The 72,089-nt window shown below is 36.8% G+C and overlaps 1 protein-coding gene across 2 annotated transcripts; it reads left to right on the top strand.

Moving 5' to 3' along the window:
* The first annotated feature begins 21,653 nt into the window (after nucleotides 1-21,653).
* Nucleotides 21,654-38,339, top strand: GABRA6 (gamma-aminobutyric acid type A receptor subunit alpha6). Of its 2 annotated transcripts, none has more exons than XM_036424542.2 (9): nucleotides 21,654-22,019; nucleotides 22,222-22,340; nucleotides 22,885-22,952; nucleotides 25,967-26,157; nucleotides 26,243-26,325; nucleotides 26,629-26,772; nucleotides 27,176-27,328; nucleotides 28,568-28,827; nucleotides 37,617-38,339. In XM_036424542.2, exons 1-9 carry the CDS (start codon nucleotides 21,958-21,960, stop codon nucleotides 37,890-37,892), a joined length of 1,356 nt encoding a protein of 451 aa, XP_036280435.1. In that variant the 5' UTR covers nucleotides 21,654-21,957; the 3' UTR covers nucleotides 37,893-38,339. The 2 variants fall into 2 exon arrangements, with proteins under 2 accessions (XP_036280435.1, XP_036280434.1); XM_036424541.2 differs by having other exon boundaries at nucleotides 21,655-22,019; nucleotides 25,937-26,157.
* Nucleotides 38,340-72,089: the final 33,750 nt, after the last annotated feature.

The following is a 72,089-nucleotide window of genomic DNA, read 5'->3' as shown; positions in this document are numbered from 1 at the left end:
TAACCTATTTCTCTTTTGACTCACTCTATAGCTGGAAGAGACTTTAAACAGTCTGTCTGTTACAAACTTCTTTCTGAAAACAACATGGCAATTTCCCCAGATGATGGTGTTTCTGAGGCTATTTAAACTCAGTTAAAATTTCACATACAATAATGGATTCTATTAATCTTTTTAAAAGACAGTCACTTTAAATGACATGGAAGTGAAATAAGATTAAGAGTGATGGTACCCCATCAGGATACAGAGTTAAGTTAGAAGTCTTTAGAATATATCTCCATCCATTGAGGTCATTATCATTAAGATAAACTATCTTCTTTTCCCATAAGTTGGCCCTTGGTGATATTAGCTGAACATAATTTCATAATAGATAGACCTTAGGTATAAATCATTATGAGTGTACATACAATTTTAATGTCTATTCCTTCTTGCAATAAATTTTTATTAAGTGGCCACAATGCTCTGAAGATTGTGTGAGCTAATCCTCTAGACTAGAGAATTTTTCTAAATGTATTCTATCTGATATTGAATGTAATAAATAGCCTTTGAAAAAAATTTCAAAAAGAGATATTGGGTAATGTATGTGTATATCAACATATTATACCTTCAAATAAGTCAAACATTAAAGGAACATGCTTGACTTTGTTTACTCTAACTTCTCTCACTCTTTCCTTCTGGGAAAATTTTTACGTCTTCTCTTGTCCATTTTTACCAGATACCAATAGATAACCCTCTGGAAAATAAACCCCTCACACTTAGCAATGCCTCAGTGTAGCTTACAAAATCTTTGTGATACATGAAGGGAACTCAATCCAATATATCATATTTCCTACTTTCCCCAGTTGAAAAGGTGTCTTTTGAATGAGGGTATTTGAGAATACTAATTCATGAGTAAACTCAGTTAGTAGCCATTGTGAGTCAATATGCTTTGGAAAAATGCACAAATAAAATGGCTTCAAATATTTATTTGAGAGATAGCTACTGTCTGATAAGTCATTGGATATAAGTAAGTCATAAAAGAGATCATGGATCAAGTGTACAAAATTTAGTTGCATGATACTTTTTCAGAGTTAAAATAAATATATTATAGATAATCTTATTATAAAATTATGTTTAAACTATAAAAATAATAATATATCTCAATTTTTAATGATTTTCTGGTATTCAGATGAAGGGACTAGTTTAGAGATGCAATATATAATATTCATTAAAGTCAAAGCCAGATTGCCTAGTTTTAAATCTTAGTCTTGCCTCCTGGTAGTTATGAGCTTTGTGGAACTTACCATTATTCTCTATGCTACAGTTTTCTCATCTGAAAAATAGTAATTTACAATACTTTCTTGATAATACAATTTTAAAATTCATGCGAAACACAGTATTCTATTTTTATAACAGATGCTTAAATAATATCAGCTATATTTAAATTTAATATATTATTTCTTTTTGGAGTGTGGACATTTTAATGCTGTTAATTATTCCTATCCATAAACATGGTATATGCTTCCACTTATTTGTATGATCTCATAGAGTTTAATAAGGGATTTCTAGGATATCATCATATTTCTGGCTATTGCTCAGCAGTCATTTTCTTGTCTTTAATTTTTCATTAAAATAGCACATAAGCCTGAAATAAACTTTCTTCCCTTTCTAGTTATTAATTTCTCCATTTCTGAACTCTTTTCCTCAATGTTTCTTTCAGCATTGTATCACTACTGAGCAGTGCAAGGTCTGGCATATAGTAGATGATCAATAAAACTTAGCCAGTTAAATTGATGGCAGAATAAATTCAAACATCCATCTCTTATCTTGAAGTCTTTGCTACTAATTCAATATCACCCCCTCATCCTAATTACAATGGCAAAACTGTAGGTTTGGAGCAGTTGCTTTGTTCCAAGTATTTCACTGACACGTAATTTGTTCCTTAGCCAAACTTCATAGGGTCAAAATTTCTTTCATTATATGCATGACTCTTTTTCCTGTATTCCTGCCAAAAAACATACATTAGAAAATAATTTATTTTAAAATATCTTAAAATTGTGGATCACAGAAAAATGTATTACCTATAAATGACAATTTTGCACAGCCAGTTAAACAAAAGCACTACACAAATAGAAAATGCTATATTACTGCAGATGATATCCAAGATTCTGATGAACATTTCTGAGAAATGACAAATTTATTTTATTCTACTGCCAGTTATGATTTTTAGCACCATTAAATTTAAGTTATGAATATAATCATTGGGGGAAGAGGAACTAAAATAAGTTATTAACACAGATTTATATTATAATTTATTCCCAGGAGTATCACCCATAAGTTTGTGTCAACAGCATAATACTTTTAACATTTACTATATAAATTATTTTTCACATCTTTTCATAATGTAATTATATTTATTCACCTAAATGAATATAAAATACATTTCAAATAATTAGAGAAAATTGATTGTTTCATTTTAATATGTTCATAAATAAATTTGCTAAGTTGTTATGTGCTGCATACATTATCCCATAATAAAATAAGCTCCTGAAAATTAAAATTAATTTTTATTGGTATAATTTCCTGGGATAAAATTATTTAATAATAGAGCAATTATCACATTTTTTCAAGATTACTAGCAGGTCTAATTCATGACTTAAATTATTGTTTGTTTGCTCATTTAATTGGATCCCAGAGTGTCTTTTCTGTTAGAAGATATTGTTCTCTCCTCTAATAAGCTTTCTCTTCAATAGATAAATATTCCCCCAACAAGGTTTTAAGCAACTTTAATCCCATAAACAATAATTATTGTGCCAGTTATAAATAGGAAGCCATGAAATAATAGTATACAAGATCATCCCACTTCACACTGTAGTTCCTTAGACTAAAGATGTTTAATATGGGTTAATTTCTTATAATCAAGTCAGACCTTATGATCCTTGAAAGAACTATTAGTCACGTTTTACATAGTGATTGATCTTAGAAGGGAAGAAACTTGCACATAATATGCCATGGTGACTTCTCAAAAGTATTTATATATATATAAAAAAAAGTTTATACAAAATAGAAGATGCACCTGAGGCCCAGTCTAACTTATTCCCATGTTCAAAATGTAACCAGGAATATAGTCTGTATATCATAGGCACAGGATCCTTTTGTGTACATGTGGATATGCAAGATATGGACTGCAATAGTGGACATTTCTGTTTGGCTGTTGCTTTGAAAATAGATGTTGGTGGAATTAATCTCTGCATGCGTCTTTCTTCCTATTATTAGTACCATGATGCTCCACCCAGGAGATGTGTCCTTTTCTCTTCGTTCCTCTATGTTCATATGCAAATATGACAATCATTATTACAGCATAATGCTTTCTTTAACTTTATGGGCATTTGAGTTGTGTGCTAATAAAATGATTGGATATAGGAAGTTTCTGGTGGAGGTGACAGAAAAATAATAAATTAAAATTCTTTACAATAAGTATCAAATATTCAAATTTTTAAAAATCCTCTTATCATATAAGTAAAATGTTGAAACCAGATATTCTAAACCCAAAGGCTCTATGTTAGTCTCTTGCGGGTACATTTAAGAAATGCAGAAACAGCCTAGCCAGCATGGCTCAGTGGTTGAGCTTGACCTATGATCTAAGAGGTCATGGTTCGGTTTTTGGTCAGGGCACATGCCCTGTTGTAGGATCAATCCCCCGTGTGGGATGTGCAAGAGGCAGCTGATCAATGGTTAGTGATTCTCTCTCATCCCTCTCCCTTCTTCTCTGAAATCAATAAAAATATACTTTTTAAATAAAGCAATGCAGAAATAGATGGTTATAGAAGACTAAAACATAAACTTGGAGCATATCATATGGAAAAGCCGTGATACTAGTGTAATCAGGAAGTCTTAAAGTACCCCTCTTTCCCACTGAAATCCTCCTCCGCACATGCTAGTAGAAATAGAGGCAGACAGTATGTCAAAGGGAAAAGATCAACTATTCATATTTTGCTCCAGAGATATTGTTTAGCACTTTTCAATGCCATATTTCATGTGATAATCCATTGCCTTATTTTAATAAAGCTGATTAAATCCTTAATAGAAAATAAGAATTACAAATCATCAAGAGGAAAGATGGATTCTTATGTTGGTAATGAGAAAGCCACTTTAGAAAAATAATCATGCACCAATATAGAATTCAAATAACACAACAAATTATATGTAATAAATAGGACATGTAAAACATGCATCTGAATGGGAGAATCACCATAAAATAAATCAGAGGGTTTTTTTGTTTGTTTGTTTGTTTTTGTGCTATGCTTTCTGGTTAATACAAAAGTTATATGTACTTTTTATTTTTTCTAAAAATCATGGAGCTACTTTGAAACAACTGCTTCTCAAAGTGGTTTCACTAGAAAAAGTGAAGCTAGAGTGAATTCAACACTTCATGCATGCCACTGCAAAGTCCTTTGCTTTAACTTCTCACTCCAATACCGCTGCTGTGAGCAATTCAGAACAAGCTTCAATTGGTCCATTTCACACAGACAAAACCTCCCAACACTTCTTACTTGATGGCTTTTTATTAGGGACTCCAATAAGTGCAACCTGGAAATGAGCTTGAAAGCATGGCCTTGGGGGTCACTCCTGGCCAGTGAGGAACTGAAGTATATGGATAAATAATCCCCCTTTACCTCCAGTTGGACAGCTTGGAGGACATATTTTATAAGGATTCTTAGAATATAGCTCAGAATGGGGAATCAGAAGCAGGTCAGTGTGCAAACTGGACAACTATATGTTTGCATTGACATCCCCTTCTTACCTCCATCACTCCTCCTGTCCTGCAGTCTGACTCTCTGGGCTTGGGCTTGGGAATCAATCAGCAAGACTGGGGGTTAAGTCCAGATCCACTCATGGAACAGAGTGATCTCAGGGCAGCTAATTAATACATCGAGGTATCAGAATTTTTCTGCACAAAAAGCCATAACAGAATTTTTGTGAAATTAATGTGACAATGTTTGGTAAATAGTAGTTATAAAATAAACATTAATGATAATATGTTAATGAAGTATGCAGACAAGAATTACAAGGTAAGAGAAGCATTTTTATGACAGATATACTTATATATTTAGTAAAGTCTATTCACATCATACACAAAATGCTGTCATCAGGGCCTCACCAGAAAGAAGCTGTTAAAGACTGTCCATGTACATTATCATTTATGACTGTTGACTTTGTTTGCCATATGGATAAAATTGATCTGATGCAAATGCAGAAAAAATTACCATTGATTCATGTTTATTTCTTATCTACTATTACTGTAACATTTTATTAGATAGTAAAGTGAAATCAATGAACAGAAATGTCATTCCCCAACATTAGGGATTCTTTAGCAAATTCACTTTCTAAATTTTCTCACCTGCCAACCTTCCCAGTATACTCAAGGGCAAGTTCAATACTTGGAGCTGGAAATATGGAGAAATGTTGGCAGATGACAGACAAATAAATATGTAATACCCACTGAAATATTTGGTCTGTACTCTTTCAGTTTCATTTTTTCAGAAGAAGCAATAGCACAATACTTTTTTAAAGTGAATGTTCGGCTACTTGTTAAGGGACTTCTGTTTTTTAAAAATCAAAATTTCATTTGTCATGTAGCAAATAATTTCTAAGGATAGAATTGAAATGAAATAATGCTCCCAGCTCTTTGTGTTTTATATATCATTTAATTTTTTTATTTTTAAATTAAATTTATTGAGGTGACATTGGTTAATAAGATTGTATTGGTTTCAAGCATAAGTTTCTATAAGGTCTGTATATTGTATTGTATGTCCACCCCAGAGTAAAATCATCCTCTATCATCATATGTTTGACTCCTTTTTAATCTTTAATAACCTCCCACCTGCCTTTCCCTCTGGTAACCAGCATACTGTTGTCTGTGTCTGAGTTTCAGTTTTAAATACCACATATGAATGAAATCATATAATTATTAGATTTTTCTGACTGACTTTGCTTACACTTACATTCTCAATATCCATCCAGATTGTCCCAAATGGCAGTATTTCATCTTTTCTTATGGATGAGTATATTCCATTGTATATGTGTAATACATCTTCTTTATGCAATAATTTGCCAAAAGACACTTCGGTTGTTTTCATGTGTTGGCCACGTGAATAATGCTGTAATGAACATAGGGGCAAGTATATCTTTGCAAATATATGTTTCCAAAATTTTCTGGTAGATACCCAGAAGAGGCATTGCTGGGCCAGATGGTCACTTTATTCCTATTTTTTGAGAAAGCTCCATACTATTTCCCATAGTGGCTGTACCAGCTTACGTTCCCACCAGCAGTGAATGAGGATTCCTTTTTCTCCACAACCTCTCCAACACTTGTTGAGACTAAGTGCCATTATGTTCAAAGATGCAAAGTAAAAATATAGTCATTGACTGCTGAACATTTCAGCTCTTATCTTCAAAGGCACAAAAAGCACAAATAAAGTTAATATAAAGCAGTTATTTCAATGTGGTGCTCTACAAGAGACTATGTGGAAATTAATAATATGAACACTATATGTGTGGAACTAGGTGATAAAAGGTACATCTTAAGAAAATGCTTAGCTATAAACTCCTCTGTCTTGCCTTCCAAAGGATTTGTATAACAAAAATATTCTTTTGGGAATCTTAATTTACCATTTTGCTGTCAAACAAAAGTCACTGACAAACTAGAGTTGAGATCTGATGTGTGAAAATGCAATGACAGCTGTGAAGAAAGTACTTCTAAAAATGTATGAAGGTGTTAACTCAGTAGTGTTACCAGCCTCCATTTACACTTCGGTGATACATCCTTAGAGCATATGTCCAGCATCAAAGACTCTTCCCCGAAACATCCTTGGATCAACCTGAAGCTGGTGACACGTTTCAGGCTGCACAGATCTGTTAAGATGACATTTTCAGCAACAGGAAGAGCACTGAGATTTGAAGATCTGAGATGCAAAATCTCTGTTCTCATGCTCTCAGTACTTGAAAGGACACAGAAGGTGCTGAAATATCCCAAGTGTCATCATTTCCTGGTGAGACTGGCACATGTGAGTGATTTTAGACACTCTGCTAAAACACTTTGCTTGCTGGAATTTTGTTGGTATTAACCTAGTACATGCAGTCTTTCTCATGTAAAAATCCCATTTGTCTTCTTACATTCCATGTCTCTTCTGAAGTGCAAAAGAAGGAAGTTTTCTGGCCCAAACGTAGAGTGAGGATAAATCAAGGAAGAGATGGCAGAAATGTCTTCTTCCTGTCCTTTCACACAACTTTCCATCATTCATACAACTTTCCCTTTCTGGGGCTCACTTCTGTGGCAAGCAGCTTCCTGGAGATTTTGGCAGGAATCTCTCCCAAAGTAGTGTGAACTGAAAAGAAAAATGGGACTTGCGGATATTTCAAAAGTATCACTCACCTCTCTGCCAGATCAAAAGTGTCTCTTTTCTTCCAATTGGATTCCCATCCTAAGAGCATAAAGAATTGTCTGCCAGAGTGCCTCCAGTTGGCAGATCTGCGCTCCCTCCTGGTGACCAGTCCCTAAAAGCTCTTTCAATGTTACAGATACAACCTATTTACTGCTGCTACAAAGTAAGCATGTTGTACTTAGTGTCATGCTCAGTGAGGAGAATGCCGAATAACCCTGAGAAAACGTTCTAAGAATTTGAGAAGTAGATGTATTTGAATGCAATTTAAAGTACACGGGTACTAGTGAAGCTTATCACAAAACTTGGAGAGAACATCATATTACAATACATTTTGTAAATCAGAGACTGAGATATTATTCCATCTTTAGGAGAGGAATCGCTCAGCACTGAGTTCTCACAATGGAAGCACTGAATTCCTAAGGGAGTGCTTACTTCTAGATACCCAGAACAGGGGTTGCTGGGTCAGAAATAGAAGGTAATCTTCTCCCCTACTCTATTTTCTAGAACGTGTGGCCTGAAGGCAGGTAGAACTATCAATGGGCTATGTTTTCTACAAACCCTTATCTCCCATCCAAACATCAGTGATATGAGTGGAATTGAGTTCCAGAAAGTTTGAGACTCTGCTTTCAGAATTTGAAATCATCAACTTAAAATACCCTGATTTATTTTTCTTGTTAGCCTTTCGCCTGAGAATTCATTTATCATTATTTTATCAGAAAGAATTCTAATACTTGTTTACATTATGCTATATAATCTAATAGACCAAAATCCCATGATAATTATACTTAAGAAACCAATTTAGCTTGGTATAAGTGTAATAAAAAGTGGCTGCTATTTCTCCTCTGTTCCCCAAATCACTTTCTATTTCCCTTGAACAAGAACAATACTCTCACATTTTCTGGGAGGGAGGGAGGGGGAAAGCTATGAATACAATTTTTTTTTTAAATTGTTGGGGTCTAAATAAAGGTAGCAAAAGTGTCTATATTCAGTCATGCCTCATAAAGTTCCTTTCACACAACTGAATTGTTACGTATGTTTTTGTTCTTTGTAAACAGGATGAAAATGGAATAATGGTTCAATGAGGAGAGAGAGAGGTTCAATGGTTCAAATTGGTGCAGGTCATATTATATAGAAATAAACTGCTTGTCACTGGCTTTCATGAGAGAGAGAGAGAGAGAGAAAGAGAGAGAGAGAGAGAGAGAGAGAGAGAGAGAGACAGATTATGATTTATATTAGTCATTTGAATTTGTTGACTGCAAGCAACATAGAATGATTTAGACAAAGCAAAACAAAATTATACATTTATTAGAAAGTCACAAATAAGCCATAAAATAAAAAATATTACTTATTATGGGCTAAAATAAACATGGAAAAAGTCTATTGTATTTCTATGAACTAGCAATAAAAATGAACCATATATAATTGTAGTTAAAAAGACAATTTCATTTACGGTAGCATCAAAATAATAAAATAAATTTAATAAAAGAGTGAAAGACTTGATACTAAAAATTACAAAATGCTGTTTTAAGGAAGGAAATAAAACTTAAGTAAATGAAAAGATATTTGATGTTTCTGGCTATGAAAAACACTTGGAAACATTTATTCATTTGTAAAGATATCTGTATCCCCATGTTGAGCTCAGCAGCATTCATGTTGATGAAGACATGAAAACATATCCTCAGGTGAGGATTAACAGTAAAAGAAAAGTAGATTTAAACAAAGTATACCAAAGCACAAAAGCAAGCTAAGTGCCTTTTAGAAGTTGTTTCCTAGTTTTGTGTACCAAAAATAGAAATAAAACTGAAATGACAAAACTTATTTGAATATATATTTTACATTTACTAGTACAACATACTCAGAATGTGTTTATGGAATTTTTGATCCAAGTCATATTATATAGCAATAAACTGCCTGTCACTGGCTTTTACCTCTAGAATACAGGAATACCTCATTTAATTGTGCTTTACTTTATTGTGCTTTACAGATAATGTATTATTGTTGTTTTTTTGGTGTGTGTGTGTGTGTGTGTGTGTGTGTGTGTGTGGTTTGTTTTTCTTTTCTTTTTTTTTTCCACAAATTGAAGGTTAATGGCAACTCTCAGTGGAGCAAGTTTGTTGGCGCCACCTTCCTCCCTTCCTCCCTTCCTTACTTCCTTCCTTGTTAATTGTCACCTGAGGATATATTTCCATTGTTTTTTAGGGAGAGTGGAAGAGCGAGGGAAAGACAGAGAGAACCATCTATATGAGAGAAATATATAGATTGGTTGCCTCCCGCATGGATTCTAACCAGGACCTGGGCCAGGTAGGAGCCTGCAACCAAGGTAAGTGCCCTTGACTGTAATCAAACCCAGGACTCTTTGGTACTCAGGCCCACACTCTATCCACTGAGCTAAACTGGATATGGCTGCTTTCTTAAGATGAATGCATTCCTGGTGAAGATTCTGTGAAGCTTGTTGAATTGACAGCAGAGTTTTTAGAATATTACAAAACTTAGTTAATAAAGCAGTTAGGATTGAGAGGACTGATCCTAATTTTGAAAAAAAAGTTCTACTGTGGTTAAATGCCAACAAACAGCCTCACATGCTACAGAGGAATTGTTGGTGAAAGGAAGAATTGATTGTTACTGTATTTTAAAATATGACCACAATCAACCCAACCTTCAGCAAACACCATCTTGATCAGTCTGCAGCTATCAACACTGAGTCAAGACTCTCCACCAGCAAAAAAGATTATGACTTGCTGAATACTCAGATGATTATTAGTATTTTTTAGCAATAAAGAATCTTTTAATCAAGGTATGTACATTGCTTAATACACTTAATGCTATTGCACAGTTAATACACTACAGTATAGTGCCACGCATACCTTTTATATTTACTGGGAAACCCCCCAAATTGACTCGCTTAATTGCAATATTCTCCTTATTGCCATGGTCTGGAACTGAACCCTCAATATCTTGGAGGTATATCAATAACATTTATTTTTTATAAGAAGCTAAAATACTCTTGAGCACTGAGGAACTTTGGGCTAAAGTGAGATCATCTTCATATTTCACGAATCTTAAGAGACTGTGTTTCTAAGGCCTACAGATGCAACCGATGGATGTGATGTGACAGATTACAAGTAGTTTTTAATGGATTGATTTGGACATATTGGGAATTGCACTTTTCTTTTGTCTTATTCATTTTCCTTCTTGACAATGCTTTTTGACATTTAAATTCTGCTACTCAGCATGCTGTGTGTGTTGGAGGGGTATAATTAAATTTATCTCCATGATATTTTTTGCATAAAAAGCTAATATGAAGCTCCATAAATCTCCCTCAGATGTGCAAATACATGAAGAGCAATCGAGGAAAGAAGCATAATTGAATCACAACTTTGAATTGTACATGGTACCATAGTTCTTACCTGGTCACATAGATCTTACTGGAATATAAAGCAAGTTCAGTCCAACAGCCGAGGCTGCAGAAAGGGAAAAAAAATGTTTTACCTAACTTGTAGTTTTTCAATCTATTTTATCATCAGTTGAAATGTTACTACCTAACATTTTTTTCTATTCATTGTAAAATGAGTTATTTAATCTATCATCATTTTATGAATATCTTTATGTGTACATATGTATCCATATAAACAGGAATATACAGTATATATGATCTGAAAAAGGGAAACAATAAACTAAAGTTTATTCATCCACATGCTAACTTCAGCAATATTTATTAAATAGTTATTGTGTGTCAAACATTGTACTAAATGCTGTAGAAGTAATTCTTTGAAATCAGTTTACATTCCAATCAAATAGTGAAAGGAAACCTTTAAATAAAGAATTATATGCAAATATTTAAGTACCATTAAGATAAGTTTACAACAGAAATTCTATGTGCTGTGAATATATCCTGAAAATTCATGAGGGAAGATGTTGAGATTAGGTAGATTTAGCTGTGAAATTGAGATTTAAGATGCAACGTGGAGTATGAATTACAAGATAAAGAGAATTACCAAGTGAGAGTCATCATAATAGATGCATTCCTTGGATTATAAATTTAGAAATATCTGAGTGATGTGCTTCAGTGGGAAAGACTGAATAATGAATGAAAGCTCGACATCAAGTCTAAATAATTAGCAATACCCCCAAATGTACAAATGAAATATTATTTTGCAACTAAAGACTGAGACCAAAACATGTTTTTGAGTAGAAAATTATTTATTGCTTCTATTTCAGTGTTGCGCCTATTTTTTCCATAAATCCCTTTCCCATTTTGACCCCCAACAAAGTCTTGAAAAAAGGCTTATGAAATAGAGAAAGAAGCATTATTTGATCAAAAGGCAAATAGTAAACAGGCAGACCAGAATATTATACACAGACATAAATTTCTCTTGACAAATTCTAGCATGCAAAAATTGAATCTTATTCTTCCCTGATGCTATAGCAATTGGGTTCTATTTAGTGCCAAGGCACCCATTCTGAAGCATCAACTCACAGAGTTGTCCCTGCCTGCCTAGTCCTGTGAGTTCTAGTGGTGGCTCTCTGTGGCTTCTTAGCTATTCCTGGGGGACAGACATATGCTTGTAGTTCCATTTGCCTAATCACCTTTTCCATCCTGGTGCCTTTGCCTCTAGGGTGGTGTAGCTAGGAGGCCCTGCACAGCTTCCTCATTCTTTCCAGACCTACATGTATGTCCATGTTTCTCTAAATCACTAACCTGGGCATTCACTTGTAGTCTGAATCAAATCTTTCTGTTCTTACGTTTCACTAAACCACCTTGTTTATGCCTACCACTTCGCTTTCTTGAAACAAAATCTAGGAACTAAAATGTATTCGTGGCTCCCTGCCCTTCTAGAAACTCTCCTAAGGCAAGCAAGGACAGATTTGCCACCTGCCTGAAGGGGAAAAACATAAAAATAACATGAAGGGGAAAAAATAAAACATAGATTATCATTTCAAGCTCAGTAGGTGTGGCTCAATGGTTGAACACTGAATGTGAACCAGGAGGTCACGGTTCAATCCCTGGTCAGGGCACATGCTTGGGTTGCGAGCTTTATCCCCAGTGGGGGCATGCAGGAGGCAACTGATCAATGATTCTCTCTTATCATTGATGTTTCTTTCCCTCTCCTTTCATCTGTCTGAAATCAATAAAATATATATTAAAATATTTTCGAAGCAAATATGAAATAAGAGGGATCTAAAATAGGTGATTAAAAATGAAATAAAACAGATGATCTATTGATAACTGGAATAAAACTGAGCCTTTGAATTATCCAGAAACAAAATTCCTGCTGCTTCTGTTCTTCTGCTTCTTCCCATCAATAACCCAATTGCAACGTGGTTATTGTTTCCTTTCGATGTTTTCCCTTGAAACAGATGCTTTCTTTGTTGTTTTTCCCCTCAAAAAATAATACACTTCATTATCTGGCCACTGTCTATTTGCTAACCAAATTACTGAGTACATAAAAAGGAACATTTTAACTACAGCATTTCGAATACATGAAGATCAAAAGAAATAATAATAGCATAGTTAAAAGAGAAATCAAAAGATAGATAATGAAGCTCCACAGTGACAGTACCAAGCCATTTCCACTGACTCTCTGGACTCACATGTAAAGTCTAGTACAAACTAGCTCTATAGGCTTGTTGAAATTTTTGGGGAAAATGCATAGTATATATGTTTTTATAATATATTATTTCAAAACACTCTTTAGTGATGTTTTTGAAATTACAGATAGCCTAATTGCCTACTGGACCATACCTTCAGATCTTCTAAAGAACAGGTAACTGGCCACTTAGAAATATAAATTATTAAAATGCATATATATTGGGAAGTTTGTGCAAGAGGCCACAACTAGCAGGTTGCCAGTGAAGATTACATTGGATAATAGACAGTGTTCCTGACACAGAGGATTCAGAGTCCAGGGAGCATGCAGCAGTTTATGAGGAAATACTCTTGGGATCACCACCTGTGGAAAAGAAGAGGCTGGGCTAGAAAATCTGCCATTTTAACAATAGTCCAGCCAACCCAAAGGAAGCTTGAAGTGGAGACAGTCGTATACACTTGTCTCAAGCTCTGAGGAGGGGGCTAATTATATATTTGTAACCATGTTCTTGAATGTTGCCTGCCCCCCCAAAAGATCTGTGTTTAGAGATAAAACTCTTCAGCTGAGGGAATATGGAAAAGGGATAAGTCCTTCATTCTTTTTTTGTTTTGTTTTGTTTTTAAAGACTTAAAGAAAGAGGCATGCCATAACATCTATTACACAAAGTACATAGGAAAAAATCAAAAGCAATGCTATGCATGTGAGCAAAGAAGCCAGTGAAACAGAAATGAGAACCCAAATAAATTTTCCAGCAAAAACCAAAACTATCTACTGTACATACATACATGGAAATATAAAAACTTTATAGGCATAAAACACACCTGTATTTAAGACCTTGGTTTACTCTCTCAAGTAAGTAAAAAAGAATATAGAGGTAAACAAAGAGAACTTAAACTTGATGTGAAATTTTCTATATATAAAACATTTTACTAAAAGAGAAAAAAAATCATGGTTATGTTTTTTATTCTTGTGCTAGGTAACAAGAATCATAAACATAAGAATGCAGGGTAACTGCTCTTTATACATTTCTGTACTTGGAAAAGCTCTTCAAAATTAAATATCTACTGTCAAGATGTCAGTTCTTTCTAAATTGATCTATAGATTCAATTCAATCCCAACAAAAATCCTCCCATGCTATTTATGGATATTGACAAACTGATTCTAAAGTTTAGATGGAGAGTCAAAACATCCATAATACCCAATACAATACTGGAGGAGAAGAACAAAGTTGGAAAACTGATGATACCTGACTTTACAACTTGCTATAAAACTAATCAAGACAGTGTGCAATTGGTGAAAGAATGGAGAAACAGATCGATAGAACAAAACAGAACCAAGAATAGACTCCCATAGATAAAATCAACTGATATATGACAAAGGACCAAAGGCAATTCAATGGAGCAAAGATAGTCTCTTCAACAAATGGTGCTGTAACAACTTGTCAACAGTGCGGAGAGGTCCCCTTCCCCCCGGGTGCTGGTGGGAGTGGGCTTTTTGTGATATCTAGAGAAACAGAATGTTCTGAAACTTCCACGGAAGACTGAGATGTAGATAGCTTTATTTCTGTGTAATGTCACCCCTTAGTTTCCAAGGTCCCATTTCCCTTTGAGCCACCAAGAAAGAAGTCCCATTTTGCTTTCAGCAGCTTAGTTCAAAGCCAGTGTTCAGAGTTTCTGTTTTATGTTGGAACACAGTCTAATCCAGCATCAGTCTAGCTTAGTTTGTGTGTTTGTGTTCCCAGCTGAAGTCCATTAGTTTGCATGGCCACATAACCATGGAGGGAACACGGGCAAGAGCAAAGTCAAAGGAACCAGAGAGGGGGGGGGAGGGAAAAAGGAGAGAGAGAGAGAGAGAGAGAGAGAGAGAGAGAGAGAGAGAGAGAGAAATCCTTTCTATGGGATTACGTATTCCCAAATTTTCATGGGCTTGCTATGTCCTGTGCTAACCTAGACAATCCATGGTTCCCCAGGATTGACTGAGAGGCACATACCCTGTGTTGCCCTGACTCATTGTGCATGTGCCCACTCCCCTATTGTTGAACCACACCCCAAATTATTTGCAGGGAATGAACCAGTGATTCCCTGGAAAGGGTGAAATGGGAGCTTCCTGGAGAAGCTGCCCAAATAGCCATGCTATCAATGCCTGGCCTCCCTTTTGATTCTTTCTCATTGCTATCAACAAGAAAAGACAAACACAAGCAAAATCAGCTACAATTAAATTCTGATGTTGAATTTCTAGCTTGCAAAAATCCAAAGGAGAAACATGCACAGTTACACAGCTTGTAGAAAGAAAAGGAGATGTCCATTTCTCATCAACACAGAGATTCTTCTATCATGTAACTTTATAATAAATTTCCCAGGTGAGACCTAATACAATGGATACTAACTAATGTAATAGATATAATATCTTTTCATTCTTTCATGTAGAAAAGTTAAAAGAAAAATCTCAGTTTATAAATTAGAGATGTAACCCAGGAAGAGTGACTCTGAAAGGAACAACATTAATGTGGTTCAACTATCTAGGCCTCTGATGGCCTGCATGCTTTAATTGAATGTCAAATCCCTCCATCAATCCTTACGTGTGTAGTAGCTGGATTACCCATATTAGGTCACAATGAATTTAGCAGATTATTTTTTAAAAATAGAGGCTCAGTGCATGAATTCGTGTACAGGTGGGGTCCCTCAGCCTGGTTGGTGATTGAGGTGTAGGGGGGGGGGGGGGGGCTGAACCACCAGGGGGAGAGGCCACAGGAGGTTGTCTATCTGGCCCTCCTAATTTGGGCCAATAGGGGAGGAGGGAGCAGCCAGCCAGGGGAGGAGCCATGGGAGGTTGGCTGTGGGAGTGCACTGACCACCAGGGGGCAGTTCCTGTGTTGAGCATCTGTCCCTTGGTGGCCAGTGCACATCATAGTTACTGGTCAACTGATAGTTCCAGTCATTCTAGTTGTCCAGTCATAATGGTCATTTAGGCTTTTATATATAAAGATATTTTAAAAGATTATAATATGAAATATACATTGAGAAAATATTTCTCACAATTCTCACAGGCTTTGACACACATTTCTGGGGATTTTGCCTAGCTAAATGCTGAGTGTGCCTGTAGCAATAGAAATGTAGCCTGCACTTTACCCCCTAAGCCTTCAACCAGGAGTAAGGGGTATTTTGTTGCAATAAATCTACCTAGAGAGGGTTCCATGCCTGTGACAGACCTCTTAGCTGCCCAATTTATCATTCATCCTTCTTGCTCACCTAGAGTATAAACGATGAAAACAAACAAAGACAAACAAACAAAACAACAACAGAAAAGAAGATTCCTTGCTACTGAAATTAGCCCAACTTTCTAGTTTTCTATAGCAAGTGTCAAAAGATTTTTGTAGGATTCACCCGGACAGGTATATATGTATATTCGTTCCCTAATTCAGAGAGCAAGGGGTATTTTACAACCTTGAAAACCTCCTTTGAGTTGAGAAAGATAGCCACGTGACTCAGTCCTTTCCCTTTCTCTGTGGAATGCAGACAGGATGACTGAGACTGAGGTGGCCTCTCTGAACCACAATGAGGGCAACCTGAAATCCAGCTATGTCAGGGCTGTGGCCACTTAGCTGCCGAAGCCAGGACTGCCTGCTCCATCCTTTTCTGTGAGAAGAATAAACCATTTGTTTATGCCACTGCAAGCTGGGTTTCCTAGGTTTACATCTAACATCCCTTGCTGATAGAGCACTATAATAGCCAAACAGGCAGCAACAACAAAGAGCTCACAGCAAGTCCACGGAGCTGTATGGCTATTTTAATTCTGACATCTCAGATACTGGACTCCCTGCGTGCTCCCTCCAAAAGCCTGTTATAAGTCTATTGTAAAATAATTACTTGTTTCTTTGATAGTCAGGTTTTGTTACAGAGCTTTGCCAGGTGTTTGTATGTTTGTTTTGGGGGTTATATGTTTGTTGTTGTTGTTGTTATTTTGTGCTACATCATTAGTCACTGATAAGTCTTTAGCTTAAAACAGGCATCAAACACCTATTAACCTCTTCTCTGAAATTTCCCCAGTATCGCTTATTTTTTTTTCTCTCCCAGGTTAAATCATTTCTATATAAATAGCAATGCTCTTTATATTTTATCCTGAAATGAACCATGAAGTCGTATATGATAATATGAAGGGTACCATTATTCTCATGAAGGCCTCTGCCCTTTTCATGACAGTTTCAAAATGTTTATTTGTATCATGAGCTTTGAGAATATCCCTTTACAAGGCAGTGGGTTTGGGATTTATATCTTATCCAAGTCCGACAGAATTCATGTTAATAGACCTCCATTCTGCTTGTTCTTCTGCAGCATTTCCCCAGAGCTCATCCCTGGGCATGAACCCAAAATTCCGTCCTCTGTCCTGTACTCCAAGCACCTGATAAATAGGCAAACAGATTCTGGGACGTGGGTGGCACGGCTGGAAGATGATGCTCAGTGGTCCCCTAGTGGCCTGAGAGAGTTCATGCAGGCTACTAAAATGCCTTCCACTCCTTGGAGCTGTGAAGGATTTATTAAGCAGCCAGATCAAGTAGATGCAATGTTGGAGCCTTTCTAGAAAGCCCAGGGAATACACTCAGGATTCAACCTTCCCCATGTGTGCTCTGCAGTTGGTCATGCAGCGTAACCAGGAGTCAAACTGTATCTTCATAGTCTGAAGTTTTGCTTTTAAGTACAGGACATAGTCTCATGGATTAAATGGCTCCTTTTAAGAGCTAGTGACACTAACTCACTTATCTGGAGTGAAAAAGAAGAGGGATTTATAAGAAGGATGCAGTGCTTTTGGGAGGAACTGCAGGGCAGAAATGAGATCTCTACTATGAAGGAACAGAATCAGGGAGGCTGTCAGAAACACAGGCAGCTGCTAGCTCAGGTGTTGTTGTTTTTTTGTGTGTGTGTGTGCATTTTGTTTTTGTTTTTTGGAGGGTGGGTGGGTTAGTGATGTGTCTGTACTTCATCCTGTACAAATGCTGCATTTCTGTTTTTTGATCTCTCTACAGCTGTTTCTCACGTTGCATGAGCTTGGCAAAACAGGCCATCCACAATAACCGGCAGCTTTCATTCATACAGAGACAAAACTAATTTTTTTAAAATTCCATTTCTAGTGCTGGAGAGAAAAGATTTGATTTGGCCAAAAATGATGATGGCGATAATGATTATAGTAATGCTTGGAGAATTGGAAACTCACATGCAAAAAGAATTAAACTAGATTACAGTTTGTCCCATGTACAAAAATTAATTCAAAATGGATCAAAGACCTAAGTATAAGATCTGAAACAATAAAATTACATAGAATAAAACATAGATACTAAACTTCTGGACTTGGTTTCGGAGAAGATTTTTATGAACATGACTTCAAAGTCAAGGAAAGATAAGGCAAATATAACTAAATGGGACTCTATAAAACTAAAACTCTTCTGAACAGCAAAAGAAACTGCTAACAAAACAAAAAGGCAACCAATGTAGCAGGAGAAAATATTTGCAAAAAAACAGTTCTGACAAATGGTAATGTCCAAAATATATAAAGAACTCATACAAATCAACATGAAACAAACAAAAAATTCAATGAAAAAATGGGCAGAGGACCTGAACAGACTCCTCTCTCAAGAAGACGTACAAATGGACAACAGATACAAAAATATACTCAACTTCACTAGTTATTAAAATTTGCAAATCAAAATTACAATGAGATATCACCTCATACTTGTTAGAAAAACTATTATCAATAAGACAAGTAATAGCAAGAGCTAGAGAGGTTGTAGAGAAAAGAGAACCCTTATTAACTGCTGGTGGGAATGTAAACTGGTACACCCACTATGGAAAATAATCTGCAGGTTCCTCAAAAAATTAAGAATAGAATTACCAGATAAATCAGCAATTCCTCTTCTGGGTATCTACTTAAAATTTTTGAAAATATTTATTTGCAAAGATATATGCACCCTTCTGTTCATTGCAGTACTATTCATAGTGGCCAAGACATGGAAGTAACTGAAGTATCCTTTGATAGAGGACTTGCTAAAGAAAATTTGAGATTATATGTTCTATATAATAAAAGCCTAATATGCTAAGTGTCTGGTCATCTGGTTGTCTGGTCATCCGTTCCACCAATCAAAGCATAATATCTAATGATATGCTAAGGCTGCTAAACTACTCACTATGGCTTGCAATGACCACCAGGGGACAGACAGTTGACCAGTCAACCAGTTGCTATGATGTTCACTGACCACCAGAAAATAGAGGCTCCCACCAGTACTTTAGCTTGCTGCTGGGGTCTGGCTGATTGGGACTGAGTAAGATAGGCCAGACATGCCCTGGACCTCTCCCATAATCCCTCCCTAGCTGGCTAACCTCCTGCATTCCTGCCCTACCCCAATCATGCACCAGTGGGGTCCCTTGGCCTGGCCTGCACCCTCTTGCAATCCAGATTCCTTAGGGGGATGTTGGAGAGCTGGTTTTAGCCAGATCCTGCAGGCCAGGTCGAGGGACCCCACTGATGCACAGGGCTTCTAGTATCTTCTATGTAATAAAAGCTCAAGTGACCATTATGGTAGATCAACCAGTCACTATGATGTGTATTGACCACCAGGGGTCAGGAGCTGCTCCCTGGTGTTCAGTGCGCTACCACAGGCTGAGTGCTGCTCAGACAGAAGACAGGTTCATGTCTAGTAAGAGCAATGGCAGTGGCGGGAGCCTCTCCCACCTCTTTGGCAGTGCTAAGGAGCAGTGAGCTGAGCAGTAAGGAGTGAGCAGGTGGGTGGTAAGTAGCAAGGGGTCCTGGATTGTTAGAGGGTGCAGGCTGGGCTGAGGGATCCCTTGCCCCCAGTGTATGAATTTCTGCCATTGGGCCTCTAGTTATGTATATATGAAATACTATTCAGCCATAATAAAATATAAAATACATTTGAGACAACCTAGATAAACCTTGAGAATATCATTTAAGCAAAATAAATTATTCAGAGAAAGCTAAGAACAATATGATTTCACTCATATGTGAAATATAAAACTGAAACTCATAGATATAGCAGTATGGTGGTTACCAGAGAGAGAGGTGGAGGGTAGTAAATGGTAAAGAAGACATAAAACATGGCGACAGAAGATGATTTAACTTTGAGAAGTGGACACACAAGGGATTTTAAAAATGTCCACTTTATATAATCTCATTAACTCGGCTAACCAATGTTATTCCAATAAATTTAATTTAAAGAACTATTTCAGAGAAAATCTTGCATCCTTCGTGTTTCTGTTGCTTTTTCTTGGTTATAGATAATGTCTTGAAATGCTCTTCAAATGACTTATGTCATGTCTTCAGAAATGACTCTAAGATTGTGCTTCATGTATGAAATAGTTGTCATCAGCTTCATAGAATTTAGGTCTGAAGGTACAGACTTGTGTGAATTAGGATAGATAGTGAGTGAATTTGATTTGGCAGGAGGATGGTGAAGTGAGATATTTTCCTCTTGTTCTTATGTTTTTGAATTAATATATACATATTAACATAGTATTAATCTATATCTATATCTATATCTATATCTATATACATATACATACACACACACACACACATATATATATATATGTGTGTGTGTGTGTGTGTGTGTGTGTGTGTGTGTGTGTATGTATGTATATATATATACCTAATATGCAAAGTGTCCCCTTGAGAATTCAACCAGGAGACCTGGAGACCAGGAGTTCCATCGCTCACTATGACGTGTGGTGACCACCAGGGGGTGGAATGGAACAAAGGAAGGCCTTAGCCCCTAGCTGACAGTCTGGGAAGGGAGGCCCCGGCTGATAGCTGGCAGCTGCTAGGGACCCTACCAATGCACAAGTTTCATGCACTGGGCCTCTAGTTAATATAAAACAATCAATGTGTACTATATAATGTTTTCCTTTATTGTGTTTACTTTTTAATTTAAAAATGAAAATATTAAGGCTTAAAGAGACTCCTATCAGACTGGGGAAAAATGCTATTTTTCGGGTTCAAACATTTTACTTTTGACCTGTGGCAAGCCTACTAAAACAGTGCTAGCAACATCAACATTAACCATGTCTACAGATGCTTCATTCTTACAGCATTTCTACCTAGGGAATCTTAATCAGCTCTTTCCAGACATTGTCTCCTACAGGCACCATTCATGAAGCTGGCCAGGTTCTAAAGATAATGGTAAGATCCACTTATATATCTTAGCTTGAAATGACATATCTTGGACAGGAAGGATCAGCAAAGCACTTAAAGAAAACAAACAAACAAACAAACAAAAACCCACTATCCCAATATCTAGATGGCCAGGATTTGTTCTGCTTGGTTATAAGTTTTGTTTTTTTTTCATTGAATAATCAAGGACAATTTTTAAACACACAAGAGGTGTGTTAGATGTAAGAAAGCTGATGAAATCAGAAAGAGGACTTAAGAGGATCCCAATATCACTAGACTTTTTTAAGCAGTAAGAGCTGTGTAGGAATCCTTCTGTGCACCATGGAAATAATAAATGCTAAGCCCATTGGAACATAATCTCAGTCAGCAAGATGCCACTGCTTTCCAGATTTTCTCACAGGGCTCTGCTAGTTCCATGCCAAAACTAGCAGTGGATTTCTTCCTACCAATCTCCCCTAATGCCTTATCTGATTATTGTCACTGCTCTCCAACCATGCACTGTCCTGTCCCCGCCGACGCTCCTTTCCCAAATCAGTCAGGCAGAGGAGGCTGAGTGTCCATCAGGACGTAGTCTGAGAATACAAACCACCGCGTTCCACGTGAAAAAGGAACAAGGGGGACACCTCAAAACTTGTCTGGCAACTTCAGCATCTACTGGATTACTGGCTGGATGCAAACAAGGAAAAGAGACATGAGGGGGTCCAGAAGGTCGCTCTAGTTGATTGGCAAAGGGGAGCTGGCTGTTGGGGAGGACAAACAAGGAGGAAGGCGAAATGGGCATTTCAGTGCACGGCGGAATGGCATCACCTCTGCCCTGGCTGTACATTATTTTATGGTAAGTAAAATATTTTTCCTGATTTTTTTTTCCTTTTAGCTCAGGGCAAAGGAGAAGCACACACCCACTGGGTGGCTTCTATACCAAACCATGAAAGAAGCCTGGGTGGTGTGGCATTAGCTGTGGTGGGGAAGACACAGGTGACTGAGCAGTACATATTCTCTGAGGCTGGGAGTGAGGATCATTGACTGTCTACTCACAGGGTAGAAAACATCCAAGGGAACTTTGAAGATGAAGGAAACGACTACTCGAAGAATATCAGTCGCATCCTGGACAACTTGCTTGAAGGCTATGACAATCGGCTACGGCCGGGATTTGGAGGTGAGAGGCAGTATCCTTTAACAGACCAAGCATCTGTACTCCTTTCCCCTTAACGCCATTCCAAGGCAGGGGTCCTGGAGAGAGGCCATGTGTGTATTCCCATCCACTACCTTCCCCTGTTCAATTAGAGATCTTATATAGAGTTATTTGAACTCTTTCAGCCTCAATTTCCTCAGCTGTAGTGTGAGTGTCTGAACAGTGCTTACCTCATAGAGTTGTGTGAGTGTTGAATGAGATTGTCCATGTAAAACACTTTTTTTCATAGCATTTGTCCCATTAAATATATCAATTAGTTATTATTTTTTTTAGAGTTCTCCCCTAGTTCTCTTCTTTTCCTTAAATTCCTCAAATTGACCAGATTAAATTCAAAATAAGGCAACTGGTATGAATTTTTAAGAGTTGAAAATTCAAGGACCCCACTACTAGGGCTTTAGGATGGGTTGGACATTCCAGCTGTGAGATGGGGTTTACTGAAGAGTCATTAAGTTCAGATCCTTCAACTCCCCTGGTGATAACTGCCCCCATCCTTATGTGCTAATTTCAGGTGCTGTCACTGAAGTCAAAATAGACATTTATGTGACCAGTTTTGGGCCCGTGTCAGATGTGGAGATGGTGAGTGAGTTCTGCATGAGGAGGGCAACTTGACTTAGGGGGAGAGAGGGCCAGGACTCAGAACTAATGATAATGGTTATGGTTACCAAGCACCATCATGCACTATGTGAACTCATGCTGGGAGGGCATGGCACTTAGAGCACATTCCTATCTTACCTTCCTTCACCAAGGGCTCTGCCTGAGCACTTTAATCTGAGGGATTTTTATAATTGGACAGCCTCTCCTCTCTTCCATCCACATGTCATGCACTGATTTTTCCCTTCAAAGAGCATATTTTTCATATATTTATGAAGTCCTAGTAAATGTTTGGAGTAGCAAATGCTAAGGTACCATGCCAGAGTATATTGAGAACATCCATGAAAGTTAAAACATAGATTTTTTTTTTTTGTAGTACATCATTTCCAGTATATTTAATTAAAAGAGTGAAGGGTGCCATTTGGAAAGGCCAATGCTGTCCACCTTTTATGGAGTGAATAGACCAGTAGGTGTTCTTGGGACTCTGCTCCAGGTACAGATGGCAGTATTCATCAAAGGATATTTATAGTAAGTGGCAATGAAAACCTGACCTAGCTACAACAAAGTAGATGATAATATGCTGTCATAGTTTGTAGGTAGCACTGCCTCCTAAAAGTAAAATATAAATACCAAAACTGAAATGAATATAACTTTGTAAGGATTCCTACACAGCTCTTACTGCTTTAAAAAGTCTAGTGATATTGGGATCCTCTTAAGTCATTACACTTTATTAGGGAATATAATTTTAGATAAACAATTGTTAGAAACTTTTTCATGGTCTGCGTTTTGAGTTGACAAGAAAAGGAAAAAAGAAGAAAAGGAAGAAAAAGGTAGAAATAAAAAAGGAAGAGAAAGAGGAAAAAATTAAAAAGAAAATCAGAAAGAGGAGGGGACAGGGACTCTATTTAAGAGGTAAATGTCTTAAGATCAGAATCTTCAATTATTTCACTACTATATTTTTCATTTGAGTACTGAGTCACCTATCTAATATACATAAAAGCCAAGTGATTGGAATGACAGAATGACCACAATGACCAGTCACTATATGTGCACTGCAGTGGTCAACCAGCTTTATTGGGGCCCTGATCGCCACCCTACCAACCCTGATCGAGGGCAGGACTGACCAACCTCCTGCATTCCCTCCCCGCGCTGGCCTGGCCTGATTGTCCCCCGGTGAGGTGGGCCAGCCAGACCCCACCCATACAATAATTCATGTAATGGGCCTCTAGTATATAAATAAGCATGACCATATTCTACTGTATTAATTGATATCTGGGGATACTTGGAACTTTATGCACTTGTCTCCTTTTTATTTGTACAATAGAGTCTTGTTATAGCCTGAATCATTATTATATGAATCTATTGTGTCAAATTAGATTTTTAAAATATTGTCACCACTTGTAGTAATAGGTCTAGTAAAAGAATGCATAAAGTAGGCAAAACAATTACTGTCAATATTTTGATATAATTACATTGTTATTTATCATTAACTTTTGCAACAACCCTTGTCATAAGTTTTAATATCTTAATGCTATTTAATAAAAAACACAAATTAAAACTCATAGTTATTATTGCGCATAATTGAATAATATTCTTTCTGAGTATTCATGGTAACATTTGCTTTTATGTTCTCTGAAAACAATATAAAATAATTATGATGTGCAGTAAGAGCCTGCTCGTCAAGTAAAATTCATCCTTGGAACTTTACTAAATGTTATCATGATGCTCAGAGACACCTTTGAAGGTATACGAATTGCTAAGGGGAATGGTTAGCCTAATTCAGTGGTTGGCAAACCATGGCTAGCAAATCATATGCGGTTCTTTGGCCCCTTGAGTGTGGTTCTTCCACAAAATACCACAGCCTGGGCAAGTCTATTTTGAAGAAATGGCGTTAGAAGTTGTTTAAGTTTAAAAAATTTGGCTCTCAAAAGAATTTCAATCGTTGTACTGTTGATATTTGGCTCTGTTAACTAATAAGTTTGCTGACCACTGGCCTAACTGATGGTAAGGAGGACAACACAAAACCTAGAGTTTTTATCTTTTCATATTTTTTTTCTAAATCGAGGATGGAGGTATTGAAAAGTTGATAGTGGAGGGATGGGTGACAGAAAAAGAAGTATGCTGAAGATGGTCAACATTAAGGAGGAAAATTTCCACAGCACAACACTATCCTTTATGATAATACAAACTTTGAGAAAAATAACACTTCACTGAAATTATAACTTTTCTGATAAATTATTGCCACAAAAAGTTGCTTTGTTCCTTAAGTTTTAAGATTGAGTAGATAAGCTGGTGAATAAACTATCTACAGTACACTAATAAGAGAAAAATGCTAATTGACAGTACCTTTGCTATGCCCACAGCCAATCAGAGTGAGTATGCAAATTAACCCAACAAAGATGGCAGTTAATTTGCATATGCTGAGGGAGGGAGGAGTGAAGACTGAGATAGCATAGAAGGAAGAGGGAGAGAAAGTGGAAAGCAAGGTGGTTGCTGCGGCTGAGGGAGGGAAAGCACAGGGGGGACGGCAGCTGAGTGTGGGATGGCAGGGGCGGTGGTCAGCAGCAGCAAAGTGTGGGCTGAGGGTGGGGCAGCAGGAGGGAAAGCCCTCAAAATAGGGATGAGGGTGGGGCAGTGGTGGTCAGCGGCAGCAAAGTGTGGGATGGCAGTGGAAGGGAAAGCACTGGGCAGCGGTGGCAGGAGGGAAAGCACAGGGGGGACGGCAGCTGAGTGAGGGAAAGCATGGGGTAAGGAGCAGAGATGGCGGGAGAAAAAGTGGGGGGTCAGGGAGGTGAAGGGCAGAGGCTGCAGGGAAAGCATGGTGGGGGGGGGGGACGGGCAGGAGAGGTGGTAGTGGCAGGAGGGAAGCCCACCAGAAGCCCTGTTCTTGCAGGAATCTTCCTACAACGGGCCTCTAGTTCTTAACAAACCATCTGCCCAGCTTGCATAAATATCATATTTTCTCTTAGGAGTATACCATGGATGTTTTCTTCCGCCAGACTTGGATTGATGAGCGGTTGAAGTTTAGAGGGCCAACTGAAATTCTGAGTTTGAATAACTTGATGGTCAGTAAAATTTGGACACCTGACACTTTTTTCAGGAATGGCAAAAAATCAATTGCTCACAATATGACAACTCCTAATAAACTCTTCAGAATAATGCAGAATGGAACCATTCTATACACCATGAGGTAAGGTTTTTTCCAACTCTACTGCCTCTGCCCAACTAATGTGTCCATCATACTAACTGGGAACCTTTCATTTCAATGTCCCTAGGCTTACCATCAATGCCGACTGTCCCATGAAGCTGGTTAACTTTCCCATGGACGGGCATGCTTGCCCACTCAAGTTTGGGAGTTGTAAGTTACAAAAAAACTTCTGAGAGTAGAAAAATGCATTAAATAGGCAATTATTTGGTTTTAGCCAGAGACTGGAAAGCAAAAGAAAAATATTACTATGACATTCAAAGTGTGATTCCTGGAATATATTTACTTAATCATATCTGTCACAGTCAGAGATTTCAGTTACCCAGATTAAAGAAAAGCATTAAAGAAAGTTTGTGTCTGTATTTCCATATTACACAAACAAAATTTGCTTTGAAAGAAAAACCCACTACTAATCAAATTCACTATTATGTTTAATTTGTTTTTTAAAAAATGCAGATGCCTACCCCAAAAGTGAAATCATATACACATGGAAAAAAGGGCCACTGTACTCAGTCGAAGTCCCAGAGGAATCTTCGAGCCTCCTCCAGTATGATCTGATCGGACAAACAGCATCGAGCGAGACGATTAAATCTAACACAGGTGAGGATTTGACCAATGCATGGATGCAAGGTGACTCCGGCGAGGCATCTTCAAAATATCTATTTCTTCTTCCTTTGCATTCGTCAACCTCAGATAAGCTTGATGTTTTTAAGTGATGAGTCGTTTTCTTTAAAATTGATTTTGCAGCCATGTGCACGTAGAGATTTGTGCATCCCTGAAATGAATAGTTTTGGATGCAAATGACACAAAGAACCCCACTGAAAACAGTGAACGGATGTATCTATCACCTGATGATGAATGCCCTTGCCATCCATTAAAATATGCCTTTGCTTGTTTTCTTCTGGCCCAAGTTAATTTAAAAACCTGCAAGGTTTATTCCCAGTTGTATTCTTTTTTACACACTATCAACGGCAATAATACTGATATATGTGTCTTCCAACAGGTGAATACGTAATAATGACAGTTAATTTCCATTTGCAAAGGAAGATGGGCTACTTCATGATACAGATATATACTCCTTGCATTATGACCGTCATTCTTTCCCAAGTGTCTTTCTGGATTAATAAGGAGTCTGTTCCTGCCAGAACTGTCTTTGGTATGCTTCACTCTTTGGAATCTATTTCCATTCATCCTCCAGCTCTCAGGCCTTGGGTCTTTTAGGGAAATATTCACACCAGTGCACTTTTTCAGTCCACAAAGGAAATAAGACACGTATCTCATTCAGACACATGTATCAGGAAAAATGACCCTTATCTTATTACAAGCTGTGTGGTGAATCAACAAAAAATTTGTCTCAGTGAGAATTCTCACTGGTTTCCTGTGACTTTCATATGTCCTATTTAGTAAGGCTTTAAAAAAAATCTTTATTTGATTTTTCATAACCAAGGGACAGCTAAAAGTTAAAACCTACATGTAAATCCATAAAAATAGGCTAAGTTATTGAACTCATAACATATACATTGTATCTCACTTTTATTAGTTTGAACCATAAAAAACTGCTGTTTTTATGTGTCTAAAAAGAGTTAAGTATTACTAATTTTCCATATTTCAACCTAAATATTTAGTCCCATTTATGATGTATAGAACCATCACTAGCTTTAATGAATGTAAAATAAAAAATAACAGAAAATATCAGCACTAACAATATTAACTTTTTATGAATTGTTATGATTACCAATTTGGCAGTTCCTAAGACAAAAGTTGAACTGAAATTTCAGATGAATTTTGACTTTTTAATTTACTGTATTAGAATAGATCTCTTTCTGCAAATAATAAAAGAATATCTACATAATGATGCTGACCATATTCAAATTATATAAATTCCACAACTCAGAATTCAAGACAGAAAGCTGCTGGCAGATGAATATGAGTAAATATTTTACTTTAAAACCAAGCTAGAAATTAAAAAAAAAAAAACATGAGGAACCCAATTTATGAATATTATTTGTACCAGAGTTCTTAAACATGATAAAAGATATTATCAGCTATTAAAATTGATCAGAAGTTCAAGGTTTTATTACTTTAGTGTTAATTTGCTTTAAGTTTTCTAAATAAGTAAATAAAATTTTTCATGATTTAAATTTTACAACAGTTAAGCTAAATCAATTCAAAATATGTTTTGAGTTACTACAATGTACAGGTCACTGCACTAGGTGTGAAAGGATACAAAAATGATAATACCTATCATAATAATTGTGAACAATTATAAAGCAATGAAATAAAAACAAAAATTACATTTGGAGAGAGTTTAATCCTCACCAACAAATGTTCTCCTTTCATCTATTTATTAGATTCTAAATGCTAATACTTCATTTCTTCTTCGTTTCCATTTTAGGGATCACCACTGTTTTGACCATGACCACTTTAAGCATCAGTGCCAGGCACTCCTTGCCGAAAGTGTCCTATGCAACCGCCATGGACTGGTTCATAGCTGTGTGCTTTGCTTTCGTCTTCTCTGCTCTTATTGAGTTTGCAGCTGTCAACTACTTCACCAACCTTCAGACACAAAAGGCCAAAAGAAACACACAGACTGCAGCCTCACCCCCAGCGACAATATCAAAAGCAATGGAACCCTTGGAGGCTGAAATTGTCTTGGTAATTGTTTATTTTACTAATCTTACCCAGCATATAAAAAAGGTGATCCAAACGGTGATCACAAACAACAAAATAGTCCCAAAGTAGTAGTATTAGTTGAGCAGAAGTTACATAAGCCTAGTTTCCAGGCCAACTGCGTTTCGAATTTCACAGAAAAAAAGCCAATCAAGAATCCTTCACTTATCTTTGACCTGAACTTTTGGCATGTCTCTTTCATCACCCTCATTAGTAATGGCAGGTCTCACGCGCTCAGAGACAAGAATATTCTTCTTAGCCTTTAGATGCTTGCTTTGAACAGGTTTACTTACGAACTAGGGAGAATAAAGTTTAAAAAGAAATAATGTTCTTGATGAGCCTTTGAGGCTTCAGAGCCCGAAGGAAATAAACAGGGACTCCGAAGGAACGGACAACTTTTATTGGAAATCTGCTGGTTGGTTTCATTCATGAGGACAGGATATGAGTATTAGGCTATATGAGTGCTGAGTCATAAGCCAATTTTTTGAAGCATATGACAATATTCTCATATTTATATATGAAAACATTGCTATAGGTATGATTTTAGTCAAAGATTTATGCTCAGTGAGAAATACCTATACATTCAGTTTAGATTTGCCATGGCTAAGCTCTAATCTTCAGAGGTGCTTTGAGTAAGAAACAAATGACAGCATTAATAGTTCAAGGATCATTAATGTGTCCCCAAATTTCAATTTTACATATGAGTAAATTCTCCCAACAATTAAGTTGCACAAACTTTTTAAATGGATTAGAGAATTGATTGACAAGTATAGATTTTTATATGAATACAAAGTCAAAACAGTGACTCTAGAAAAAGAAGAATTTTACTCTATAAAATTTAGTAATGCAGATATTTCAATCGAAAATTTCCTTGTAATTGATCAATTCTCTTGAATATTCCAAATTGTAGAACGACATACAGTCCAGTTAATTCTTGGTTAATTTTTATGATAAAAATTATAAAGCTATGAGTATTCTACTTCTCATGCATCTATCAGCTAAAGAATGATATATATATATTTTTTACTTAAACTTTTCTCTTTGATAAACTAAGAAACTTGTTTGACAATTTACATTTTCTGTAAGGAAATAAAACACTGTAAGGCTATTCCCATGATAAGTGAAAATATATAATGTAAATATTTTTTCTTGAATTATCACTAACTAAAAAACAAATCATGTAATATAGTCCAATTATTTTCACTTACAAATTGAAAACAGAGGAAAATCATTAGTTACTAGTTGGTAGGAAATCTAGAAATTGATTCTAGAACTCTTGCTATCTACAAACTGTACAGAGGTCTTCCCCTCCCCAGCAATTCCTCAAACACTGAAACATATATTTTCAGAATGTAGGTGAGGTCATTCCCCAAATTCTTCCCTTGCCTTAATGATGTTTTTTAAGTGTAGATATGTTTTGAAAGGTGATAAAATATAAATTTTATAACAAAAATGTTAGCCTGAAGGTTTTGTCTAATACACTTAAAAATCACTTTAAAAAAAATAAATTCCAAATGTTTTTGAGAATTATTTTATGCTAGTAAAAAAAAGTGATTATGCTATAAATCATCTGTTTTTATATAACTATATAATCAACATATTGTCTAAAGGTTATATATTAACATACATCCATAAAGGAAGAATAATTAATGCATATAAGAATTCAGCTTAACAGTTCATTTTGAGAAATGGTAAAAATTAAAAGAGAAATTCATGAGAAGCAGGGTAAAAAATAATTCTGATGATTTTGAATATGCTCATTGATCTGATATAGAAATAGAAAGACCAACTTCTTTACTTTAACTCTTTTGAAATATACATTACTGAAAGGATATGATTTCAAATCCTTGGAGAAAGTATGGTTATTATTTCCTTAGCCTATTATTTTAAAGGTATAATTTATTAATAAGATGAAATTTAAGATCTCAGGACTTCATATAAACTATCTTGTGCAATGCTTTGGGAAGCTGGATACAATATTGCATTTAAGTCATCTCAAATTACCTTTTTTTTGCAAGTTGATGTCTTTCTTATGAAAAATATATTTCTAAACCTGGCTCTACTGAAAATATTTTAAGACAATAAAGAGAAGAATTTCATTTCTGAAAGGCTAGGTCAAAGCATAAAAATAAAAATAAAAGTTAAACTTACCAATACCAATCTTATAATGTCAAAAATAAATACAGATGATTACATAGAACATTTACATTTTATTTATTTATGTCAAAACTTGGAGGCTTGTCTTATACAATGTAGCAGAACAAAAGTTATACAACACAATGGTATATTATGATTGCTAGGTCATTTCTTCTTTTCAAATATCATGACATTTAAAAATGTCTATCCAGTTGTAATCAAAATAACATTACTTGAGTAACTTGGACACTAAATAGCAAGCCAATGGTGAAGTTGAAATGAAATAAGAGCTTGAATATTTTATATGATTCTTTTATATTTTAATGGAATCACTGCTTTTCATAAGCAACTTCTTATAATGAATGTGGAAAAAAGTTTACCACTGATTTTTTACCTTAAATATACCAGTAATAAAACTAGAAGCCTGATGTACAAAATGTGTGCAAAAGTAGGCCTTCCTTCCCCAGGCTGCTGGCACCAGCTTCCCTCTGGCACCCAGGACCTGGGCTTCCCTCGAAGCCCTGGCTTCGTCTGGAAGGTTGTCCGAAAGGACTTCTGGCCTAATTAGCATATCCCGCTTTTATTATTATAGATAATGACAATAAATTCAGGCATTTTAAATCTAGTACTCAAACTGATAGAAATGCAAAAATTAAATCCTCCGAAGTACTTAGAGATTAATTAGTTTTCTGTTTTTAAGTCATTTAGAACTACAGACTTTAATTTTTTTTTTATGTTTTGAGAAGGAAGTGTCCACAATTTCTCTTTTATTTATAGGGCATTTTTCATTATTGTTTTTATCTGGTAGGTTATCTTGGCATTAGAGAGCTATTCCTATCTTTGTATTTCAGAACCTGCATTTGAGGTATACTATTCTGCATGCAAAACCAAGTTTGGACCTTGTTCTCTTTTTGAATGTTTTGCTAACTTCCTTGTTATTTTAAAAATCTAAGCCCTCATTACTTGTTCCTAAGAGAATCCCCTCCTCCTACCCCCTCCCATTAAGGCATCCAATGTGGCTTTTCTTTTTCAGAGGAGGTATGATGTTCTTGGTAAATTATCTACAAACAAAATTGATCAAAATGTCATTAGTCTGGACAATACCTTCAGTTCTACTGATTACATTATTTATTCATTTATTCATTTTTGTTTTCACCTAGTACACATTTATTGAGTATCTACCCATGGAATTTTTGTAAGTACTTTTATGTGGCAGATTCTTTTAGAATCCTGAGGATACATTAATGAGTGACATCAATAGGGCCTCTTCCCTTGACAAGGTTGGAATGTCTGCTGGACCATTACCTAGGTCAGTGGTCAGCAAGCCCATTAGTCAACAGAGCCAAATATCAACAGTACAACGATTGAAATTTCTTTTGAGAGACAAATTTTTTAAACTTAAACTTCTTCTAATGCCACTTCTTCAAAATAGACTCACCCAGGCTGTGGTACTTTGTGGAAAAGCCACACTCAAGGCGCCAAAGAGCCACATGTGGCTCGCAATCTAGGAAGTACAGAATACTGAAAGATTTACCTCCTTGATTTCAAATATTGACAATATTTGAGTACCACCATTTCTCAAAAGAATGAAGGATTGAATTAAGACCATCAGAGACTCTGAACACCATAAAGTTCCCGGTGCCCCTTCTTAAGGTTGTGTCATTGTTGGACTTACAAAAAGGGAGTGGTGGACTAGGTGAGGGATGTAGGTGGTTAGCTTTTCCCCTATATCTTCTATCAAATCCTCATCTAATATTCCATTCCTCACCCTCCAAACATTCCAATATGATTTCCAGACATACCCCTAGCACCAGTGACCCACCAGATTGCTGCCAATAAGCTGCTTTTCTCTAGAACTTCTGGGTTCAGCTCTGTTTCCAGTTCTACCAGCTGTAGCATAAATGCAGGGAAACTGGATGGAGTTCTTATTTTCTCCATAGTGATATGATAGGTTAATGCAATAGGACAGTTTAAAGAAATGTCAAATACTAAATGTTTAAAAAGTATTTTCTCTTATTTTGATACCCTTCTTTGCTGGTTCTAGAAGCAGATGCAATATTAGTCCCTTGAGTAATGCAGTCCCCAGCTAGAATCTCTCTTGAGAGGTAATCCATTGCCCCCTTCTCTGTAACGTGTAAGACTCACTGAACATTGTATCTGAATTGCTCTAAGTTCTCCCCAAGTGCCTTATCCCTACATCAAATACTGATTGCCTTAAAGTCCAGCTTAATTCAAAGTATCTTTGCGATATGGTGTTACTTAAAACAAAGCTGTGCTCTTAAAATACCCATAGCAGGATGGCACTCAGCAGCAGGGGGCCGTGGAAGAATTCAAAACCACAGGTGTTCCACTCAATACTATGAAAGCCCCAAGCTAAGCCCTCATCTGGAGGATGACTAAAGCCTATTTCACCATCAACTGAAGCTGCTAAGCTTACAATGAGCAGGCAGGCTGGGTCTGATGAAAACCTGAAGCTGAATGGCTTGGAAAATTGGCTTTCTTTTTCATTTCAGAAATTCAATGTGATTCTTCTAAATTGGTTCTGAGTCTCCTGTATTATGAATTTCCAATTATCTAGGAGTTGATTATCCAGCATGTGCCTTAGCCAGGTGTTATGCATTTCCTTGAGCATATGTTTTTGCTTCCTGTTAGACATCCTCCAATCACCTTTGGGCTGTGGGACCATTGTGACTGTAAAGTAGATATACTCAATGGTAGGTGATTACCCTCTCCCACCCTCTACCCTGAGGATATTGGCAAGAAAGGTCTAGAGATATTTACAGTTGTCATAACTCTGGGAAGAAGCAGGGGGAGGGGTACTATGGGCATCTTATGACTAGAGGACAGAGATGCAGCTCCACACCCCATGATGTACAGGACAGCCCCCCACAACAAAGATTTATCCTATTCACAATGTTGATGGCCCTGTGGCGGAGAAACCATGCTCCAAATCAAAAAGTTGATGGGAAGAAACAACAATTATACAATAGAATGTGATCTCTGGTACCTAAGAGGGATTAAATTCGGGAGTTTCCACTTATTACTTATGTAAGCTTTCTGCTTAAAACTTCATTTGTTCATCTTTAAAATGAAAATAATATTATTGCATAAGAGATTCCTTCTAGGAATAAACAAAATAATGCATGCAAAGTGCCGTGCCATGCTTTTCAATAGCAAGCATTTAGATACAGTACCTATAATGTAATGTAAAAATAACATACTAAAATATAATGTAAAGTAATCATAAGACCTTCTGCTCTTTCCTCTTTGCCTGTTGACTGAAAGAAATCTTGAAAAATGTTTATATTTTCATTTATTTGTTGATTCAGCATATGTATATTAAGCATATACTATGTTTCATGCATTAGCCTGGCACTGTGGAATATTTATGTAGGACAAAACTATGCCCTCTACCATTAATGTCAGGAAAGGAGATAAGGCATTACAGAAATAATATTTAAAGGGAAGTATGTTACAATAGCTAAAAGAGCTGTAGCAGCTAAGCAGGCAAAAAAGTATACAAAGTGTGTGTGTGTGTGTGTGTGTGTGTGTGTGTGTGTGTATGTATGTATAACAGTCCTTCTCAAATTCTTAAAGAAAAGAAGAACACTAACAAAGAAAGTAATCATTGTCTCTAACTTTAAAGGTAGTATATTGCGGCTTAGGGAGAGTATATGGAATCTATGGCATTTCTAAGTTGCAGCAGCTCAGTAGTATCCATGGACTTGCAATCCAGGGCTTTCTGACACTCCTATCCTCTTAACACTTAAGCAACCCTCCCTAGAGATTATTTGGGGAAATCAATGAGGGAAGGGGGCATACTATTGTAGGGGACATTTAATTCCAGGCTAATGCCACTTGCTTAACATTTTCATGGTGTTTGGTCCTGAATGATGTTGGTTAACTCTGGACAAGGAGAAGTTGGCAACCTCATTTTAAGTCATTTGTGACACTGTGGCAATGACAAGAAGTTGACAAATAATTTTGCCCCCACATCTCTAAAAAAGAGGAAGAGATGAAACAATGCCTTACATTTTTATGGCAGGTTATGTTTTACAATCACTTTTTCATGTCAATAAACTTTTCAATGCCTGCCTCCTTTGTCCCTAAAAGGGAAAACAAATTCAGAGAGGCAATGTGTTCTATTAAAAGTCAAGACAAGCCCTAACCCATTTGGCTCAGTGGATAGAGCATCGATCTGTGGACTGAAGGGTCCCAGGTTCAATTCCAGTCAAGGGCATATACCTTGGTTGTGGGCACATCCCCAGTGGGGGGTGTGCAGGAGGCATCTGATAATGATTCTCTCTCATTGATGTTTCTAACTCTCTATGCCTTTCCCTTCCTCTCTGTAAAAATTAATAAAATATATTTTTAAAAAAGAAAAAAAGAAAAAAAGTCAAGACAAACTTAGAAAAAAAATCTGCTCTAAACGCTTGCCTTAGACATTTTACTAGAGTAAAAGACTTTAATGTTCCATCCATCTGGGAGGAGAATACTTCTTTTTGGAGAATGAAACAGTGACACATTTTACTGGGTCAGAAAAGGAATATATTAATGAAATATTTACTGAATGAAAATTCAAATTAAATCCTGAGAAATGTGATAAAAGATCTTGTAAGATGGTGCTATGCTTCTTTTTTAAGACCATGGAGACCAAACTACCACAACTCTGGTCCTATCCACAACGTGTCTGGTGAATTTGAGCACAGTGGTTCTTAGCTGTCATAGATTTTTTGAAAATATATTTTTTGTTGATTTCAGAGAGGAAGGAGAGGGAGAGAGGGGTAGAATCATTAATGATGAGAGACAATCATTGATCAGCTGCCTCCTGCACGCCCCTCACTGGAGATCGAGCCTACAACTTGGGCATATACCCTGACCGGGAATTGGTTCCTAAGTCAATGCTCAACCACTGAACCAGGCCAGCTGGGCAGCTGTCACATATTTTCAACAGAAAGTATCACTTATTTCCTGTCCTAGACCAGCAGACTGGTCTATCTGTACTTTAAATTATTTTCTACCTCCAACACCTATGATTTATTTAATTCTGACCAGAGTGTCTAGCACAATCCTGGGCCAATAAATAAAGATACTTGCTTGAAATTCACAGTGTTCATATCAAATTAAACTTGAGTACACAGCTTCCTTTTTGCTTTTGGTGAAGAAACAGATTTCCCCATGTCCCCTAAAAGCATACAGGGCTTGAACTCTCTATCAAGATTATTATTATTTAGGTACTCAGCGACAAATCACAGCAACATTCAAGCAGAGAGAGGAGGCTCTTTGGGCGGGTTGTTTCCCACAGTGCAAATGTCACCACATCCCTGGTTCCCTCTGGTACTATGGCTTAACCAGCAGGGGGAGGTGGCTCCTTCTCCCGGGTGCGGTGGGGTTGCTGGCTAAAGCCACAGGCATCTGCCACGTGAGCAATATACCCTGCCAGGCAACAAAGTGGTGATTTTGCTGCCAGGGAGAAAACAAGGTGGTTTTAGAAGAGCAGGGATGATGTACTGCAAATGTTTGAAGGCAGAGACCCAGCAAGGACAACCTGGCTGCCAGGCAAGTGAGGATCACAGGATGTAGATAATTAAAGGAAAGAATCAGAGAAAGGCCCCTAGTTTACAAAGACATAAAAGGAATCTAAAGCTAAAAGATTAGTATCTCTGAATGAGGCCCAATACTTAGAATAGAAATGATAAAATTTAAGGATGAATCAATCACTGAAATTGATCACCAGCTGTGCAATGGGGTTGGGGGTTGGCCTCCCCCTCCCCCGTGCATTTCTCCTATCTGGACCTTGTCTTTCTCATCTATCAATTCATGTGTTAAATATCCCTTTCAAAATTAAGATTGGTTGTTTTATGATTTCAAAGGAACAGAAATTTTAATGACAGGGAAACTGCCTGTGACAATTCTGAGGGTGGTAAATGAATCATTTTTTGGTCACTTGAGCTGGAAGGAAACCAGTGGAGAGTTTCTGAATGGGAAGCAGAAAGCTCTCAAGACAGAACTTCTGAACTAAGAGGCAGCTGTATTTCAAGGAATGAACAGTCAAAAAGTCATCCCTACTCAACCAAAGGGCAGTTTAATCTTTGTCACTGGCTTTTGACACATAAAAGCATCTTTATATATATTTCTTTAGTCTCAGCTGGTTCAAATGTATGAATGTGTGATGAGGATGATGCAGGATGGGAATGTGTCTTAGAAGCATGGTATCAATTAACCAAGCTATTATTTTCTTATATTAACTAATATCCCAAATGGAAACACCCTCTCATTGCCCAAACTCATTAACCTGCAGGCTTAACCATAACCAGAGGGTGGATAAACTTTTGCAACTTGACTCATGTACTTCTACTGGTACAATCTCAACACAGTTCCTGGGATATGAAACATGCATAGCAATTGCTGATGTATTAATTTATAAGATATTGGATGAAAGCAAATCATTTTTTAAAAATTATTTTACTACTTTCTTGGAAAAGTAGCACCATCAAATATTATAAGGATTTGCTGATTTTTTTTTGTCTTACATCATAGGGAAATAGTTGATAAATAGTTATTAGTAATAAAAAAATGAATCTAAATAAGTGATCTCTATTATTTACCCAAGCTGAATATTTGTCTTTTATCTACAGCATCCTGACTCCAAGTACTACCTGAAGAAAAGAATCAGCTCCCTGACCTTGCCAATAGTCCCAGCCCCTGAAGCCAGCAAAGTCCTCCCTAAAGCTCCCATCTTACCTTCAACACCTGCCACTCCCCCACCGCTCTCTCCAGCCACTGGAAGCACCAGTAAAATAGATCAGTATTCTCGGATTCTCTTCCCAGTCGCTTTTGCAGGATTCAACCTCGTATACTGGATAGTTTATCTTTCCAAAGATACAATGGAAGTGGGCAGCAGTGTTGAATAGCTTGCAGACAAGTCACCCTGAATTATATAAATTCTTATTTTCTGAGTTTTTTTTTTTTAAATCAGCACTGAGACTTGTGTGAATAGATGCTTTTCCGAACATGAAATCAAAATTAAAAATCAATAACACGTAGTAAGTAGATAGGAGCCAAAAAGCAATAATATAACTCCTCAAAACTGGAAGTTGAAGGTTTCTGAAAAATAAAACCTTGGGTGGTGGTTACACAATGCAGTATACAGATAATGTATCATAGAAATGTTTACTTGAAGTTTATAGAATCTTATTAAGTAATGTCACCCCAATAAATGTAATAAAAATATGACTTTTGTGTACATTGGATAAGAATTTTATAAGAGGATAAGATGGATTCAAGGTGAATTTTAAAACCTTTGTTCTTTATTGTTCAATATTTTGATTGTCATTGTGAATAGCATATAGCACAAAGCAGATAAAATAAGAAAGGCTGACAATTCCAAAGGTTGCCTTAAAATATGTTTATTTTGGCTTAGTTTTCAAGAGAGCAAAATGTAAGTAGTCTAAATATTTATCAGTAGGTAAATACCAGCATGTCGGAGGCCTTTATGCTAGTAAAATGGCTTTCAGTGGCATTGTAAGGCCTGTATTGAGCTTAGCCATTTGTTTTTAACCTTGCTGTGCTATTTCGCCTCAATAAAGTATGGTGTTTGTATACATATGAATTATACATAGGTCATAAATTATGTATGCACGTGCACATAGCTTTAGCCGGACTGTAGTACAGTGTTGCTTTATCTTGTTAAGCTTCCTTTTTAAAATAATGTGTTCTTCATAATTCCATGAAGTTATAGGGAAACATAGTAATTATAATGCAGCCTTATATATTACGACTGTGATCATATGTTGTATTTTCTACCTTTCTGAGTATACCACTAAATAAAACAACAATGAACATGGTTATCTGGATCTGTCTAATAAAGCGAGGCAGCAGAATTTCCTTAAGTCCAGAGAAATGAAGTGGTTACCAGTCCCTCAATGTTATTGTTTCTGGAGATTCTAACAGATGGAAGACAGGGGAAGACCAGCCTCAGTCACCTAGCTCTAAAGGAAAACTTGAATTTGGGTTCAAATAGTCAATGCTTCACTCCTTTCTGCTCAGCCAACACACTTTCAGTTATGAGATGAATAATGTCTGAAAGTATAACATAGTGAGTATAGTTTAATATTTATTGTATAACTAAAATTTAAGAGAGTAGAATTCGAATTTTCTTTTTCACACACAAAATATAAATATACATATTTATATATGAGGTGATGGAGGTGTTCACTAAATTAATGAGGGGAATCATTTCATAATGCATATGTATCAAACCATCATATGTGCATTTTAAATGTCTTGGAATTTTAGTTGTCAATTATACCTCAGCAAAGCTGGAAAAAGAATGAGACTATTTTCCCTTTCTATCACCCCAGCTCTTCTTGAATCTCAAGGTAACCATGTTTCCCCCACATAGAATAGCCTTAGGGAACAGGATCTAGGAGCAGAAGAAAGCATAGATTGCAATCTGTCCAAATCTATCAACTCCTCCTTAGCTGTTTTCGGGTCTTAAACATCACTAAGATCTAACTCTCAGGTCTAACCAGAAAGAAACATTTTGGAATCACTACTCCTGATTTTCTTAGAAAAACTGCAAAAATTCTATAGCCAATCAAATTAGATTTTAATAGAAACAGCACTCTACTAAGCATGAGGAGACTGAGATCTCCATCTAACATACCTGTTAATTCACTTCATGACCAAATCTCTTGGTCTCTTGGGAGATGTTGTGCTATTTTTATTTTAATCTATAGAATTAGGGGTTGGGGTGGAAGCCCTATGATTATCCTTTTGTTTGTCTCTTTGCAATCCTTTTCTATCAAAATCAAGTTAGTCTAATGATGCAGGGCCTACTTCTCTCTTAGAAGTGGCAGCTCAAAGAAGGAAACCCCAGAGCTGGAATCATACATCCAAGGATGAGTGCAACCTGACTGACACTGGTGTCACAGGTAATCAGAGGAGGGGCTCCTCAGAGCTGAGTCTTAGACTTCTTAGACTTCACAGGCCACTAGTATCTCAGGACGGTGCAAAAGAGAACACTTGTATATTTGGGATCCCAATCACAATTTGGAACTGATTCCTTTGGGAGGGCACAATAAGGCTGGTTCTGGGTGTGCCCAAATCTGGAGACTGAATTAACTACTGTTGCAAGGTGAATGGTAACATTAAAAGGCAAAGAAAGTAACAAAAAATTTCAATTTTCACCTGTATTCTTTCTACAGTGCCTCCTATTGGAAGAACCTGACATATATCCTGAAATGAAAATTACAGTTCCAGCCCCAGCATCACAAACTAGAGTATAGAAGGTTGGATATCGAGCTGACAGATCAATGCTTCATAACTGACATAATTCTCCCCTTTGGTTATTCTGTGCCACATATACACTTCTGTATTTATACTTTTTCTCAATAATAAGATGAAGCTATCCTTCATACAAAGAAAAATGCTCTCATCATTTGTCCAAAAAAGGAGATACAAGATACCAACAGTCATTATATCCATCTCTAAGAATCAACCACAGTATCCATTTCTGGGTGATGATATTTAATCTTCAACAAAATTACAGTGCTACCTGAATATTTTGTTTTCCAAAACTCAATTATAAACCTATCCATGATGAAAACACCTTTATATAAAATAGTAAGGGGAGAGGAAAGTAGATCCAAAGAAAGTATTCAATATAGTATATAAGTAACAATATGTCTAAATATTCATGTGATTTTTATGGATAGATAGAGCTATATTTTTCATCATGAAAAGAGTAGCAAGCAAGGAATAAAATATAGTTTCTATAGTCCTCATTTCTATAATTATTTACGTGACTGTAGTTGATATAAATAGCTTTCTTCTGTTATGCTTTTGGTCAGCATCTCACCTAGTGATTTGGCATTTACCTGGTTGAATCTAAGATTTACAGGATAATCCAGAAGGTCAATTGCTTCCATTACTAAGAAAGTCTTAGAAAGCCTTAGAGTTCTCAGATTCTCAGCATTGTTCAAGTCCACTCAGATGTCACCATACATGTTCAGCCTCACTCTCCTCTTCAATGTTTTTTTCTCATGAGAATCACAGGTAATGTAAGATGTTGATGTATAACTGTACAATCCACATAAATAGAATACGCCTCTACTTTTTTTGAGAAGCCAGCCCTGTATCTACAAGAAACAAGGGATTATTTTAAGATTCCTATAAAAGCTCTATTGTTCTCTACTACTTGAACTGAGAATTAAAACCTTTGAACTTATACTTTTATATCTGTACACTCTCCATGTGAAGAGAGACCATCTTACACAATCCTTATCCTACTAATAAAAGAGTAATATGTAAATTGACCATTACTTCAACACACAAGATGGTTGTTCCCATGTGGTCAAAGATGGCTGCCCCCATGTGGACACAATATGGCCACCACAAGATGGCCAGCAGGGAAGGGCAGTTGGGAGGGACCAGGACTGCAAGAGAGGGCAGTTGAGGGTGATCAAACCTGTAGGGGAGGGCAGTTAGAAGTGACCAGGCCGACAGGGGAGGGCAGTTAGGAGCAAACAAGCTGGCAGGGGAGTAGTTAGGCATCAATCAGGCTGGCAGGGGAGTGGTTAGGGAGTGATCAGGCTGGTAAGCAGAAGCAATTAGGAGCAATCAGGAAGACAGGGAGGTGTGCAGTTGGAAGCCAACAGTTCTGGATCCTACTGGGATCAGGCCTAAGGCAGTCGGACATCCCTTGAGGGGTGCCAGATTGGAGAGGGTGCAGGCTGGGCTGAGGAACATCCCCCCCCCCTCCCCATGCACAAATTTCATGCACCAGGCCTCTTGTGGACATCATAAGTATTATAAAAGTTCATGTTTGAGGACACTTGGTTCTCAGGGTATTTCATTGCAATCAACAAGAAGCAATCATTTTAATTACATGTGATGTGACTTCATATTATGAATTACTAATACCTCATTTCCCATTGGAAAGGACATTACTGTTCATGAAAGGGCATGGGAAGGACCAAATAAATCTCACAATATTCTTGTATCAAGTACAGTCCAGATAAAGAAAAAGCTACTCTTCTTAGGGATAGAGAAGAAAAGAAAAGTGATGGGGTTATCACTTTGGGGAAGATTCCCGAGGAGACAGGGCGCAGATGTTTAGGAAGGGGATAATGCCTGGGCCATGACGAGGCTGGTTCTGGGAGAACACAATGAGAAGCTAGAGGCTGACCACATACTGCTTGTGGAGCTGAGGGTCTTTATCAGGACGGTCCTTATGCAAGGACAGCCTTGGGATGAGATGGGGAGGTACCTTCATTTTTCTTCTGCCTCACCTTCCTGTAGCACCTCCTATCCTCAGAACTGAGTAGGAGGCGTCTTAAAAAGAGAAATAAAAACTGCAGTTTAGCACCAGTGTGATAAAGTATAGAGGGGTGGATTTGCAACCAAGAGACAGTAGCTCAACCAGGAACACAGACGGCAACCTAAATTATTCTGGCGTCCAGCTTCAGCCCGTTAAAATGCTTCCTTAATGGTTGATGCTGAGGAGATATACAACCTGGTGGGGAGGACATACAGGAGCAGGGAGGCTTGTCAGAAAGCACTTACTGGCTATATCCCATTTCCATAAGTTATCATCAAATAAGTTCACGTCTGTAAATTGCTAGAACAGTGTCTGGCATGTATAAGGTGCCACAGTAAATTATTGTCTACAGTACTAGTGTCATCACCATAGCATCTTACTTTATGCTTGTATTAGGCACTAATATACAATGGGTAAATTTAAGGTTAAAAGCATTCCCTGTCAATTCTATGAAATATGTCATCATGAACTGCTTACAACAAATATTAGCTGGTCCAAAAGTAAAATGAGTGCTATCACACCAAAAGTAAAACAAAAGAAAAACAAATCACTATTGGGCATTTGACTGATATGTGGTGATAATAACCCAAAGGGCACATTGTCAAAGAGCTTTGCATAAAGCTTGGTTATTTTATTACATGTTAGGATTTAGTCATGTCCTTACCCCATGATTTCAGCACTCTAATGCTTTCTGTCCCAGAAAACTCAGTGCTGACTATTGTTCAGTCCTCCAGAACCTAAGCTACCTTCAGCTTTATGACTGCATGTGAGTGTGTGGGTAAATGCTGGGGGAAGTGGAAGATTGACACAATGACAGCAGAATGTCCCTGCGAATAGGAATTTTTCAAGACCAGAGGCCTCAAGTACAGAGGCAGAAAGATAACAGTCAAATAGATTTTTCCTCCATTTCTAAGATTAATTTGCTTATTTCTCAATTGTATCGCAAGACTACCTCCTTTGTTCAACTTCTACATTTTAGTTGTAATTGAACACATTAAAATCTCACAATTCAGTTAATTCTTGGATTAATTTTTCTTGGATTTTTTTTTTTTTTTTTTTTTTTTTTGGTGCTCATGGTAACTTATTCATTTTCAATGTCTGATTTTTGCATTATCCAAATATTAATGGAATAATGTCTTACTTTTATCTGTACATACTTTCCTTTTCTAGAAAACCTGATGCTTAGCCTAGAATTCCCTCAGCTCCTGCAATCACTATGACTGTAGGATAGTCAAAAATGTACACCAAAATAAAGGTATTGTAGGGCAAGTATTTGACTCATAGCAAAGTTACTCCACCTTCACTCAAAGCCAACATACTCATATTTTAAACCTAGTTCACACTAATTGATTTGTTTCTTAGCTCAAAGTGAACAAGAGGAGTAAAATGTGAAAAAAAAATAAGGGGGCTTTAGAGTCAGACTCAAAGTTGAAATGACAGCGATACAGAGGGATATAAAAAGCAGTTTCAAAATTATGGGCTCACTGTACACCGCGCACATCGCCCTCATAAAAGGAAAGCATGCAGCCCAGGACCGGCTGTCATCTGTGCATTAGAATAGACTCCTGAACTCGATTAGAGGGCCCATGGGCAAGTCACTTACTTCTCTGGGCCTCCAGTTCTACAGCTATATAAAGGGGATTTGATAAGATGATTTATAAAATCATCAAACAAACTAAATTTTTATTATCTATAATAATAAAAGGGCAATATGCTAATTAGACCAAATGCCTTCCGGATGTCATTCTGGACATCCTTCCTGACCAAGCTGGAGTGGAGGAAAGCAACCCAGGTCTATTGTGCCTGTTGGCAGCCAGAGGAGGGAAGCCCAGGACCCAGGTGCCAGAGGGAAGCTGGTGCTGGCAGCAGGGGAAAGGAAGGCCTACTCTTGCATGAATTTTTGTGCATCGGGCCTCTAATCCTACCTAATAAAAGAATAATATGCAAATTAACAATCACTCTGCCCACACCATGCCCGCCAGCCATTTCCATCAACCAATCAGAGTGAGTATGCAAATTAACCCCAACCAAGATGGCTGCACCCTCAGAGAGTGGTTGAGAGGCTTAGGTTTCCCTGGCAATAGAAGCCAAGCTTTCCTCCTGCCCTAGCCAGCCTAGGTCTCCACTTAAGGATACAAAGTTTCAATTATAGAAGATATATAAAACCAAACAGAAATGGCAGTGAGTGAGCAGGGGGCTTGGCTCCGCTCCAGGCTACAAAGTTTCAATTGTAGAAGGTAAATAAATTTCAGATACCGGGGCTTCCTCTTGGATTGCCAGGGGGTGTGGCTAGCCTGCAAACCACTACAGGCCCCTTGCCCAGGCCACCCCACACCCCAAGGGAACCCCCACCCTGATCCGGGACACCCTTCAGGGCAAACCAGCTGGTCCCCACCTGTGCACCAAGCTGCTATCCTATCTAATAAAAGAATAATATGCAGATTGACCATCACTCCAACACACAAGATGGCTTCCCCAATGTGGTCAAAGATCTTGCCCCCATGTGGACACAAGATGGCCATCACAAGATGGCCAGCAGGGGAGGGCAGTTGGGAGGCACCAGGCCTGCAAGGGAGGGCAGTTGAGAGGTACCAGGTATGCAAGGGAGGGCAGTTGGAGGCGATCAACCCTGTAGGGGATGGCAGTTAGGGGTGGCCAAGATGGCAGGGGAGGGAAGTTGGGGGCAAACAGGCTGGCAGAGGAGCAGTTAGAAATCAATCAGGCTGGCATGGGAGTGGATAGGGGGTGATCAGGCTGTCAGGCAGAAGCAGTTAGGGGCAATCAGGAAGGCAGGCAGGCGAGTAGTTGGGAGTCAGCAGTCCTGGATTGTGAGAGGGATGTCCAACTGCCCATGGGATAGGGTCTACTAGGCAGTTTAATATCTCTCTAGGGGCTCCAGATTGGAGAGGGTGCAGGCTGGGCTGAGGGACACCCCCCCAACCCTGTGCACAAATTTCATGCACTAGGCCTGTAATGTTATAATAATTTTTAAATGTTTTCCTGATACAGAATAGTGAGCCCAGAAATAAACCCACATCTCTATGAAAAAGAAGGCAAAAATGATCTTAAAGACGGTCTATTCAATAAAATGGTGTCAGAAAAATTCAAAACTTGCAAAGAAAAAACTATGCCACCTATTTACATCATACATAAGAATAAACTCAAAATAGATTAAAGATTTAAATGTAAGACTTGAAACCAAAAAATATCATGGGCGAAAACATGGGCAGTAAAATCTCTTGACATTTCTCTCAGCAATATTTCTGACATATCTCCTCAAGCAAGGGAAACAAAATACAAAGTAGACAATTGAACTACAGCAAACTAAGAAGTATTGCACAGCAAAGGAAACCATCAACAAAACAAAAAGACAAACTATTAGATGGGAGGAGATTTTCACCAATGACACATCTGACAAGGAGTTAATAGCCAAATTTTATGAAGAACTCAGATAACTCAATGCCATACAAACAATTTACTTAAAATGTGGACAGAGTACCTGTATCAATAGGCATAGAAAAAGATGCGCAACATCACTAATTATCAGACATATGCACATTAAAACCACATCTGTCAGAATGGCTACCATCAATAAATCAATAAACAACAAGTGCTGGTGAGAATGTGGAGAAAAGGGAACCCTTATGAAATGCTGGTGGAAATGCAGATTGGCGCAGCCACTATGAAAAGCATTATGGAGTTACCTCAAAAAATTAAAAATGGAACTTATATATCTGAAGAAACCCAAAACACCAATTCTAAAGAATATTGTACCCCTATGTTTATTGCCACATTATTTACAATAGTCAAAATATGGAAGTGACTCAAGTGCCCATCAATATTACTGAGCCATAAACAAATGGAATATTTACCATTGTGATAGCGTGGATGGACCTAGATGGTATTATGCTGAACAAAATAAGCCAGACATTAGTTCAATTTTGTGTGGAATCTCAAGAATAAAATAAATGAAAAAACAAAATAGCTACAGGCTTATAAGATAAAAGAACAGACTAATGGATATCAGAGGAGAGGGAGATGAGGGGACTGGGTGAAAAAAGCGAAGGGATTAAAAAGTACCAATTGGTAGTTACAAAACAGTCACAAGCATATAAAGTAAACTGTAGGCAATTTAGTCAACAATATTGTGTAACTATGAGTGGTTCTAGTTGGGTACTTGAAATATTGAGAACACTTTGTAATGTATATGATTGTCTAACCATTGTGCTGTACACCTGAAGCTAATACAAATAATACTGAATGCAAACTGTTATTGAAAAATAAAATTTAAAAGTAATATATATATATATATATATATATATATATATATATATATATATATATCAGAAGAGTGTGTGGGACACCTTTCAAAATACTTTTACCAAGAGCAGTTAAAGTGAGGAGAAATGGTTTGGTCTTACTATTAGTAAACATTTGTTATTTAGCATTATTAGTTAAGCATTTTTATACGTGTCTACATATATTATTTAATATTTACATCAACTCAGTGAATTTGATTCTATTTATCCCCATTGTGCAGAAGAATAAACCGAGGCTCCACAGTTTAATTGTACAGTATCTCATGGTGAGACAAGGTCTGGAATCCATTTCTGTCTTCTGCAAAACTTAATACCATGTCTCCAAGTAGCACAGATAAGCACCATATGCTTTATGGAGCTTCTGTTTTATTCCTGGGTCACATGCAACCAGCAAGCTTCAGGTTTTCAAAGTTGGACACGTAACTGGTGCTGTTCCAACTACAGCTCATTGATGAGAAGCATGGCCTCTGCCCCTGGCTATCTGCGGCCATAGATTTCCATGTTGTACCAGGTGGCCCAAGTTTCCACAAGAATATACTAGTTGATTAAATATGACTCCCACTGCTGTGCCACCATATGTTTGAATACTAACTTACCACTGAGGGACTGCTGATACATGGAGAGGTGTGGTATTTTTTGTTTGTTTTGTTTTTTCCGAATATGACTAATTACCTACTTATTTTAAAAATTTTGTCATTTCTGTGTATCTCACAGTAGAAAACTGAGACGGTGATGACTTCCTGGTACAGCTAAATACTTTTAAGATATGCCATCTTAGGCAAGTACCTTAATGTCACACAACCTTGGTTTTTCTCATCTAAAAACTGGCATTAATAACAGTTCTTAGCTTATAAGGCTGTTATAAAGATCAAGCCAGTAACTACATCTAAGTATGCAAAATAGCATGTGACCTACTGCTAAGTGTTTAAAAGAGGTTACTATTAGCTCCCTCAGAACTGTCCCTTAGGAGCCAGTGATAATTGGAGACACCTGCAGGCTATGTTGGAGACCTCTTTCTCTTGTTTCCCCAGTGCCCATTGCAGTCAGTACCTGATACTTTATAGATGTTCCATGCATTTTTGAATGAACGCCATTTACTCTCCAAAGTTGTACATTTTCATTACTAATGGACCAAAAATACTAGCTTTGCCTACCTGAAGGGGTTATTATATGTCAAATAATATACTAAGTAGCATTTGCTTGTTTATTAAATTTATAAATTCTCTAAAGGAAGGTATCATTAAGATGCCCTTCCTACATTTTATAGAGAAAGAACAAACGGAGTCAATTTGAGTCCAGGCTGTCTTGTGTCTGAACCAGGATGCTTTGTCACTTCTCTCTGCTAGACTAGACAATATATCATGAGCTAGTTTATGAGAAAAGGCTTAGAATATTGAGAAGCACAGTGACAATATAAGGCATTTGTATATGCTAACACGTTTGTATTAATGGCCTCTTAACAATCAGTTCTCTTCTGTGAATCATGCCTCTCTTCCCCTGTTTTTAAGTGTATTGTAGATATAAGGGGCAATATTTAATCTAGAATAAATGGGAATGGAATGCTCTTGCCATTGCCACACAGAGAATTCAAGTGAGTCAGATATTCAGTGTGTGCATTATTCTTACCCTTTTAGCTGTCTAGTAATTGTCCAACTCTGTCTCTTTGCTCACTGTTAGCAGTAAAAACATATTTAGATAAAGCCATTATGAAATTCATTAGCAGGCTATCTGAAAGTCACTTGGACAAAGAGAGGAACACTGATACATGTGTAGAATTAGCTATGAATTTAGTATCACTTTCATTTCCATGTCCCAATGTATTCATTTGTAAAATAAGGATTCCCAAATCCCTTCGCTATATTCATGAGGATTCAAATTTAAATGTAGAGATCCCACTATAGTGCCTGGTATATTTTTGGAGATCAACAAACCAATCCTATCTAATTAAAGAATAATATGTAAATTGATCATCACTCCAACACACAAGATGGCTGCCCCCATGTGGTCAAAGATGGCTGCCCCAATGTGGACACAATATGGCCACCACAAGATGACCAGCAGGGGAGGGTAGTTGGGAGGGACCAGGCCAGCAGAGGAGGGAAGTTGGTGGCAACCAGGCCTGCAGTGGAGGGCAGTTTGGGGGAACCAGCCCTGCCGGGGAGGGCAGTTAGGGGCAATCAGGCTGGCAAGGGAGCAGTTAAGCATCAATCAGGCTGGCAGGGGAGTAATTAGAGGCAATCAGGCAAGCAGTGGGGAACCAGCAGTTCTGGATTTCGAGAGGGATAACCGACTGTCTGTTTAGGCCCAATCCTAAATGGGCAGTAGGACATCCCTCAAGGGGTCCCAGATTAGAGAGGGTGCAGGCTAGGATGAGGGATACCCTCTTCTGTGCACAAATTTCATGTACCAGGCCTCTAGTTATGCTATAAATAGCAATTGGAAGGAAGAATGTGTTTTCTGTTTTTTGTTTTGTTTTTAATCCACAGAATAAACAATGCCACAGAAAATGTGGCTCATTCTTCATCTATTATGCTAATATTTTATTCATATCCAGTGTGACCAGCAAGTTTAAGAGAGGACCTACATAGACAGGACTATACAGAATACACACATTTAGCATGCAGGGTGACCATGAATTACATGTGTCGAAGTCTCTATTGTACATAGATTGAATTACACTTCAGTATACTCTGTTTCCAGTTATTAATCTGAAATGTAAACTTCACTCATTCATACTGAGCACTTGTAATGTGCCAGAGCTGTACTAAAATAAAAATTAAAAAAGATAATATGTACCCTAAGCCCTCATGGAACTCAGTCTACTGAAAAGAGGACAACATCAATAGATAATTAGAGTCTAGGGAAGGAAGTGCTAATGGAGATATTTATAACACAACATGGCAGTAATGAAGACATGGGTAAGTGAGTGCATGCTCTGCTAGGGGCATTAAGAATTACGAGAAGAGAAGTCTTTGCCAAATTGGCTCACTCCCCAAATTTGTTCATTTTGTTTCTCACTGGAAACTGCTGTAATGGAAGATAAGAAATATGGAGGCAAAATAGAAATATCTATAAGTTGATGCCAATGTATTCTTTCCCCATGGCCTCATTCAAAGGAGGAGAAAGAGGAAGATGTCAGAAAAACGAAACAAAGGGAATTCTTTCTGATAAAAAAAACAAATTCATCTAGTAGCTCTTTGGAAAAAAATAAAGCATCTCTTTAGTTACCGCTATTCCTCCTTCTTTTATTGTCAATGTATCAAGTGCTTTGTACCCATTGCCTTACTTAACACTAATAGTTCAATGAATATAAATTAACAATTCAGTTACAAAACTGCAATAATAATAGTAATAATGATGATGATGGTGTCTAGGTTATGGCAGGGTTTATAGAGCTGTTTATTGGTAGTCAGTAGTCAAATTCAGATGTTTGTGTCTAAAAATTTTCTCTTAAATCCCCCTCCTACATAGCTTCTATACACCGAGAAACGAGAGATAGGAGCACATTATTATAAGGATCAGGACTGATTCTATAAGTCTATAAATACCAAACTTTTTTTTTTAATTTCCTAATTTGATTTCTATCTTGTCTATGATTCACTTGTTCAATGAAAAATAAGACAAATGAGACCTAGTTAGATGTATGCTTCATGCAAACATTGTGCACACACACAAATGTAATGTTATCCATACATTTGTATAAATTTGAGAATGTTTTAGAACATTGGGTTTCCACTGGTATTTGCAATTTGAATGGATAAATATAGGATGTCCCCAGAAATGTTTTCCCATGTTAACAGCTGATAACTCAATTTTTACTCATTTTCAGGTTTAACTAATTTGAAATAATGGCTGAAGCCAGACTAAGTTTTGAACAATGAAAATTTAAACTAAATTTATGGGAATACATAAAAAACAAAGTTTATGCTACAAAACCAGCAACAGTTGACAAACTGAAGGCTCACAAATACCAGCTGAAATGATTCTTGTTATGATTCCATTATGATTCCATTGCTTGGAGTTATCAGCAGTGCCTGGACCAGAACATTCATCATTTTGAAAACAGGCATTGACAAAAAGAAAAAGTATTCAGTTCTGTACATTCTTTTAAAATTTGGAAGTGAACTATATGTTAATAAACACTGACTATAATCATTCAAAGTGTGTATATATTTTTTGGTACACCCCACCATACCAGATGTGACAGCAATATTATTTTGAATCTTTCACAGTGCATCTAAGAAATTTAAATATTGACAAAGCCTTTTATAGCGAGAAACAGAAAAGTTAAGTTACTTGGGCAAGAACATAGTAAATTAATAATAGAGCTGATATGTTCATGAAATCTGATAAATTCAACTTAGTTATTAAATTCTTACTTGGAAAACCAGGGGAAAAAATCTTGAAGTTCACTAGGCTGTGGAATATTTATTGCTTTTCTTGAAATAACAAGTTCATGAAATAAATCTGTAAAATGTACTATTTCTGACTACATAAAAAGAACATATGTGGTATTATTGGAACACTTCATCAGACTCTAGGTAAAGAGGCAATTAGTGTTAAAAATGAAGCTAGGGAAGTGCTTCTCAAAGTATTATAAAATTAGGCATCTCTATTCATCTAGTAATACTAACTACTTAATTCCCCTCACGGGGACATTATTATGATTAATTGGACTGTGACTAGAGAGTAGTTTTTTTTTTGTTTTTTTTAAAGCACCTGAGTACTCAAATTTATTAGCATGATTTCACCACAATTATCTAATTTTTACCCTTTCTTGACTTAAATTTCCACTTCATTGGTTCTTTGAGGAAAACAGAAAAAGTTCTTAATGCTAGAAGCACAGTCTCTTTAGAGAGGTCATGGAAAGGGTAAAAAAAGGATAACTTTGTGAAACTTTACTCCTCAGAACCATCTTGTCAGTCAAATGTGCACCATTCTGCAGCTGCAGCCCAAAGGAGTCAGGAGCATTTTAGAGACATTACAGTATGGTATGGCACAGGGAATCATAGAGACAATTAGTCCAACATCCGAATTCATGGAAAAACTGAAAGCCAGAATGATTTCACCTCATGTACACTATTGCTTGGGAAAGTCTTTAGTTCTTTCAATTTCTTTTTCTGTTGTTCAACTGTTTCTCTCTTCAGTCTCTGGGCATTTGGGGTTTGGGCACTGAGAGAAGCGCTGGAATAGATCTTCCTTTCCATATATTAGAGGGCTGGCTCCAGAGACAGTCAGTGTTTCTGACATCTGCAAGCAAGCACCTATCGGACTCCTAGTGAGATACCTGCAGCAGGTATCTCAATTTATTTGCCTCCATCAGAACAGAAATTCCTGTGTGTTTATCTAAAGCAGGAAGATTGCTCAGCTGATAACCCCTGACCAGATTATGTCCATAATTAGAATTACAACAGGAGGCTGCCAATCTTGAATCTACCCAGAGTAATGTAAAACTACTCTGGCCTCTGGTAGCAAAGCAGAGAGTAGATTAACTTGGTAAAAGTCATCATTTGGTAAAAGCTACATTATAACTATTATAATTTCACCAGCTTATTAAACTCAACAATTCAGTGACATAGATTGTTTGTTAATGATATAGGAAACTACTATCCACATTTCTTATTTACTACTAGAGGACCAGTGCATGGGATTCCTGCACTGGTGGAGGGTGTGGCTTGCAGGGATCTGCCCCATGTGGGAGCACACTGACCACCAGGGGGAAGCTCCTGCATTGTACGTCTGTCCCTTTGTGATCAGTGCATATCATAGTGACTAGTCAACCTGTCATTCTGGTCATTCCGCTGTTCGGTCATTGGGCTTTTATTATATAGGATAATGCCCCTTCTAGAAAATAAATGTTTAAACTACACGTAGGAATATCAATCAATGGATGACATTTTTCCTTCTTTTTTTTGAGTGGCAAAATTATTTCTATTTTGTTTGAGCATACATTCTAGACTCATGTAAAAAAACACTGAAATTGTGCTTTCTGGTTTCCTTATTAAACCAATCAGGTATTTACTTTCCAGGTCAATTATTCATAGGATAAGCTCAGAAAGTTCAAGTCATTTAAAAATAATTAGTTGTAAAGACTAACATTTTAAACTAATGGACAGAGCAAAGAAACCTAAATAATGCTGTATAGAACATTTCTTTCAAGCAATCATTTCTACACGCTCATATTTACTTAATTCAATTTATTTGCCTCCATCAGAACAGAAATTCCTGTTAATTTATTTTACTTTTCTTTCTTCTTTTTTAATCAATGCAATTCTCAGATGACTTGAAAGGAATTTTGGAATGCAACATCAATAATTGCAATAGTGCATTACATACTTATTTATTTTTCCATGATATGTCCACAGTATGTCCTTTAGTGTATTGGTGTGTGTGTGTGTGTGTGTGTGTGTGTGTGTGTGTGTATACTCTAGTTTTATTTATTTTTTTACAGTTTTATGGGGGTACAATTTATGTACAAAAACACTGCACATGTTTAATGTGTACAATTTGATAAGTTTGAATATATGCATACATTGGTGATACCATCACCTCAAGATTGAAAATATTTTATCACTTCCAAAAGTTTCCTAGTGTCCCTTTCTTCTATCCTACTTGTGGGTTTATTCTGTCTATAAAATTTCACTTATCCTCATCATTTTATGAGTAATATTTTATTGCTTGCCTCATGTTTTAGACATTTCAGAGCATTTGAAATCTAGACTTTGAATATATCCTGTCAGAATCACAATGGAATCTACATGGGCGGGTGCCATTATTTTCAGTTTCTAAGTGAGAAAAGAGAGGGCAGCAGTGGTCAAGTGATTCTGAAGTTCTCCTCTCCAGTCAGTTGCCATGAGAGAAACACAAATGAATTCCTTGATTCTCAGAGTTCAGTTAATTTTATGGCATTCCACCTCATGACATAATTAATACCAAACCTAGAAAAAACTCACATAAAAAGAAAATGCATAAAATATGATAATATGGTTCAAAGGCTAAGAGCTTTAAGCGGTATGCGACAGCTCTTTCCTATAGATGTTTATGGAGAGGGGGTATTGTTTTTCAAGATAAAACTGAAGATCTAGTCTGACAATCGGTTTTGCATAAATAGGAAGAAAATCTGCCGTTATATCTCTATTTTAGTGATAAAGACATGAAACTTACTGGAAAGTCAAAGGCTTCAGAGAATTCCCTTTATACAGGTACTAGAGGCCCCATGCACGAAATTCGTGCATGAGTAGGCCTTCCTTCTCCCAGCTGCCAGCACTGGCTTCCCTCTAGCATGCAAGACCTGGGCTTCCCTCATGGCCCTGGCTTCTTCCAGAAGGTTGTCCAGAAGAACATCCAGTCTAATTAGCATATTACATTTTTTTTTAAATTCTAAATTCTTTTTGTTTAAATATATTTTATTGATTTTACACAGAGAGGAATTGAGAGGGACAGAGAGTTAGAAACGTTGATGAGAGAGAAACACCAATCAGCTGCCTCTTGCACATCCCCCACTGGGGATGTGACCACAACCAAGGTACATGCCCTTGACCAGAATGGAACCTGAGACCTTTCAGTCCACAGGCCAATGCTCTATCCACTGAGCCAAACCGGTCCCGGCGAGCATATTACATTTTTATTATTATAGATTTTTCTTAGCTCCAAAATACCACAAAATTGTTCAAAGTTCCTTTGAAGAAGGAAAAGGGAACATGCATTTCTTTGCATTTACTCCTTCGGAATTTTTCTTCAAAGCTAAATTATATGGTGGTAGTTTTTCAGTAAGGAAGAGTACTGTGATTGACTAGTGATGCCTGCCATGGGTGCAGAATGTGGAAATTATGGTATTGTCCAGTGTTTGACATTTGTTATCCAAATAAACTCTCTTATTTTATAAATGGTAAAACAAAAGCCCTTTGAAAGGAAGATATTTATTGCTTGAGATCAGAAAATTGATTAAATTACAGGTTAATTATATTCACTTCTAATTCAGTGTAGAAAAAGATGTCTGTCTTGAAAAGTCTCACTCATATATTAAACACGCCTTCTGGTGAATTTGCAAATAACATGAGGATCCTTTAAAAATGCAAAATTAAAGAATGAATAAAAATAGTCTCCCTAAGTTGTCCTAATCACGGAATCATTTTCTCTATTCAGAATTCCACATCCTGAGCTAAGTCCACCTGACTCTGAGATCTCACATTTATTTTTAAATCCATAAACTAGCACGCCCATTCACGAGGCCTCATTTTCTCTAAATTAAATAACAATCAAGATTCTGTCACTTTCCTAATGAAGACTCCTGCACAGCACCAGGCCTTCTGAAGTGTATTCAGGTGAGGATGTATGATTTAAACAACTAAGAGACTCATTTAAAGGAAAAGTATCCTAAAAGAGCTTTTGAGATTCAACACATGATTAATCAGGGAGATGCTGGCAGAACTCAAGATTATCCCTTCTAGATGAGATCTGCTACTGACTTATTTAACAATGATTGTACAAATTTCCAATGAAGATGGATGTTTAGGAACAAGGATGGCTGTTTTGGCACTCCGGGGACCACATGGTCCATAAGGCTTTTCCTCTCAGGATTCAGAGCTGATCTTACACATAAGTCTCTAAATATCAATCCCTGCTTGCATCACTTATAAGCCTAGGTGCCTCCTATTTGTCCTTTAGCTTTAACTGAATTGTGACATCAGTCAAAAAGTATTCCTACATCTCAAACTGATCTTGTGTCTTTCCTAAACATTCACTTAGCATTCTTTATTCCTTGGTGACAGCACATATCAGTGTATAGCAGTCCCCCCTTAACCAAGGGGTATGTGTTCCAAGACCCCCAGTGGATGCCTAAAACCTGGGATAGTCCTGAACCCTAGCTATACTATGTTTTTTTCCTATACAAAAATACCTATGGTAAAATTTAATGTATAAGTTAAGCACAGTAAATACATGGACAATAATAACAAATAATAAAATAGAATAAATATAATATACTCTAATAAAAGTTAGGTGATCTCTCACAATATCTTATTGTATTGTACTCACCTTATTTCTTGTAATTTGAGATGATACACTGCCGACTTGATGCATGAAGGACGTAGGCATTGTGACATAGCATTAGGCTATGAAGAGGGTGACTTGAACACAAGCACCACGATATCGAGACAGCTGATGTGATGATCAAGATGGCTACTGAATGACTAACAGCAGGGAGTATCTATAGGAGGAGACACTGGACAAAGAGATGATTCATGTCCCTGGCAGGACAGATGGGCCTCAGGAGATTTCATCACACTACTCATAATGGTGTGTTATTTAAAACTTTTAAATTGTTTATTTCTGGAAGTTTTCATTTAATACTTTCATACCAAATTTGACTACAGGTAACTGGAACACATAAGGGGGAATCACTGTATTACCTTATCTGTTAACCACAGCACATGCTCTGTGAGATCAGAGAGCATTTTTCATCTCTGTTGAGAGTTCTTCTGTGCCTATTGTGGTGTCTACTGTATAAAAAACAATTACTAAATGAATATAAGTAAAAGAACAAGTGAATGAATTAAATACTTACTCATTATATTTTTGGTGAGGTGTTAAGAATGTAAATGTTCTAGGTTCATCTTGCCATTGGATCTAGATCTGTCATTAATTCACATAAGTCTGATCTGGATGTGAGTGTTTGGAGGACATTACTCCTAAGCAATCATAAAAAAATAAAAAATACTGTGAGGGAGATAAATTCTTTCCATACTTACTCACTGCCAAGATCTAAAGAATCACCAAAGTGGAAAAAAAATGAGATAATAAAACCTAGCCTTTTCCTCTGATGTCCATCAAATTAAAGGGATCTGTATTGATTTCGGATGAGAATATTCACAGTTGGAGAAAGTAAAATGATAACTGTCAGTACATAAATTTCATTAACTTGAACATTTTGAAGTTGATAAAAACAAGTAAAATTGGCTTTGCTTCATTTCAGAGTAATTACTATATCAGTAAAAAACTTAGAGTCAATAAATGCATTTCAATGTACATGATACAACTAGAGGCCCGGTGCACAAAAATTCATGCACTGAGGGTGAAGGGGAGGATCCCTCAGCCTGGCCTGTACCCTCTTACAGTCAGGGACCCCGCAGGGGATGTGCACCTGCCAGCTTAGGCCCGCTCCCCAGGTGATAGGGCCTGAGTGGGCCTAAGTTGGCAGTCAGACATCCCTCTGGTAGCCCGGGAGCCCTCATGGGATGTCTGGCTTCAGCTTAGGCATGCTCCCTGAGGGAGTGGGCCTTAGCTGCAGTAGAACATCCTTAGCGCTGCTGAGGAGGCGGGTGAGGCTCCCGCCACCACCCCACCACTGCACTCATAGCCATCTGTCTGGCTTGTGGCTGAGTGGAGCTTCCCCTGTGGGAACACACTGACTAGCCACCAGGGGGCAGCTCTAGCATTGAACATCTGCCCCCTAGTGATCAGTGCACATCCTAGTGACCAGTAGTTCTTGGTCATTCCGCCATTAGGGTCAATTTGCATATTACCCTTTTATTATATAGGATAATGACGCACTATGGTCCATTTTCAAACGAATCATAATTACTGTCTGAATATGACTCAGATCACCAAGGGACTTTCAGAAATGCTAAGTTACTTGCAATTTGAACATGCTAAAAATGCCATGCCATTTACCATGCAGAACGGTTGAATGATGGGCCAAACTTAGAAAATGCATTTTACTCTATGTTACGAAAGTGACTAACAGATGGTAGCTCATTGAGGTTACACAAGGCCTGCTTATTAAAAATAAAAAATAAAATAAAAAATCTCACTTTAGATATTTCCAAGGATTTTTAATTAAGATTCTTTTAAATAGTACAAACCTCTGTTTGTAGAATATTCACTCAATCCAATCCAAAATCCTTTTATTTTTTTCATAAGATGCATAAATATCTTCTTTGGTCATTTAAGCAATTTGAATGTTTTAGAGTCTCTCTTTGGGTATAAGTTTTTTGTTTGTTTGTTTGCTTGTTTCATTTAGTTAGCATATTGTAATTGAGAGTCTAGTAAATAGCAGGTGCTGTGCTAGGTCTGAGTTAAGAGAGTTTAAAGATTCTATTCCTACTCTGAAGGATTCATGTTCCAGACCATTGGTGACTAAAGAGTGAAAATATTAGGGTTTATTTATTTATTTATTTTTTAATCTCAGTGACCATATGAAACATATACTGGTATAGCCATTATAGAAAACAGTACTGTGGTTTTTCAAAACATTAATAATTGAACTAACATGTGATTCAGCAACCCTAGGATGAATATATTGTTAGTACCAGGTCGGTTCCTGGGAGTGTAACTCTTGACATCAAAGAAACTTTGGGGCAGAAAATGAGAAATATTTATTGGAAATAAGAAGAGCTGTTATCAGGTTACACCTTCAGAAATCTAGGTGGCACAGCAATTAACAAAATTTAAGGGAAGTGAGAGGTTGTAGGTTAGAAAAAGGGAGCATCTGATATGTCCTCTGTAAGATAAAGAATTTGGTCATTTAAGCAATTTGAGTGAGTTCTAACTCTGTAAGAATCCTTATAATGACAGATTGATTTCTATAAAATTATTTTTCTTCATCTACTGAGATAACTATGATTTTCTAATTTTTGTTGTAAATTTTAGAAATTTTGGGTTTATATTTGCAAGTACCATTAGACTATAATTGCATTTTTCATACTATTCTTGTCTTGTTTTGGCATTTATTATATGCTTGCTTCATAAGATAATTTGGGCATATTTCCAATTTTGATAGTTTTACTAATATTTTCTTGGAGATACAAATTATCTTTTCTTTCAAAGTTTGGAAGACTTTTCTGTAAATCTATCTTTATCTGGCATTAATATCATTAGTTTATTTTCAGCTATGGATTCATATTGTTTATTGGTTATAAGCTTATTCAGATTTTTTTTTCTTTAGTAAGTTTTGGTATCTGTTGTCTATTCAAATTTTTAAATGTATTATATGTAAAAAATTATGTATCATTTTATGTCTTTTCTTTCATTGTTTTTTAACACTCTAAATAAATTATTCATTTTTTATTTTTCTAATGAGTTTACATATTGTTTTTATTTTTCTAAAGTTTCACTACATTGTGTCTTTGTGTGAATCTATTTTTATTAATTCATTTTTTGTTCCTCATAAATTTTGAATATTTATAACTATGATCTCCTTGAATATGGCTTTAGCTTATTATCTCTGTTCTATCTTTTTAGAAATTCTATTAGACATATGTTACAATATCTCATATGTGTTTGGTAAAGTGTTTATGATATTTTGCTCATTATTTTCTTTATTTTGGTTCCTTTATTCACAAATATCTTTAATACCATTGATTCTGGATAAATCTTATTTTTTTAAGGGTATGTAGATATTTGGCCATTTATACATATAGGGTCGGCAAAAGTAGGTTTTCAGTTGTGACAACACAAAACACAGAGTTAATTCTTGTATCATTATTTATTAGTCATTATATTATTTTCCATACGAACAAGTATAAACCTACTTTTGCCAACTCTATATTAGATATATGTTGTCAGCTAAGTGTTCATTAGGTACAATGTGATGTAATGGTAAACAAAACTGATACATGTTCTGCAGTCATAGAAACTGAAGATCTCTAATTCTTGTTGTTAGGTCTTTGCACACCACATGCTCATTTCCATAAGATACATCCTAGATATAGGTTTCTTGACTGAAAAAAGTGAGACATGCTAACACTTAAATCCTATTGCCAAATTTTCATGCTGAGAGTTTGTACTAATTTATTTACATTTTCCAATTTCAAAGACAAGAACCTTCTTCCACAGTAATGTATATTTTGTGTGGTTATGTACATTGCATATACATACACATAATCAGTAAAGGGTGTTTTTTTGCTTGTTTGTTTCTTTTACATATTCTCAAGCATTTTCTGAACTTTATTTTAGAATAAAGAAAAATTGTATTAAATCAATCATTGTAGCTATTTGCTAGTAGTTTATATGAATTCATTGAGTAAAATGTGGCATAAGATTTCCTGGGGGTTCCATTCATCCATGCTATTTCTTAAATTCTTCACTACAGAGGTAATTCATAGTTAATTAGCGTCTACAACTTTGTAAATCATAGGAGCTATTTCACTGATTTACTGGTTTGAGAAAAATCAAGATGCCTATCCAGGGTATTTCATTTAAAAATATTGCCTATCCATTATTTCAATTTCAAATTATTTCATATTAAATTTTTGATGCTTTCCAGTTAGTAAATACAATCTCACTTTAAAATGTTAAGTGACAGTCCTTAAAAATCTGCCTGAACAACTAGATAAAAATGTTATGTAATGGGAGTATAAGTTGGAACAAGGGCTGAGAAAATTCCTCAATGATCAGACTACACTTCTCTCACAAGACATTTCTAATATTTGGATTAAAGTCCCCCCCCCCCCTTTTTTCCCCTAGCCTGGCCGGTGTGGCTCAGTGGAGCATTGACATATGAACCAGGAGGTCATGGTTCCATTCCCGGTAAAGGCACATGCCTAGGTTGTCCTGGATCCCCAGTAGGAGGTGTGCAGGAGGCAACTTCGGGTATTCTCTCTCATCATTGATGTTTCTCTCTCCCCCTCTCCCTCCCTCTCTGAAATCAAGGAAAAATATATTTAAAATACCTTTTTAGTGGTTTTATAAAAGATAAATATCAGGCTAAGCCCATACATTTCGAATTAGTGGATTTCTAGTGCGTGAACCAGAGTAAGCCAAGATCCCCTGCAAGGCTGATAAAGTGACATGGGAAGGAAGCGGCATTAGATAGGTAATTTTATTTAAGCCTGACTAAATAATAAGTCCAATATCAGAAAAATCTTGTGAGTGACTGTGGACAGAAAGGAGCTTTTCCTAAAAAGGAATAAAATGTTTCATTGTTAAATATCTTGAGAAGAGGACATGCTTGTGGATGAAAAGTGACAAACCAGGAGGCAGATCTCAGACCCCAGGGAGAGGAAAATGTCTCCTCTCTCTGAGTGACAGATAAGCTATACTCAGAGGTGAACTATGTCTATGGGGGGCAGGGGGTTGAGTGTCCTCTGGGTTTGGGGAGAAAGCCCGGGGTAACCGAGGAGAGCTCAGCCAGGCAGGGCATGGGGAGAAGCTATGACGTAGTCTATGTGCTACGCTTCCCGCCCTTAATCTCAAGCTTTCAGTCAGTTCTCATGAGAAAGGAGAATCTTGGTTTTTCAGCAATACGATGAATGGATGGAAAGTAAAAAAAAAATTTTCTTTCTTTTTTTAATGCCTCTGATGGAGTTGAAAGTGGAAGGAGCTCTGGAGGAACAAAAGGCTGCAAATGCCTGCATTCCTGTGGGTCCTCACAGTGGCCAGACAGGAATAGGATCATGAGGCCACAGGGAATGACCTGCTCCGGGAGACAAGTGAGCCAACCCTGGACCTCTCTGAAATGGTAAACAGACACTTAGAGGGGAACTCATTTAGCCTGTAAACTCCTGGGAGCTCCTGGGGGGAGCTTCTGGCATAAAAATGAGGGCTTTATGACTTTTCTGTACTGGACTTTTCCCAATGCTGACTTATTTTTGTCTAGAGGAAACCTGGTGTGAGTGAGGATTTGATCAGCTTCATCATTTCCTGAGTTTCTATCTTCTTTACAGAATCTTCACACTGCACCCTCCCAGTCTGCACAGCTATTTCCTTTCTGCAGCTCCTAACAGCTCTTCTAGTGTGAGAGGCATCTTATCGCACTGCTGAGTGGCAGAAAGAGAGAGATTCCAAGGTTGGAAATGGGCATGAGGAAAGGAAGGAGGGGAAAAGGGAGGGTGGAAATAATCACAGGGATTGGCTTCTGTTACTGAAAAGCAGAGGCTTGAACTTCTGGATCCAAATTTCCAAGTGGAGTGTGTCTCTCCAGAACATCAGATGCTGCAAGAAAATGATTACCAAGGACCTATGGTATGTAGGTCCATTTTATGTCAGACTACATAGGGAAAGTAATCATCTATCCCAGTGGTCAGCAAACTGCGGCTCTCAAGCCACATGCAGCTCTTTGGCCCCTTGAGTGTGGCTCTTCCACAAAATACCACGGCCTGAGGCAAGTCTGTTTTGAAGAACTGGCATTAGAAGAAGTTTAAGTTGAAAAAATCTGGCTATCAAAAGAAATTTCCATTGTTGTACTGTTGATATTTGGCTCAGTTGACTAATGAGTTTGCTGACCACTGATTTATCCCAACATGGACAGACAAGGGCTAGTCTCTATTTTCAGTTGAAAATCCAGTGCTTACTCTTTTCATGAGAAAGTGCCACCCTTTTGGCCTTTGTCCCTCACTTGCCACTTTCTGAAGAAAATTGCTCTCATGGTGGGTGTTGTGTCGGATTGTCACGTTCTGAAATGTGATGCTATGTGAAGCATGTTGGCCTATAGACTAGGAACAGAATTATACTCTCATGTCTCTTGCTGTTGGAGGGACGCCATTCCCTCATTGAGCACTTTGTGCTGAATTTACACAGACTCTACTTAAATGTAAATGCAAGAAAGGGCAAATTTAAAGTGCATATCAGTAGACTATGACCACAGTTAGGGTGCTTTGTTTTGTTTCCACATGAACTCAGTATTGCCATTCTTAAGTGAAACTATTATGCTAAAAGTCTCCTCCCTGAGTAGCGGTCTCTGGTATATCCTTCAGTGAAGTTTAAGAAACAAAACCATAGTTTATTGGGAATCTGGACAAATTCATTATTCTCATTAAGTCACTTCTGTACAGAAGAGACCAATGTGACATCTTATATTGATCTCTTAAAAGTACATTCTGAACCAGATTTCTAAAAGTCTCCAGAAAAATGCTTCACTTTAGGAAATAAGAGGAAGGGGGATTGCAGAATATATATTTTCCTGAGTCGTGTATACTCTAGAATATTCAAAACAGAAAGCATTCCCAATTGTTTCCCAGTCATCTGAACTCTTGCTCATTTATTTCCCAAGTTCCTAACTTTTAAACTACAGAGGACAATCTAAGTCCCTATCAGGACAATAAAAACTTTGAAGCAAGAGACATACAAAATTAGTAGGGCATCTCCAACAAATCAGCCTAATCAGTGGTTTTCTAGTATTTCTCATGGAAATGTACTAAATAAATGCATATTTTACAAACATGTATTTGTATCTAAATATTTACCTTTACTATACTGGATGTATTCATTAAAAAAATTAATTCTAGTTTATTTTAAAATTACTTTTGATATATTGTTTCTATAATGACCATTTACATTACACTAATCTTTGTTGAGAATTAAACATCATAAAAATCCTTAAATTTTGAAGAAAGTATTCATTACAGAATTATTAGGCTCTAATTTTTATGACAGAAATATGAACTTAAATTAATAGACATATTTTGGGGGGATAAAAGCATAGTGTAGAATTATAATTAAAATCCTTACTTTTGAATCAGTTTCATATGGCCTTCAATACCCACTTACTCACTAATTCTGTAATCTTGGGCAAGTTACATAATCACCATAACCCTCAATTCTTTCATTATCTGATCTATAAAATGGAAACGGGTAGCTATCTCTTAGTATAGTTGAGAAAATAAAATAAAATATTAAAATATATATGTACAGTAATTTAAAAATGGTAAGCAATAGCAGTAGTCACAATTAATGTGATTACAAATTTTACTTTACTAATAGGTGTATTGAAAATTTTTTAAAAAGTTGTTTTACTATTCCAGTAAACAGAGTTTTAAAATTCTCAGTTAATAAAAAAGTCATCAAATTTTGTGCTATATTAAATTATGTGGATTACTTTAATAAAAATTTTAATAATTTAGTCAGAAGGCATTGATTAATTGATGTAAAGGGGCCTAGTATTAAAGAAAATTAGATTTGAAATATTAGATGCTTTAAGAAATAAAATATTATTTGAAAGTACAAAATTATAAACCCTGAAACCATGATGTCAATGGGAACTAGGAATTCATTTATCAATCATAATATACACATTTTTCTGATAAACAATAACTATTTCAAGGTAAGATACCATAAGGTTTTGATTGTAGAGCCTCAGTTTTTATACTTTTAAGTGGGATAATAATATCTAATGTCTCCTTTCTCTCTCTCTCTCTCTCTCTCTTTCTCTCTCTCTCTCTCTCTGGTTAAATATGAGAGAGAAAGAGAGAGAGAGAGAGAGAGGTGGGGGGGGAGAAAGGAGGGGGAGATGGCAACTATTAATAGAACAAGGCTTCGCACATCATTGACAACAATAATAATGGGTTTGACATAAGGCACTTCACAAACCTGATTAGTCAATTAAGGCTAAAAAGTTCAGGAGAGTGTCCAGAGGAGACAGTTATAAACGCCATAGAAAAATAAGCCCTGCATTGAGAAACTACCATTTATTGCATTAATTCCTCTTCAGGGACTCAGTTTAATGTCAGGTTGATGAAAACTGTTTCTCTGCCAGGGTGGAAGTTAGATCTTAGCATCTCCCCACTTATGTCAACAGAAATGGATTTTAAGGAGTACTGATGCAGTTTCCTCCTGCCTCCTTTCCCTTTCTGTTAAAGAACTTTTGTGTGAGAAACTAATAATTATGTAAACTGACATCATTACGATTTCTTTTCTTGCCAAATGTGTGCCAGGCAGCAGGGAGGCTTGCTCACAGAAAGCTCCATTGTCACTATTAACACAACTCAAGCAATGGGACCAATAAATACCGTGTTTCCCCGAAAATAAGACATCCTTCGAAAATAAGACCTACTTACAGGTTTCCTTCTGAGTGAAATATAAGGCAGTGTTTTTCAACCTTTTTTGGGCAAAGGCACACTTGTTTCATGAAAAAAATCACGAGGCACACCGCCATTAGAAAATGTTAAAAAATTTAACTCTGTGCCTATATTGACTATATATAAAGTAATTCTCTTGAATAGGAATGAAATAAACACAAAGAAAGTATTTTATAATTACTTTATTATGAAATATTAAGTAAACAAAATAGTGAAAAATTATAAAATTCTTGTCTTGTCTGCACCTACGGCACACCAGGCAACATCTCGCGGCACACTAGTGTGCCGCAGAACAGCGGTTGAAAAACGCTGATATAAGGCATCCCCCGAAAATAAGGCCCCTCTAGGCTAAACATGAGAGATTTGGTCCACTGATTCTGAAAGAAATGGATCACAAGAAATTCACCAGGAAATTCAGGAATTGGTTTGTTATGATAATGTTCCAGAAAATGATGACATGATTGTCATTGAATAAATGAGTAAATTCTTGATACTGTAGGATTCACAGTTTGTCTGGTTTGTGTTGACAACTACCGTACTACCGTACCGTATACAGGTAATAAATTTCCTTTATTTTCATTTAACAATAAATGTGTACCATATTCTTCTTCATGAAAAAAATAAGACATCCCCTGAAAATAAGACCTAGAGCATCTTTGGGAGCAAAAATTAATATAAGACACTGTCTTATTTTCGGGGAAACAGGGTAGCATGGAAATGTTTTAAAAGATACTTTGCCTTTATGATTATATCATATATATATTTTTTGCTTTGGGTATTCTTAAAGTAGAAATGGACAGAAAACAGAGCATGATAAACTGGATGTGCTTAGAATTTACTTTGCTTTCTGAATGTAAAAAAACACTATGATAGTTACTTTTATGTGGTAACTTGACTGAGTCACAGTATGCCCAGACATCTGATCAGATGTTATTTTGATGTTTGTCTGTGAGGATTTTATCTGAAAGAGATTAGCATTTGATTTGGTGGACTGAATAAAAGTGTGTTGCTCTCCCCACTGTGGTTGGGCATCATCCAATCTGTTAAAGTCATGATTAGAACAAAAAAGTGAAGAGGTCTGGCAGCGTGGGTCAGAGGTTGAGCATTGATCTATGAACCAGGAGGTCACAGTTCCATTCCCAGTCAAGGCACATGCCTGGGTTGGAGGCTTGGTCCCTAGTAGGGGTAAGGTAGGATGCAATGATTCTCTCTCATCACTAATGTTTCTATCTCTCTCTCCCCCTCCCTTCCTCTCTGAAATCAATGATCTATTTATTGAGTTTGCTCTCTGTCTGACTGCTGAGCTGGGTCACCCACCTTCTCTTTCCCTCTATAGCCTGGTTCTCAGGCCTTCAGGCCTGGCCTAAAATCTGTACCATTGGCTCTCTGCTCTCAGGCCCTCCAGGCACCACCAGCCTTCCTGGACTCCCAGCTCTGACAGGGCAGAGCCTGGGGCTTCCCAGCCTCCACAGCCACAGGAGCTGGTTCCTTGGATCTCCTAGTGGGGCCTGTTTCTCTGGAGACCCTTAACTAATGCAAACACAACATGGAGCTTACTCTATTGCAAGTTTACCACAGCAGGAGCTAGAAGAAAGAATAGCTAAAAGACCACTTCACCTTTTCCCATGCTGAGAAACATTCCATATTGTGAATCCTTTCTGAAGAGGCAGTCTCAGTCTGACATTGCTGGAAATTTACTCAGGTCTGGATTCGCCCCAACAAAAAAGCTTTGATTTTACTTATACCTCACAGCTTATTGCTTTGTCAAAGTAGGACCTCTGACAGGTGGAACCTTAGTGAACTTAGGTGTATATATTAATCTCATTTGTGTCTTAGAGCAAAGAAAGAGATTTAAAGCAAATATTTAATAAATGATGGCATCCATTACATGTCAGCTGACCTGCTAAAACTTTGACCCAGGACATAGTATAATTGCATTGACACCATTTTGTTTCTTCATTCAACAACAAAATTACTTATTTTGCTTGCTCCTTGCAACTCTTGGTTTTTCTTTATTGTATGCGTTTAACAGCATAAAAAGATCATTTTTTTTGGTAAAATTCCTTTAGAAAACTGTAAAGGCCATTGAGATCTTTGAAATGATAAAAAATTTATTTGCCAAAGACAGTTTTGCCTGTAAGAAAAGTATGGGCCATCTGGGATCTTGGCAACAATTCTGGTTTTCTACTCTTGGAATAAGAAATTCTGTAATTGTAACCCATGGGCATCGATTGATATAAAATTTGCTTTCAGCAATTCTCAAATAATTCTTGCTCACTGGTTCAAAAGTCCCCAATTCAAGTTCTGTAAAGAGATAATTTTCTACTATAAAATTGTCTATAGACGATCTATGGCTTAGTAGCCAAAAGTCCTAGATATATTTGGATGAAATTCAGACATAAATTTCTTTTTTTTTTTTTCCTGAGAAGAAAAATGTTCAACTTGAATAGCTTGGCAATATGGAGTTTATAAATTGCTTGGATTAATTAGCAAATTACTTGACCCATATGAATAAAATAAATTTCATTATTCAGTGTTATCCATTCAGCCACCTCAATGTGCTATTCACATGTTTACTAAACCAACGCAATGGTGTATCAATGACAATGAGTAATTGGACTTACCTGAGCTGGAGGAAGTGCTTCTTAGTGGCAAACCCTGGTGACTTCTCTGCAAGTAAGTAGTGACCTTCAGGAGCAGTGTCAAGCTTTGCTGAAGATTAATTATTCTTAAGGAGCTTTAAGATTGATGTGTGGTTTCTCTTCCATTACTACATCTCAGCTTATGAATGATCTGAAATTTGACAAAACAATCTTATGACTAAAGGAAATGCTTCAAGTCCAGTTCCCTCAAGGAGCCCTGCAGAACCCCATTGACAGGTAATGTGTGAGCAGCCATGTCTAACAATGGAAGCTTTTCCAATTTTTATTTTATTTTATCAAACCTGTGTGAACAGTCTTTTTATCATTGTTTTCATCAAAAAGAGCAATTAAAATCAAATGGCTGTAAAAAATAAGATACATGTTGCCAGAAAAAAATCACCCCAAATTTTTAACCTCATCTTTAAAACAAACAACAGTGACTGAATGGAGGTTAGTTTTCATTTTTATTTTCCCTAATTAGATTTATTTAAGCTCCATAAAGATGAAAGCATCAGAAGATGAAGCTCTCTGTAGTGATAGTTTTCACGCCATCTGAAGAATATTAATTTTCAACTTATTAAAATAACCTGCCTGCACATGTATATTCCCACACTTGGAAATGTTTTTGTCCATTCTTTGCCTAGTTCATTATTTATTTGAATTTCAAGTCAATCATTAATTTCTTGGAAAGGTATTTGCTGACTGCTCTTATTCAGGCAAATTTGCCTATTATATATTCTCATATGACCAAGTACCACTCCTTCATTGCACTTATCACAGGTGAAACTCTACAAAGTTGTGTGAATTTTTAAAACTGATATGTTCTTTCAATGACCCGCATTTTCCATGAGAGCCAGGACTGTTTTTCTTTATCATTGTTCTCCTAGTACCTAGAAGAATGACTGCACATGGTGGGAAGTTGCCAAATTTTTATTAAAAATAATGAAATTTTATTAAGTTGAAAGTTTTTTTACTCTAAGGGAAAGAAAGGCATATCTCTGTGGTAGAGAAGACTAATACCTTGGGGGACAATGGCTTTCAAGCTGCTAGGCCATTGATGTGCTCAGGTTTTAGAGAGTTAAGAAGAAAGAGAAAGAGGGATGCAGATTGAGACACACTGACAAACAGGCAGTCACTGGACAACTGCAAGATATATTAGACTAAATAATTTGTCTGAGCCCTTAAAATTAGATCCATATTTTATTTACAGTTGTGAGTACCAGAAATACAGTTTATTCGTGTATTATTATTAATTAAACCTACTTTTGCCCACTCCTATATATTACATAAATACATATATTTCATAGTTCTATGTAAATGTAAAGATACATCATCTTCAGTGCATCATTATTTTTTTCATGCTCCTTATGAACTAAAGTGTTATGTAGTTATCTTAAAGTGATCATGTCATGAGCCGCTCTTCCCACATTTTCATTTCAATGACTTTTTTTAAATATATATTTTTATTGATTTCAGAGAGGAAGGAAGAAGGTGAGGTAGAAACATCAATGATTAGAGAGAATCATTGATCAGCCACCTCCTGCATGCCCCATACTGGGGATCTGGCCCACAACCCAGGCATGTTTCCTTGACTGGAACCAAACTTGGGACCTTTCAGTCCACAGGTCAAAGTTCTATCCACTGAACCAAACCAGCTAGAAACATTTCAATGACTTTTAGAGACATGACGGTTTTCCAACTATTGGGTCGGCAACTACGTAATTGCCGGTTTCACACATATATGGCTTCAGTTGAATTTTTAGGTTTGCAGACGTAGTACAAATGTAAAACACATTTTGTTATTTGATAGTTGGCTATTCAGCTGTTAATCAGTAAAAAAAGTTTTTTGATCTGTTTTGTAGTTTTCGTTTGGCGTTCGTTGAAAAATGGAAAATCAAAAGGAACATTCTCGTCATATTTTGCTTTTTTATTTCCGCAAAGGGAAAAACGCATCGCAAGCTCATAAAAAGTTATGTGCTGTTTATGGTGACGAAGCCTTAAAAGAACGGCAGTGTCAAAATTGGTTTGCCAAATTTTGTTCTGGTGATTTTTCACTCAAAGATGAAAAATGCTCTGGTCGTCCAGTTGAAGTTGATGACGCCCTAATCAAAGCAATAATCAATTCGGACTGTCACAGTACAACACGTGAGATTGCAGAGAAGCTTCATGTATCACATACAAGCATTGAAAATCACTTAAAACAACTTGGCTCTGTTCAAAAACTCGATACATGGGTTCCTCACGAACTGAAAGAATCACAGTTAATGCAACGCATTAGCAGCTGCGATTTGCTAAAGAAACGTAATGAAAATGATCCATTTTTAAAACGACTGATAACTGGCGATGAAAAATGGGTTGTCTACAACAATATCAAGCGGAAAAGATCGTGGAGCAGGCCAGGTGACCCAACTCAAACAACATCAAAAGCTGATATTCATCAAAAGAAGGTTTTGTTATCAGTTTGGTGGGATTACAAAGGAATTGTCTACTTTGAACTCTTACCACCCAACCGAACGATCAATTCTGATGTCTACATTGAACAACTAACGAAATTAAACAATGCAGTTGAAGAAAAGCGGCCCAAATTGACAAATCGAAAAGGTGTTGTATTCCATCATGACAATGCAAGGCCACACACATCTTTGGTCACTCGGCAAAAATTAATGGAGCTTGGTTGGGATGTTTTGCCACATCCACCATATAGTCCTGACCTTGCACCATCTGATTACTTTTTGTTTCGATCTTTACAAAACTCCTTGAGTGGTAAAAATTTCAATAATGATGATGATGTCAAATCGTACCTGATTCAGTTTTTTGCTAATAAAAACCAGAAGTTTTTTGAACGTGGGATTATGATGCTGCCTGAAAGATGACAAAAGGTCATTGATCAAAATGGGCAATACATTACAGAATAAAGTTATTTAGTTCCATGAAAAAATTGTCTTTGATTTTTTTAAAATCCGCAATTACTTAGTTGCCTACCCAATATTTATCATAGGGGCACCAAAGTTGGAAAACTATCCTTTTAGACAACAGAAAAATATTTATCCCTCTTCCCTACCCGCTAAATGTTAAGAATCAAAGCTTGTTACCCAAGCTGGTTAACATGAACAGATTTTTCTGAGACATACTTTCTGACAATATAAACAAGTGTTATTTATTTATTTATTTATTTTTGCTTAAACTAAGTACATAACACCACTAATACTTAAATTGGAAACATCATTAACAACTAATTACTTTGATAATTTGTCTGGTAAAAGCATTATTTCTACCATATTACAAACAGCAGGTGATTTTATCACTGCAGATACTCACTTGTTGGGGGAACGGCAATGAATCAGGTGGACCTGGACACACACCATAGTGTACCATGGTACCCTGCGCCTTGCAGAGAAGACCACATTAGGCAGCCTGTTTAATCTGTGGGTTAAAGATACTGCCACCTTCTGAAACACCCACCTCACCCTGATTTGACTTAAACACAGCAGTTATTAAAAGCAACCTCAGATCATCACTGACTCTTATGGCTGCTTCATCATGCAAGGGCAGTGCTGAAATGGAGAATTCAAGTGACAGACTATAGTCCACTTATTTGATAATAATGCAAAATACATCTCAAGGAGAAAGCCTGGAGTTATAAGGAGAAATATGCATCCCTCTCTGCTCACAGACCATCTGAGTTGATTCATGGTTACTTTCAATAGTTTCTTGATCAGCACAGGATTCTGGATTTTGGCTTCTAGAATCTAGATGAGAGCTCTGGCCATATTGAGTACACAATAGTGTACACTCAGACCCCAGTGGCTAAAGGCAACATTTATCTTAGATTAGGTAGAGCAAATGATAGAATTGTTTTGATGAACTTATTAGTGACAGCCTTAAAAACTCCTATTTTTAATAAATTTTCCATTTGAAAGAAATTTAAAATGATACAAGATAACTCAATATCTTAAAACTTACATACATTTGTTGTGCATGTGCAGATATGCAATTGAGTGCAATTTAAAAAATATATATATTTTATTGGTTTTTTTACAGAGAAAAAGAGAGAGGGATAGAGAGTTAGAAACATTGATGAGAAACACCAATTTGCTGTGTCTTTCACACCCCTTACTGGAGATGTGCCCTCAACCAAGGTACATGCCCTTGACTGGAATTGCACCTGGGATTCTTCAGTCCACATGCCAACGCTCTATCCACTGAGCCAAACCGGTTTCAGCTTGAATGCAATTTTTATGTATTTGCTTATATTATCTTTTATGTTGATGTGTGTTTTAAATACCATATATATATATATAGTATTGAAATATAATATATATATATTTGGGCTGGGAATTCAGTCATAGTGCAAACCTTTTCTTCCAATGTCAGATCAAGCTATGAAGAGCCTTTAATATTTTAAATCTTAGTTTCACCCTGCCATAGGATGGAGCAAAGTTGAGAATGGAAACTTTGGGAGCAATACTCATGACATAAGCAAAGAAGCTTATGCACTGTGTACAGAATGGCTTGGAATGAAGAAAAGAAGAAATAAGAGAGGATATGAAAGAGAAAAAAAAGTCAAGAATTAAAGTTATTTGTGGGTATAATACTGTGATTGGCTGGTAATGACCTAGAAATGAGAAGGGAGGGCTTTGAAATAACTTTCTCTAAATGTTAAGAAATCTGTAGCTCTTTGAAAGGTCAAGATCTCTGAAAGCCCCAGATTAGAGAAACTCTTGTAAGAGTATATAACTTTATTTATGTTGAGATCATATTATTCATTATATATTTTTTGGAGAAATGTTTTTAGAATAAAATAATAAAAATTTTAATAAAGCTTGCACCACTTTAATAGAACAAGTCTTCTGAAACTACAGAAATGAAAACAGGTGAGGGTTAAAGGAATTGAAGACACAAACTGATATTAAAGCACACTCAATATAAAGGTTCTAGACTTCTGGATAGGCCTGATTCAAATGCTGCTAAAGAGCACGCACAGAACATTTATGTAAATGCTTATTATCTTGGAAAGAATCAATTTGGTAATTTC

Source organism: Pipistrellus kuhlii, unplaced genomic scaffold (genome assembly GCF_014108245.1).
Source record: "Pipistrellus kuhlii isolate mPipKuh1 unplaced genomic scaffold, mPipKuh1.p scaffold_m20_p_8, whole genome shotgun sequence".
Classification (NCBI taxonomy): Eukaryota; Metazoa; Chordata; class Mammalia; order Chiroptera; family Vespertilionidae; genus Pipistrellus; species Pipistrellus kuhlii.
Note: the sequence above shows the minus strand (reverse complement) of the source record. Positions and strands in the feature narration are given on the sequence as shown.

Bases quoted from the DNA above. Each gene is read 5' to 3' on its own strand.
- GABRA6 (XM_036424541.2), top strand. From the start codon at position 21,958: ATGGGCATTTCAGTGCACGGCGGAATGGCATCACCTCTGCCCTGGCTG. The intron at 22,341-22,884 runs GTGAGAGGCAGT...TGCTAATTTCAG, and splicing joins GCTACGGCCGGGATTTGGAG to GTGCTGTCACTGAAGTCAAA. The intron at 22,953-25,936 runs GTGAGTGAGTTC...ATTTTCTCTTAG, and splicing joins CCGTGTCAGATGTGGAGATG to GAGTATACCATGGATGTTTT.